The sequence below is a fragment of the Arachis hypogaea genome, chromosome 5 (genome assembly GCF_003086295.3).
Source record: "Arachis hypogaea cultivar Tifrunner chromosome 5, arahy.Tifrunner.gnm2.J5K5, whole genome shotgun sequence".
Classification (NCBI taxonomy): Eukaryota; Viridiplantae; Streptophyta; class Magnoliopsida; order Fabales; family Fabaceae; genus Arachis; species Arachis hypogaea.
Genome location: NC_092040.1, coordinates 40110304 through 40182392, shown reverse-complemented (window position 1 = coordinate 40182392; position 72089 = coordinate 40110304). Strand labels below are relative to the sequence as shown.

At 33.1% G+C, this 72089-nt stretch overlaps 3 protein-coding genes across 3 annotated transcripts; 1 reads left to right on the top strand and 2 right to left on the bottom strand.

Moving 5' to 3' along the window:
* The first annotated feature begins 38415 nt into the window (after positions 1 to 38415).
* Positions 38416 to 39956, top strand: LOC112801401 (ubiquitin-conjugating enzyme E2 20). The gene is made up of 6 exons (XM_025844104.2): positions 38416 to 38717; positions 38998 to 39025; positions 39126 to 39353; positions 39447 to 39510; positions 39604 to 39663; positions 39750 to 39956. Exons 1-6 carry the CDS (start codon positions 38608 to 38610, stop codon positions 39794 to 39796), a joined length of 537 nt encoding a protein of 178 aa, XP_025699889.1. The 5' UTR covers positions 38416 to 38607; the 3' UTR covers positions 39797 to 39956.
* Positions 39957 to 40211: 255 nt separating this feature from the next.
* On the bottom strand, positions 40212 to 42310 carry LOC112801400 (uncharacterized). The gene is made up of 7 exons (XM_025844103.3): positions 42164 to 42310; positions 41954 to 42073; positions 41326 to 41760; positions 41111 to 41250; positions 40916 to 41036; positions 40655 to 40795; positions 40212 to 40532 (listed from the first exon to the last, which is right to left on the bottom strand). The coding sequence occupies exons 1-7, from the start codon at positions 42221 to 42223 to the stop codon at positions 40449 to 40451; spliced, it is 1101 nt and encodes a 366-aa protein (XP_025699888.1). The 5' UTR covers positions 42224 to 42310; the 3' UTR covers positions 40212 to 40448.
* A 1963-nt stretch (positions 42311 to 44273) lies between these two features.
* Positions 44274 to 48485, bottom strand: LOC112801399 (hexokinase-3). The gene is made up of 9 exons (XM_025844102.3): positions 47837 to 48485; positions 46915 to 47065; positions 46641 to 46820; positions 46119 to 46193; positions 45524 to 45679; positions 45341 to 45439; positions 45134 to 45261; positions 44889 to 44970; positions 44274 to 44799 (listed from the first exon to the last, which is right to left on the bottom strand). Exons 1-9 carry the CDS (start codon positions 48106 to 48108, stop codon positions 44446 to 44448), a joined length of 1497 nt encoding a protein of 498 aa, XP_025699887.1. The 5' UTR covers positions 48109 to 48485; the 3' UTR covers positions 44274 to 44445.
* Between the last annotated feature and the right edge of the window lie 23604 nt (positions 48486 to 72089).

Here is a 72089-nt window from a genome sequence, read left to right as displayed (position 1 = left end):
CCCAACTTTGCTAGAGTCCCCAATTAGAGGTGTCCAGGGTTCTTAAGCACACTCTTTTTGCCTTGGATCACAAATTTATTTCTTTATTTTTCTTTCTCTTTCTTTCTTCTCTCTTTTTTTTTTGAAATTTTTTTTTGTATCCACTGCTTTTTCTTGCTTCAAGAATCAATTAAATGATTTTTTAGATCCTCAATAACAGTTCTCTTTTTCCTCATCCTTTCAAGAGCTAACAATTTTTAACATTCTCAAAACAACAAATTCAAGATACATATGCACTGTTCAGACATTCATTCAGAAAACAAAAAGTATTGTCACCACATCAAACTAATTCAACTAGTTTCAAGGATAAATTTCGAACTCCTGTACTTCTTGTTCTTTTGTGATTAAAGCATTTTTCATTTAAGAGAGGTGATGGATTCATAGGACATTCATAGCTTTAAGACATGAATTTTAAATTCTATTAATTATGAATTAAAAACAAGACTCAAAAATAGATATAAGATTAAACTAGAAAATAAAAATAGAAAACAAAAATTTAAATAGGCTCCTAATAATAGAGGTTTTCACAGAGTTAGGACTCAACAACCTTGATTTTGAGAAGTGGATGCTCCCTCAACTTGAGATGAAAGCTTTTGGCGTTTCAACTCTTGGAGTTCACGCCCCTGCTTCTCTTGTTCCTTCAGCAATTTGCAGAGTATGCAGTTCTGATTCTGCTGTTCTTTCTTCAGTTGCTCCATAGTTTCTTGTAACTTGATGATAGATGCTTCTAGGCTGGTCCAGTAGTCAATTTTAGGAAATTCAGGGAGGAACTCCTGCGCCCTCCTTTTGATAGAGTTGTCTTGCATTTGTCCTTCCATTGACTTCTTGGTGATTGGATGTTCAATGGGTATGAATTCATCTACTCCCATCTTTACCCCAGCCTCTTTACAGAGCAAGGAGATCAAGCTTGGGTAAGCCAATTTGGCTTCAGTAGAATTTTTATTTGCAATTGTGTAGATCTCACAAGCAATCACATGATGAACCTCCACTTCTTTTCCAAGCATAATGCAATGAATCATCACTGCTCTCTTGATAGTGACCTCAGAACGGTTGCTAGTGGGCAATACGGAACGCCCAATAAAGTCTAGCCAACCTCTTGCAATTGGTTTGAGGTCTTCCCTCTTGAGTTGGTTTGGGACACCCTTTGAATTGGTTATCCACTTAGTTCCAGGGAGGCATATGTCCTCTAGAACTTGATCCAACCCTTTATCTGCTCTCACCATTCTCCTATTAAAGGATTCAGGATCATCCTGCAGTTGAGGCAATTTGAAGATTTCTCTTATTTTGTCCAAATGGAAGTACATAACTTTCCCTCTGACCATGGTTCTGTAGGTATGGTAAGCAGTTCCAGTCATTCTCTGCTTATCTGTTAGCCACAGATTTGAGTAGAATTCCTGAACCATATTCCTTCCAACCTTTATCTCAGGATTGGTTAGAACTTCCCATCCTCTGTTTCGAATTTGCTCTTGGATCCCCGGATATTCATCTTCTTTCAGATCAAATTTAACTTCCGGGATCACTGACCTCAGACCCATTATTTTGTGATAATGGTCTTCATGTTCTTTGGTTAAGAACTTCTCTTGATTCCAAAGATTCTTTGGATTATTCTCTTTCTTTCCTCTTAAATTGGTTTGTTTTCCCTTAGGAGCCATGATCTTGATGAATCTTGGCTTAGTGATCACGGAAAAGCACACCAAACTTAGAGGTTTGCTTGTCCTCAAGCAAAAGAAAGGAAAGAAGAGAGAGAGAGGAGGAGCAAATTCGAATGGTGTGGGGCAATGAGGGGGCTGAACGTGTATTTATAAAGTGGAGAGGAGAGATTTCGAAAAAAAGAAAAATTTGAAAGGAGATTTTAGAAGATATGGAAAGAATTTGAGAGAAGGGTGAGTTTTTGAACAAGATTTGGGATTGATTTGAGAGATTTGAAGAGTGATTTTAGATTTTTGAAGATTTGAAAGTGAATGATGAAAGGTTGAGATGTATTTATGTAGAAAAGTATGGGTAAGAAAAGGAAAATTTGAAAAAAAATTTGATTGGAAATCAAAATCTTGGTTCCCTACCTTTCTGGCGTTAAACGCCCAGAATGGCACCCATTCTGGCGTTTAACGCCCATTTGTTGCCCATTGTGGGCGTTTAACGCCCAGCCAGGTGCCCTGGCTGGCGTTAAACGCCAGAATTCCTTTATCACTGGGCGTTTTTCTAAAACGCCCAGGATGCTGCACACCTGGCGTTAAACGCCCAGAATGGTGCCCATTCTGGCGTTTAACGCCCAAAATGCCCCTTACTGGCGTTTTTTCGCCAGTAAGCTCTTTTTCTCTGCTTTTTGCGCTGAATCCTTCTGTAACTCTGTGAATTCCTTCATTTTTGATACTTGCCTTTGTAAAAACAAAACATATAACCTGCTAATGACTGGGTTGCCTCCCAGCAAGCGCTTCTTTACTGTCTTTAGCTGGACTTTTACTGAGAATCACTCAAGTCTCAGTTTTGAGCATTCCTGCTCAAAATTGCCTTCAAGATAATGCTTGATTCTCTGTCCATTAACAATGAACCTTTTGTCAGAATCAGTATCCTGAAGCTCAACATATCCATATGGTGACACTCCTGTAATCACATACGGACCTCTCCACCGGGATTTGAGTTTTCCTGGAAACAATTTGAGCCTAGAGTTGAAGAGCAGAACTTTTTGTCCTGGCTCAAAGACTCTGGTTGACAACTTCTTGTCATGCCACTTCTTTGCCTTTTCCTTATAAATTTTTGCATTTTCAAAGGCATTGAGTCTGAACTCTTCTAGCTCATTTAGCTGGAGCAATCTTTTTTCACCAGCTAACTGAGCATCCATGTTTAGGAATCTGGTTGCCCAGTAGGCTTTATGTTCCAGTTCCACGGGCAGATGACAGGCCTTTCCATACACCAGTTGGTATGGAGAGGTTCCTATAGGAGTCTTGAATGCTGTTCTGTATGCCCACAGAGCATCATCCAAGCTCTTTGCCCAATCCTTTCTCTGGGCTATCACAGTCCGTTCCAGGATTCTTTTTAGCTCTCTGTTAGAGACTTCAGCTTGCCCATTTGTCTGTGGATGATATGGAGTTGTACTTTGTGGCTAATTCCATATCTAACCATAGCAGAGTATAGCTGTCTATTGCAGAAATGAGTGCCCCCGTCACTGATTAGTACTCTGGGAACACCAAACCTGCTGAAGATGTGTTTCTGGAGGAATTTCAGCACGGTCTTAGTATCATTAGTGGGTGTAGCAATTGCTTCTACCCACTTAGATACATAGTCCACTGCCACCAGAATGTAAGTGTTTGAGTATGATGGTGGGAATGGACCCATGAAGTCAATTCCCCATACATCAAACAATTCTATCTCTAATATCCCTTGTTGAGGCATGGCATATCCGTGAGGCAAGTTACCAGCTCTTTGGCAACTGTCACAGTTACGCACAAACTCTCGGGAATCTTTATAGAGAGTAGGCCAGTAGAAGCCACATTGGAGGACTTTAGTGGCTGTTCGCTCACTTCCAAAATGTCCTCCATACTGTGATCCATGGCAATGCCATAGGATCCTTTGTGCTTCTTCTCTGGGTACACATCTGCGGATCATTCCGTCTGCACATCTCTTAAAGAGATATGGTTCATCCCATAGGTAGTACTTGGCATCTGAAATTAATTTCTTTCTTTGCACTCTGCTGTACTCCTGGGGTATGAACCTCACAGCTTTATAGTTTGCAATATCTGCAAAGCATGGAGCTTCCTGAATGGCAAAGAGTTGCTCATCTGGGAAGGTCTCAGAGATCTCAGTAGAAGGGAGGGACGCCCCAGCTACTGGTTCTATTCGGGATAGATGATCAGCTACTTGGTTCTCTGTCCCTTTTCTGTCTCTTATTTCTATATCAAACTCTTGCAGAAGCAACACCCATCTTATAAGTCTGGGTTTTGAATCCTGCTTTGTGAGTAAGTATTTAAGAGCAGCATGGTCAGTGTACACAACCACTTTGGATCCCACTAGATAGGATCTAAACTTGTCAATGGCATAGACCACTGCAAGTAACTCTTTTTCTGTGGTTGTGTAATTCTTCTGTGCGTCATTTAGAACATGGCTGGCATAATAAATGACGTGCAGAAGCTTGTTATGCCTCTGTCCCAACACTGCACCAATGGCATGGTCACTGGCATCACACATTAGTTCAAATGGCAATGTCCAATCTGGTGCAGAGATGACTGGTGCTGTGACCAGCTTAGCTTTCAGGGTCTCAAATGCCTGCAGACACTGTGTGTCAAATACAAATGGAGTGTCAGCAGCTAGCAGGTTACTCAAAGGTTTTGCAATTTTTGAAAAATCCTTTATAAACCTTCTGTAGAATCCTGCATGCCCCAGAAAGCTTCTGATTGCCTTAACATTGGCAGGTGGTGGTAATTTTTCAATTAACTCTACCTTTGCCTTATCCACCTCTATTCCCTTGCTTGAAATTTTGTGCCCAAGGACAATTCCTTCAGTCACCATAAAGTGACATTTCTCCCAGTTTAAAACCAGGTTAGTCTCTTGGCACCTTTTCAGGACAAGTGCTAGGTGATTAAGACAGGAGCTGAATGAGTCTCCATATACTGAGAAGTCATCCATGAAGACTTCTAGGAATTTCTCCACCATATCAGAGAAGATGGATAACATGCATCTCTGAAAGGTTGCAGGAGCATTACACAGACCAAAAGGCATCCTCCTGTAGGCAAAAACGCCAGAAGGACAAGTAAATGCTGTTTTCTCCTAGTCCTGAGGATCTACTGCAATTTGGTTGTAGCCTGAATAGCCATCCAAAAAGCAGTAATAATCATGACCAGCTAGTCTTTCTAGCATTTGGTCTATGAATGGTAAAGGAAAATGATCCTTTCTGGTGGCTGTATTGAGCCTTCTGTAGTCAATACACATACGCCATCCTGTGACTGTTCTTGTAGGAACCAGTTCATTTTTTTCATTATGAACCACTGTCATGCCTCCCTTTTTGGGGACAACTTGGACAGGGCTCACCCAGGGGCTATCAGAAATAGGATAAATAATCCCAGCCTCTAGTAATTTAGTGACCTCTTTCTGCACCACCTCCTTCATGGCTGGATTTAGCCTCCTTTGTGGTTGAACCACTGGTTTGGCATTATCCTCCAACAGGATCTTGTGCATGCATCTAGCTGGGCTAATGCCCTTAAGATCACTTATGGACCACCCAAGAGCTGTCTTGTGTGTCCTTAGCACTTGAATCAGTGCTTCCTCTTCCTGTGGATTTAAAGTAGAGCTTATAATCACTGGAAAAGTGTCACCCTTTCCCAGAAATGCATACTTCAGGGATGGTGGTAGTGGTTTGAGTTCAGGTTTGGGAGGCTTATCCTCCTCCTGAGGAATTTTCGAAAATTCCTTTGTTTCCACTGATTCTTCTTGATCAGGTTGAGCATCTTTGAAGATGTCCTCAAGCTCTGATTCTAGGCTTTCAGTCATATTGATCTCTTCTACCAGAGAGTCAATAATGTCAGCGCCCATGCAGTCATTTGGTGTGTCTGGATGCTGCATGGCTTTTACAGCATTCAACTTGAACTCATCCTCATTGACTCTCAGGGTTACTTCCCCTCTCTGTACATCAATGAGAGTTCGTCCAGTTGCTAGGAAAGGTCTTCCTAGAATGAGAGTTGCACTCTTGTGCTCCTCCATTTCCAGCACCACAAAGTCAGTTGGAAAGGCGAATGGCCCAACCTTGACAATCATATCCTCTATTATGCCTGATGGATATTTAATGGAGCCATCAACAAGTTGGAGGCATATCCGGGTTGGTTTGACTTCTCCAGTCAACCCAAGCTTTCTGATAGTGGATGCAGGTATTAGATTGATGCTTGCTCCAAGATCACATAGGGCTGTCTTGGTGCAAGCACCTTCTAATGTGCATGGTATCATAAAGCTTCCTGGATCTTGAAGCTTTTCTGGTAAGCTTTTTAGAATGACTGCACTGAATTCTTCAGTGAGATACACTTTTTCAGTTTCTCTCCAATCCTTCTTATGACTTAAGATTTCTTTCATGAACTTAGCATAAGAAGGTATTTGCTCAAGTGCCTCTGCAAACGGAATCTTTATTTCAAGAGTCCTTAGATAGTCTGCAAAGCGGGCAAACTGCTTATCCTGTTCCGCTTGGCGGAGTTTTTGAGGATAAGGCATCTTGGCTTTATATTCTTCAACCTTAGATGCTGCAGGTTTATTCCTTACAGAAGTGGTTGAAGAAGCCTTTTTAGAGGGATTACTGTCAGCACTCTCAGGTGTCTGATCCTCCCTTGGCGTCTGAACGCCAGGATTGGGTGGAAAATGGGCGTTTAACGCCAACTTTTCCCCCTTTTCTGGCGTTTGAACGCCAGAACTGGGCAAGGAATGGGCGTTTAACGCCAGCTTTCCTTCCCTCTCTGGCGTTTGAACGCCAATAACATTCCTCTCCGGGCTCTTACTGTCCTCAGAGGGATTTTGAACAGTGGTTTGGTTATCCCCTGTCAATTGTTCATTGTTTGGCTTTTTGCTACTTTGAGCAGTGTTATTCAGTGTCTTCCCACTCCTCAGTTGAACTGTTTGACATTCCTCTGTTATCTGTTTAGATATTTGTTGTTTTGCTTGATTCAACTGCAGTTCTATGTTCTTGTTAGCAACTTTAGTTTCATGGAGCATCTCTTTAAATTCTGCTAACTGTTCTGTCATCCGGAGCAATTGTTGATTAAGCTCAATCATCTGTTCTTGAGGATTAGGATCAGTGACTACTGTCATGACTTCCTCTTTTGGAGAGAGCTCATTGCTAGAGTACAAATATTGATTTCTAGCAACAGTGTCTATAAGCTCTTGAGCCTCTTCAATTGTCTTCCTCATGTGGATAGATCCACCAGCTGAGTGGTCTAAAGACATCTGAGCTTTTTCTGTGAGCCCATAGTAGAAGATGTCTAACTGTACCCACTCTGAAAACATTTCAGAGGGGCATTTTCTTAGCATACCTCTATACCTCTCCCAGGCATTATAAAGGCATTCATTATCCTCTTGTTTAAAGTCTTGGATGTCCAGCCTTAACTGTGTCATCCTCTTTGGAGGGTAAAAGTGATTCAGGAATTTGTCTGATAACTGTTTCCATGTTTTTATGCTTGCTGTAGGTTGGTTATTCAACCACCTCTTAGCTTGATCTTTTACAGCAAATGGAAACAGTAATAGTCTGTAGACATCCTGATCTACCTCTTTATCATGTACTGTGTCAGCAATTTGTAAGAACTGTGCCAGAAACTCAGTAGGCTCTTCCTGTGGAAGACCGGAATACTGGCAATTTTGCTGCACTATGATAATGAGTTGAGGATTTAGCTCAAAGATGCTTGCTTTGATGGGAGGTGTACAGATGCTACTCCCATATGCAGCTGTAATGGGGTTAGCATAAGACCCCAGAGTCCTTCTGGACTGTTCAATTCCACTTAGGTCCATGATGGATAAAGGGAAATGATATGGATTGCAAGTAGATAAAAATATATTTATTTATTTATTTTTTTTTTGAATTAACCGAAAAAAATAAAATAAAACAAAAGGAAAAAAAATAATTCGAAAATTAAAAGAAAATAAGATCAAAGCAAATTGAAAACTGAATCAATTAGTTAATTAAACAGATTTTGAGATTAGCAATTAGAAAGATATGATTGAAAAAATTTTATGAAAAAGATTTGATTTTTGAAATGAGGAAAGAGAAAAACAACAAAATGACACCAAACTTAAAATTTTTAGAAAATCAAACACTAATTTTTTGAAAATTTTAAGGGAAAAACACAAAGAGGACACCAAACTTAGAATTTTTAAAGATCAAAAAGGGACTAAGGACATGCAAATTCGAAAATTAGAAGAAAAATAAAAGCATGCAATTGACACCAAACTTAAGATATGAAACTAGACTCAACTAAAAGACTCTAAACCAACAAAAATAAAACAGTCCTAATCTAAGCAACAAGATAAGCCGTCAGTTGTCCAAACTCGAACAATCCCCGGCAACGGCGCCAAAAACTTGGTGCACGAAATTGCAATCACACTTTTGCAACCCCGCACAACTAACCAGCAAGTGCACTGGGTCGTCCAAGTAATACCTTACGTGAGTAAGGGTCGATCCCACGGAGATTGTCGGCTTGAAGCAAGCTATGGTTATCTTGTAAATCTTAGTCAGGATATCAGAAATTATCAGGATTGATTGTGAAAAGTAAAAGAACATGAAATAAGTACTTGTTTTGCAGTGATAGAGAATAGGTTGAGGTTTTGGAGATGCTACATCTTCTGAATCTCTGCTTTCCTACTGTCTTCTTCTTCAAACACGCAAGGCTCCTTCCATGGCAAGCTGTATGTAGGGTTTCACCGTTGTCAATGGCTACCTCCCATCCTCTCAGTGGAAATGTTCAACGCACCCTGTCACGGCATGGCTATCCATCTGTCGGTTCTCAATCAGGCCGGAATAGAATCCAATGATTATTTTGCGTCTGTCACTAACGCCCCGCCGTCAGGAGTTTGAAGCTCGTCACAGTCATTCAATCATTGAATCCTACTCAGAATACCACAGACAAGGTTTAGACCTTCCGGATTCTCTTGAATGCCGCCATCAGTTCTAGCTTATACCACGAAGATTCTGATTAAAGAATCCAAGAGATATCTACTTAATCTAAGGTAGAACGGAGGTGGTTGTCAGGCACACGTTCATAGTTGAGAATGATGATGATTGTCACGGATCATCACATTCATCCGGTTTAAGAACAAGTAATATCTTAGAATGGAAGCAAGCATGATTGAATGAAAAACAGTAGTAATTGCATTAATCCATCAAGACACAGCAGAGCTCCTCACCCCCAACCATGGGGTTTAGAGACTCATGCCGTGGAAAGTACACAAAGAAACGTGTAAAGTATCATGGGGTACAGATACAATGTCAAAAGATCCTATTAATAGTGAACTAGTAGCCTAGGGTATACAGAAATGAGTAAATGACGTAAAAATCCACTTCTGGGTCCACTTAGTGTGTGCTTGGGCTGAGCAATGAAGCATTTTCGTGTAGAGACCTTTTCTGGAGTTAAACGCCAGCTTTTATGCCAGTTTGGGCGTTTAACTCCAAGTTTTATGCCAGTTCCAGCGTTAAACGCTGGAAATTCTGAGGCTGATTTGCCACGCAGGTTTGGGCCATCAAATCTTGGGCAAAATATGGACTATTATACATTGCTGGAAAGCCCAGGATGTCTACTTTTCAATGCCGTTGAGAGCTCGCCAATTGGGCTTCTGTAGCTCCAGAAAATCCACTTCGAGTGCAGGGAGGTCAGAATCTAACAGCATCTGCAGTCCTTTTCAGTCTCTGAATTAGATTTTTGCTCATGACCCTCAATTTCAGCCAGAAAATACCTGAAATCACAGAAAAACACACAAACTCGTAGTAAAGTCCAGAAAAGTGAATTTTAACTAAAAACTAATAAAAATATACTAAAAACTAACTAGATCATACCAAAAACATACTAAAAACAATGCCAAAAAGCGTATAAATTATCCGCTCATCAACCGTCAGTTGTCCAAACTCAAACAATCCCCGGCAACGGCGCCAAAAACTTGGTGCACGAAATTGCAATCACACTTTTGCAATTCCGCACAACTAACCAGCAAGTGCACTGGGTCGTCCAAGTAATACCTTACGTGAGTAAGGGTCGATCCCACGGAGATTGTCGGCTTGAAGCAAGCTATGGTTATCTTGTAACTCTTAGTCAGGATATCAATAATTATCAGGGTTGATTGTAAAAAGTAAAAGAACATGAAATAAATACTTGTTTTGCAGTAATGGAGAACAGGTTGAGGTTTTGGAGATGCTCTATCTTCTGAATCTCTGCTTTCCTACTGTCTTCTTCTTCAAGCACGCAAGGCTCCTTCCATGGCAAGCTGTATGTAGGGTTTCACCGTTATCAATGGCTACCTCCCATCCTCTCAGTGAAAATGTTCAACGCGCTCTGTCACAGCACGGCTAATCATCTGTCGGTTCTTAATCAGGTTGGAATAGAATCCAGTGATTCTTTTGCGTCTGTCACTAACGCCCAGCCTTCAGGAGTTTGAAGCTCGTCACAGTCATTCAATCCTTGAATCCTACTCAGAATACCACAGACAAGGTTTAGACCTTCCGGATTCTCTTGAATGCCGCCATCAATTCTAGCTTATACCACGAAGATTCTGATTAAGAAATCCAAGAGATATCTACTCAATCAAAGGTAGAACGGAGGTGGTTGTCAGGCACACGTTCATAGTTGAGAATGATGATGAGTGTCACGGATCATCACATTCATCAGGTTTAAGAACAAGTGATATCTTAGAATGGAAGCAAGCATGATTGAATGGAAAACAGTAGTAATTGCATTAATCCATCAAGACACAACAGAGCTCCTCACCCCCAACCATGGGGTTTAGAGACTCATGCCGTAGAAGATACAATGAGAAACGTGTAAAGTGTCATGAGGTACAGATACAATGTCAAAAGATCCTATTAATAGTGAACTAGTAGCCTAGGGTATACAGAAATGAGTAAATGACGTAAAAATCCACTTCCGGGGTCCACTTGGTGTGTGCTTGGGCTGAGAATTGAAGCTTTTATGTGTAAAGACTTTTTCTGGAGTTAAACGCCAGCTTTTATGCCAGTTTGGGCGTTTAACTCCAATTCTTATGCCAGTTCCGGCGTTAAACACTGGGAATTCTGAAGCTGATTTGCAACGCCAGTTTGGGCCATCAAATCTTTGATAAAGTATGGACTATTATACATTTCTGGAAAGCCCAAGATGTCTACTTTCCAACGCCGTTGAGAGCGCGCCAATTGGGCTTCTGTAGCTCCAAAAAATCTACTTCGAGTGCAGGGAGGTCAGAATCCAACAGCATCTGCAGTCCTTTTCAGCCTCTGAATCAGATTTTTGCTCAGGACCCTCAATTTCAGCCAGAAAATACCTGAAATCACAGAAAAACACACAAACTCATAGTAAAGCCCAGAAAAGTGAATTTTAACTAAAAACTAATAAAAATGTAATAAAAACTAACTAAAACATACTAAAAACATACTAAAAACAATGCCAAAAAGCGTATAAATTATCCGCTCATCAATACTTCAACCGATTTCATTAACAAAACAATCAATTGAATCTGTAATTGTGGATACTTCAATCGATTGTACTAACAAAATAATCGATTGAATCAGTAATTGAGGATACTTCAATCGATTTCACTAACAAAACAGTTAATTGAATGCATACAAACTCCCGATTGCAAGCATTCTTCAATCAATTGGTAAGCAAATTCAATTGATTGAATGCATATCAATTGATTTCAAGAACAACTAAAACAATTTCAAGACCCTGAAATAGATTTTCTTTATTCTTTGACACATTTTCTTCATGATCCAGGCCTTGGGATGATGCCCCTTGGGTTTGTGATGCCTAGATTAGTGTATAGAAGATCAATTGCTTCTCCTTGATGATTGATAGCTTCATTTTGCCTGTCTTGATGTTGTCTCATATCAGCAAATTGTCCCGCCATATATAATCTTATGCTTGGCAATTCATCCATCAAATATTGCATTGTTGGCGAAGGAGGCAGTGGTGGTGGAGGTTCCTGGGATTGTGCTTGCACCTCAGGGGCTTGTGGTTGTCCTTGGATCTGAGGTTCTTGGGCATCCAGATCTCTTCTCATCTGTCTTAGAGTGCTATCATCAATCTTGGCTACATTACTCAAGAGGATACTTTTCTCTTCACTCAAGTCAATTCCAAGCCAGGTGAAAATCTTGGTCCATTGACAAGCATATCCTAAACCAACACTTGATTTTTCTTTATTCATTTCAAGCATATGATGAACCATAAAATAAGGCCAGTTTATCTCCTTTCTAGTCACCATAGCCCAAAGCACTAGAATATCTTTGTTAAACAAGATTCCATGATTATGTTTTCTTGGAATCAACATGTATGAAAACAAATATATCAATATACGCTACTCATTACCCAAACCACGGCAACTTATATTACCTCTAGCATCCATATGTGAATTCTCATACTGTAGACTCTGCAAACCAACCAATCTATTATATTCACCCCATTCCTCATTTGCCACAATACCTCCAGTAAATTTTTGCCCCATGATTAACTAAATTTCATTGTTCAGTCAATTGTTCCAAAGTAACTCTATAATGTCATGACCTTAAATCAAACTCAATCAGCGGCATTACTTCCTCATTCTCTTCATCAGTTTCAGAAACAACATAATTTAAAGTACTATAAACAGCCCTAACCAAGTGCGGATAACAATCATCCTTAGTTTGTACAAAATCAGTCAAGTGACGTGTTTGCAAAGCATTCCAGACCAAATTATAATGTCTATCATGAATGAAATCAGCTGTTATGTACCTGGGAGGAACAATTTCCCTTGACTCAAACTTCTTCACATAGTTGTTCAATGCCCTCGGAAACAGCAGCCACATTCCCATGTAATGGGATGAAGCAACTAATCTGGCAGATGCAGAACTTTCACCCTCAACCCTAGCTCTTTTGGCGTTCTTAGTTCTGGCCATTTTGGGGATATTGGTTCGGTGGGTTTTGTAAGAATTTGGATGAGGATTAATAATATGTATGTAGTTTGGAGTGGATGTTTGTGAGATTGAAGAAGAATAAGAGAGAAGCTTTCTGGATTTAGAGAGAGAAGAGAGGTGCAAAAATGGTGTTGTTATGTTTTAAAACGGGGAGAGAGTCTGAATACGCATGGTTACCAGGTTTACTATATAGCGCATATCAAAATTCAATCGATTGGATTACATTACCAATCGATTGAATGCAGAAAAAAACGTATTTACATCACATCCCAATCGATTGAATTGGAATATACCATTAGTCACGTACAAACTTCAATCGATTGGGTAACACAACCAATCGATTGAACTGTGAAACCTCAAGTTGCTTTGAAGCTTTCAATCGATTGGGTAATATAAACAATCGATTGAATTATAAAAAAACCCACATTCTAGTCATCGTTCAATCGATTGGTTAATATGACCAATCGATTGATTTTTGCAAAAACCATCCTGCCTTACAACTTTCAATCGATTGTTTTGTGATAACCTGAAGTCCAATCCAATCGATTGAGTTATGGGAAACCTAAAATTCTCGATTATTTTGTTAATTCAATTGATTGATTCTCTATGAAACACGATTTCACAATATTCGAGGGATGTAACAGATCAAAGATAAACTTTTAATCGATTAGGATTGCCAAAAAGTTATTACGATCAATCGAAGATCTAATTCATCATTGTTTTTATTTTTGTTTTTATTGTTAATAAACATAATAGATGAATGATAAAATAATAATTTATAAAATCAAAAATAGTTTTATAATTAAATAAAATATATGGGGTTAATTTGTAATTAAAATTAGAAAAGGACTATTTAGCAGTTATTAAAAAACTTAAAAAACATGTTTTGTTATGGGACCTTTAATGGTCCAAACGTTTTGGGACCATCTAATCCTTTGCCCACCTTTGCCCTATTGTTGCCTCCAGAACCACCACCACACACCTCCCAACTCCACCCCATCTCTCATCCCTACCTTCACACTTCTACCATCATCCCTCCTTACAATTCATCACCAACAACAACAATAATACCAAGAACAAAAATAATATAATAAACATATCTCAAAATCAAAATAGAGGGAGAAGAGAAGAGAAGAAAGGAGGAGACAGAGGCGCAGAAAGAAGAGTTGCCGAAGCCGAAGACTACTTGCGACGACATTTAGACTCGAGAGGAGTTATCAATGGTGGGACTTAAAAGTGGCAAGTCCTTTGGACTCGTCGAGGATTTGTCGACAGCGACAGAGAAAGAGAAGGAGAGTGAAAAGGGTGCCAACCTCCAACGGTGTGGGAAGAAGTGGCACCAAAATCACGATCCTGGGAGAAGTAGAGCCAGACACAGCACAACGATTTAACGGAGAAAGAGGAAGACATAGATGAGAGAGAGAGAGAGAGAGAGAGAGAGAGAGAGAGAGAGAGAGAGAGAGAGAGAGAGGAAGTGGGTGGCTGGCTGGCAGAGAAAGGGGTAGGGTTTTGATTTAATTAAGGGTATTTTAGTCATTTTATTTAGAGTAAAGTATCGTTGTTGTCCCTAACGTTTGGACTGGATCTCAAAGTTGTCCCCAACGTTTAAATTATTCTATTTAAGTTCCTAACATTTTAAAATTGTCTCAATGTTGTATTGTCGTTAGTGATCTATTAATAAAATTGACGGTGAGACAAAATTGAGACAATTTTAAAACGTTAGGGACTTAAATAGGACAAAAATATTAGGGACAAAAAGGATACATTACTCTTAGAAGAATTACAAAATCAAGTAAAACGATAATGAATTTTAACGGAATGAATTGCATTACTAATTTAAGATTTTTACTCATACTTGTAGAATGACTAGTATAAAAACTTTCGGAAAAGAAAAAGAAAGAGTATGTACATATATAATAAAGTATAAATTATATTTTTGTCTCTAATATACCGAATTTTTTAATGTTTAATTTAATTAAATTTTATTTTTAACTTTTTAATAAATTTTAATCTTTTCTTCAATAATTATAATTTTTTTAAGACAAATAATTACTTAATTTATTTTTAAATTTTTCTCTTAATCAAAAATAAATTTACTTAAAAAAAATAATATGATTAAGAGTAAAATTAAAAAAATAATTGAATAATTATCTATCATAAAAAATTGATATTATTGAAAAATAAAATTAAAATTTATTTTAAAATTAAAAATAAAGTTTAACTAATTTAAATATTAAAGAATTTTGATACATTAGAAACAAAAGGTACAATTTATACTTTATTGCATATGTATCTTACTCGCTTTTTTTCGCAAGTTTATGTACTAGTCATTCTACAAACATTTCATGATGAGTAAAAATCTTTAAGAGTAAAATTATAAAAAAAATAAATTTATTTATAATGAAAGTAATGTGATTAAATACAATTTATTTAGATGTAATTAAAAAATAATTGAATAACTATGTATCGTAAAAAATTGATATTATTGAAGTATAGAATTAAAATTTATTTCTATGTATTGTTTTTGTTCCCAATATTTTTGTTCTATTTAAGTCCCTAATGTTTTAAAATTGTCTCAATTTTGTCCCGTCGTCAATTCTATTAACAGAACTCTAACGGCAGGACAACATTGAGCCAATTTTGAAATGTTAAGGACTTAAATAGGACGATTTAAATATTAGGAATAACTTTGGGACTTACCTCAAATGTTAGGGACAAAAATAATACTTTACTCTTTTATTTATTTAAGTCTCTATTTTTATCTTAAACCAAACTAGATACTGAGACATAACTTAGTCTTGTACACTTTATATCAAACACAATATAGTGATTTAATTTAGTCACTATCTCTTAGGTAGCGTTTGTTTGCAGAGACTGGAACTGAGACTGAAAGACAGAGACTCAGTATTATGTTTGTTGAGCTAGAGACTGAAACTTAAATTTCTATCTCTGTCTTCTAAATTTCAGTATTCCAGTACCTTCAAAAAGTAGGGACACTGGAGACAGAAAATTTTAAAGACGGAGACAGTAATTTCAATTATAATTTGTACCTAAATTACCCCATTCTAATTCAATAATTCCAAAATTACCCTTTTCTAAATCAGGGCTTCTTCAAAATTACTCCATCTTCTTATTCTTCTTCAGAACAGCCACGCAGCCTTTGAAGCACCATCTAAAGAACAGTCGCTGCCTCACCGCGCCGCTGGTCTCGCCACCGCTAGGTAAGTGGTTTGCCGCTTGCAAGTTCATGTTCGTGGTTCCCATCTTCTCATCTCCCTTCTTTCACCTTCACAGGAAAGTCAAAGAACGAAGCTGCCGCCTCTCCCCAGTTGCTGTCGACGTCAACCATCAACTCCTCGTCCTTAGTGCTCTGACCCAGGTTAGTCATATACAAAAGTTGTTTAATTTACTGATTCCTTTCATCTTTTCCATCATACCCTAATCCGTGGATTTGTTCCTTTCATCTTTTTCATCATGCCCTAATTTGTGAAAGTTTCTTTGATGAGAATGAAAGCCAAACTAACTAACCCATTTATTTCAGCTTTATAATAACATGAGTTTATGATGTTTACCTCCTATTTTTGTCTCGTAAGAACTAATTACTGAACAATCTAGGTTCAATTGTGAAGTTTGGTCACTTTGATAGCAGGGTCAGTGATTAAGTTTGGCCATTTTAATAAGTTTTGATGTCTTTGTTTGGTTTGTCAAGTGCAGCTTCAAACCTCAATAGGTGCAGCTTTATAACAGCATGCTTGTTTATATGTTAGAACTATTGTTAGGTAGGCTACAATTATTAACATATCTATTCGAGGGGTATTCTCTAAACTAGTAAGTGAAATTGTTGAATGTACATGATATCATATAAATATGCTTGATACAGTGTAGATGATAATGACAGCACAATTATTTCTGTCAAGTGTGAATCACTTCACATTTTAATTATCGAATCTTCTTTGTTGCCTCTTGAAAGACTATGATTTGCTTAAAGTACCTGAAAAAGTCACTTTCAGTTTGTGAAATGAGAGAGGAAACTTAATTAAAACAAGGGTGAAGCTTAACAGGAGTATCAAAATCTGCATAGAGATGGTTGTAATTTATCTATTTATCGGTAACTATAATTGCTTTTATGCTTTTTTGCACAATGTATTGAATCATTTTCCCCCTGTATCGCTATTGCATATAAAGCTTATGGATGGGTGATTTATTGAAAAAATTTTCAAGGCATGAGATAACAGAACATCCCATTTAGATGTATGCTCTTTGCAAAATCCTCAAGTTTACTAATACTCCTTAGATGTTGAACACAACAAGATTGGATTTTATGCTAAAATTTGGTTTGATGATTACTTGAACAGATCAAGAAAAAAAAATAGCACACACTCACCTAGTCTATATATTAGTTTAAGCCGATACATGTTGATGGGGGAGTTTAAATCAGCTTTTTACTTTTTTTAATGTTGTTTGGGATTTCCTTACTGCTTAATTTGTGTTTCCCATTTTGAATAAAGTTTTTTCTTTCCTCCCTTCTTGTTTTTCCCTTTCCGTAATGTGTAATAACTATATTATCTCTATCTAACGTAATGAATAGTGCTGAGTACTACCAAAATAAATGAATAAAAATTGAATAGTGCAGAATAATAATGATTTACTTGCTTTGGAAACATCTACAAACTTTTCATCTCACACTTGCTAAACACAATTGTAGTAACTAAAAAGGACACAGTAGCAACTTGAAAGTATGCAACTTGAAAGTATAAACGTAAAGGAAATTTAGTTCATACTCTTGTTAACTACAAGCTCTAGTTTCTAGATTTTAGACAACAAGCAGTAGACTTCATCCATCCATCCCTGGCTGCACTAACACCAATGCATGGTAGGAATTTCTGTTTCTTGATTTTGACTCAAAACACCCTCTTCAAGTACTTTCATATAAATTTTTTATTGTGTTTATATTGTTTTTCCTGTTTTGATTTATAGTTGAAACTTAATTAAAATTAAGAAGTAAATAGAGTTAGATATCTTTTTATTGCATCTTTTTATTCTTGTTTGTGGTTCTAAGATGATAAAGCAGATTTTGCATAAAGAAGTATTAGATTAATTTGAATGTTTATGCGTTTTTTAATTTAATGACTTTGTTAGGAAGAAATGGAGCGGTCGAAAATTATTAAGCGATGCGTGTATTTTTTTGAAGAGATGAGATCCAAGAATGAAGATTTGATGTTGTTCTTTGTGCTTACGCTATTGACAAACCCCAATTTGACGGTTTGTTCTGTATTGAATTTAGAGTATTTTAAAAGCCTTTTGTCACACTTAGCCTATGAATTAGCATGGTTTTGTTATCTCTCCCATATTTGTGCTTAAGTGTAAAAACATGCTTTTTAAGCCTTATTATTGATGAATTCTAATTTCTCTTTGATTCCATAAGATGCCTCGATGTATTTGCTAGTAATCTCAGGGTGAAATAGGCTAGGCATGGATCAAGGGAAGCAAGGAAGGAAGCATACAAGTGGAGAGAAGCACAAAAAGCCAAAGAACTGATCCAGGTCATGCACGCGCACGCGCACAAGGCGCTCGCGCGCACATTGCGGAGCAGGCCAAGGACGCGCACGCGTACCGTGCGCGCACGCGCCGATGATGGCACATGACCTCACTAAAGCAACACGTGCCTGGTGATTTTGGGAGGGTTTCAGCAACCAACTTTGGCGCCAAAATGCATATAAGAGCCAAGGATTGAAGGGGATTGATATCAATCATTCACACACATTAGGATTAGTTTAGAAGTAGTTTCTAGAGAGAGAAGCTCTCACTTCTCTCTAGAACTAGGATTAGGATTAGGATTAGTTCTTAGATCTAGGTTTTAATCTTTGCTTTCTTCTACTTCTACATTTCAATTCCTTGTTGTTAGATTCATCTTCTTCTATTCTTTTGTTGTAATTTCCTTTATGATTGTTCTTGCATTTTGTTGTAGATCTAGTATTGTTCCTTCTACTCCCTTTCAATTCAATCAAGGCAATTCATAATAAATGTGTTTCTTTTGATTTGTTGTTGTTAATTCCTTGTAATTGAGTAGTGTAGATTTACTTTTCTTGCAATTTACTATGCTTTCCTTTTATGCCTTCCAAGTGTTTGATGAAATGCTTGGTTGGATTTTAGAGTAGAATTTTATACTCTTGGCTTGGAAAGGTAACTTAGGAACTCTTGAGTTACTAATGTCCAAGTGATTGATGATTGGGAGCCATTAACTCTAGTTCTCACTAATTGAATTGGTGGAGAGTTAGGACTTACGGACTAGGATTGATATAGCTCATTTGACTTTCCTTTACTATTAGTTAGAGGATGATTTAATGAGATTAATCCTTGCCAATTCTCATATTGTGGTTAGTAATTAGGATAGAGATCCTTGACCACCAACCCTTGCCAAGACCTTTTTAGGCCTTAGTTTACTTTCTTATCATTTATCTTTCGTGCTTCATATCAAAACCCCAAAATAACTCACAACCAATAACAAAACACTTTATTGTAATTCCTAGGGAGAACGACCCGAGGTTCAATACTTCGGTTTATAAATTTAGGGGTTTGTTTTAGTGACAAACAACTTTTTGTATGAAAGGATTATTGCTTCGTTTAGAAACTATACTTCGACGAGATTTTATTTGTGAAATTCTAAACCGTCAAAAATCCAATCGTCAAAATGGCGCCGTTGCCGGGGATTTGCAATGGTGTTATGTTATTGGTTATTGTACATATGTGAATATTGTGAATAGGTTTATCTTTTGTTTGCTTCTTAATTTTTGTTAGTTTTATTTTGTTCTCTCATTATGAATTCTCACTTTGGCTTTGAGTTTGGTTCTAATTGTGTTGTAGGAAATGTGGACTTTAATGGCAACATGTACCATGGATGGAACCATCAAAGATGGGAGGAGCCTCAAGGAATTGATCACTCCTATTGGCAACAACCTCCGGATACTTATAGGCATAATTTCCATCCTAATGCATGTCAATTTAATGGCTATGATGACTCTTCTTGTGACACTCAACAACCACCATCATATGCCTATGAATCTCATCCTCAACATGAACCTCAACCATACTCACAAGCCTTTCCACATCAAGCACCTTTCTATGATCCATATCCACCACATGACCAATCATTCATGCCATATTCTTATGACCATTATGAGCAAGAACCTTTAGAACCACCACAACCCTATCTAGATTACTACCAAGAACCACCTCAATACACACCATCTCCATACCCTTACCAAGAAGAACCACCCTCCTACTATAAACCCTCTCTCCAAAATAATGAACCCTCTTATCCACCTCAAGCCCCAATAGATGACTCTCTCACATTGCTACTTCAAGGACAAGCGGATATGCAAAGGAACACCCTAGAGTTTGTGACTAACTTGACCAAGGTAGTGTCTACCTTAGCCCACAAATTTTTGAACACTCAAGGTGCTTCCGTGGCCACATGTGAAGAATCCATTGAAGATCATAGCATGAAGGAGGGATTGGAAAATCCGGGGGAAAATGAGGGAGGCTATTTTGTATTAGAGCAAGTGGAGGAGCCTATGATCATTGAAGAAAAGGAAGAAGTGGTTGAAGATCTAGGGGATGTTGAAAGTCCATGGGAATGTAGCATCATGGAGCACTTTTCCAAGAAGCTTGATATTGATGTTGAAGAGGGTGCGCAACCTCCAAGGCATACCATCATTGAAGACTTGGAAGAAGCTTATCAAAAGATGGATTCAATCATGGATGACTTCCTCTCTACAATCGAATCCTCTCCCATTGCACATGGAGTTGAAGCTATAGAAGAGTGTGTACAACCTCCCACGGAAAATGAAAATGGCATGGTGTATATCGAAATTGAAGAATATGAAGAGGTTGATCAAGAGATGAACTCATTCATCGATGAATTCCTATCCAAAATTGAATCACCTCCCATTAGACAAAATGTCAACACCAAGCCATGTAACAAAAGGGAAAAGGTTGAAATTGAAGAAGCTTGTGAAGAGGTGGAAACAACCAAAGAAGAGCACAAAGAGGTAGATCTTGCATTGTCTAAGTGTGGGGAAGCCTCCCTTCCCAAGTCACCATCCAACACAACATTTAAGTGGGTAAAATCTCTCTCCCTAAGCTTTAATTTCTCACTTGAATATGGTTTGATTGAAAATGATGGTCAACTTAGAACTCTGTGTGGAATTAAAAGTAAGAATGAGTTGTGCAGTGGTTGGAAAGTAGGTGTTAAGTTCATTAAGGTCAAGGTCTCAAGGTATAGGGATGATGTTGGGACAAGGATTACCTTGTATGGATCTAAAAGGAAGTATTGGTGGAGTAAAGAGAATCCTGTGTATCCACCACATTCATGTCAACCACCCGTCCGACAAATTCGTGGAACTCAACTAACGGATGGATGCGAAAATAAGATATGGGATCCCGGTTCGCTATGTGAAGACCAAATATGGGGACTCGTATTTTGGGTAGAATTCTGCCCAAGTTCAATAAAAATGGTTGGAAATTCTGTCAACCAATTGAGAAGCAAAGATCCTTGGAGATTCAAGGATGAGTACAAACATAAGCCACCATGACAAAGAGCTTCTCAATTGTCCAACTTAAGGACTTAAACTAAAAGTGCTAGGTGGGAGACACCCCACCATGGTAAACTCTTTCCAATCTTTTACATTTCCTTAATAAGTGATTTGAGTTACCATTGTAGGTAGATGTTGCATACAAAACTGTTTGTACAATTTAATTGTTAGCTTAGTCACATGCATGTTGTGTTTAGTAGTAGATGAATAATGTCAAAATTGCCTTTTTGTGAATTGTATGATAGTTGAGTGAATAAGAGTTGTGAACACTAGAGGGAGCATTCAGCAATTAGTTTCCGAAAAAAAAAAAAGGGTGGACGCGAGCGCACCCTGTACGCGCACGCGTCCTTGTGTGGATGCACCACGAGCCAACACTCCCGAGAGTTGGGCCTCCCTTGGGCAAACATCATGCCTTGAGCCCAAATCGACCCACGCGGACGCGCACAACGTGCGTGCGCGCCGTTTTTAAGAGCATGGACGTTCACGCAGACGCGCACTTGCCGCGTCCGCGACAATTTGCTGCTGCAAGTGATTGAGCCAAACCCCAGAGAGTTGAGCCGTTTCCGGGCTAGCCTTAAGCCCCAGGCCCAACTCGATCTGCGCGAGCGCACGCATCACGCTAACACGCCGTTTCCTAACTCGACAAAGTACGCGGACGCGCATTTGCCGCGCGCGCGTCCATGCGTGCTGCCACCACTTTAGGCCACGGACCCGAGAGTTGGGCGTGCTTCAAGCCTTTTCTAAGCCTCAGGCCCAATCTACTATACGCGTGCGCGCACTGTACGCGCACGCGCCCAAACCTACTCTGCCACCCACGCTAGAGCGCACTGCATGCTCACGCGTGGATCTCCAATTCTTCTCACTGCGCGCGGACGCGCACATGCCGCGTGCGCGCCGATTTAAATGCGCGACTTCCAGGCCATTCCCCAGAGAGTTATGCCTGGGTTGGGCCAACTCTAAGCCCCTAGCCCAACTCCATGCACGCGTGCGCGCAATGTACGCGCACGCGTCCCTTCCCAATGTGCTCATCCACGTTCGAGCGTGTTGTACGCGCACGCGTAGGTCCCAAGTTTCATCAAGGGACGCGGACGCGCAAGTTGCGCGCGCGCGTCAATTCAAAATACGGGATAACCCTAAGACGCGATGAGCGTTGCGCCGCAGCGCACTCCCTTCTCCAACCTCCATTTTCTTTTCCTTCTTCTCTTCCCCCATAGCCACCTCTGCCGCGCCGTCAACCACCACTGCGGCCGCCATTATTCACCATCAACCCTCTTTCTCTCATTCACTCACTTCCTTCTCCCTCTCAGCCACTCACTCTCTCTTCCTCCTCCCAGCCAAACCTTCGCCGGCAGCAATCTCCGCCGCCACCCCGTCGTCACTGCCGGCAGCCCACACCATCTCTCTCTTCTCCTTCCCCGTTCATTCCTCTCTCGTTCCCCGCTTCCATCATCACCGCGCCGCCTCCCCTCGATTTCTCATTTTCTAGCCGAACCACCGTGCCGGCAGCACTCCCCGCCACCGTCCACGGCGGCGCAGTTCCTGGCACTACCCCCCAGTTTCATTTCCTCTCTTTGTTCCTCTTTGCTCCCAGGTTCCTACTCCAGTCTGTTATTTTTCTGTTTTTCCCTTTTTACTGTTCATTTTGATTAATTACTACAATTGTATGTTAGTTAGTTAAATTCAAATTTTGTATGCTAGGTTAGATAGAAATAATTGCGGTTAGGTAGCTAGGGCTGGATAGAGGATTCTAGGCCTGATAAGTGCTCCGTTCGTGCTTAATTTGCTATTTGCTGTTTGGATGTTGTATGCTAATTTTGGACTGTTTTTGTACATTTCATGTTGCCTGAATACTATACCATTGTTGCTGTACTTACTTGATGTTGTTTTCTATGCTAATTGTGATAATTTGCTATCCGGGAAAGTCCAATTTTAAGCCGGAATGCTGCCCGATTTTCACGGACATTGGTTTCATTTTTATCTCTATTTCGAATTTGGGCAACTTTCTATTTCCTTTGACTTCCCGGATCTGCATTGTCTTTTTGAACATGAACCACATGCTTTCTTTTGATAATTGCGCAAAAATGTCATCATCTTCCTAACCTACTTTTCTAACTCACTAACTTCTTTAACCAATTATCTTCCATTCCTCTTTAACATTCTTTAACCATTCTTTTAAACTTTGATGACATTATTGCCTTTTGAATAAGCAATGCTGTCCTAATGAGGATTACAGTTTTTTGGTTCATGTGTTCACTTACGGTTTTCTTGATTCACTTTTGCATATTCACTGCAACATCATGATTGTTTTTGTCATTTGTCTCCTGAACATGCCTTCTTTGCTACATGCTAAATGTCTTATATATCCTATCATATTTTTCAGGATGTCGGACAAAGGCAAAGCCATAGCCACTGCCTCCAAGAAGAGAAAACACTCTACCCTCTCTATTCCTTCCATCTATAAGAATTATGCCAAGAATCCGCTAAATGATGTGGATAAGGAAAATCAGCAGTTACCTTCTACCAATCCGGACAAGTTCCCTAATCTCTACTGTGAGCTCCGGTTTTCTAAATATCGGACTACAAAGCTGAACATTGAGAAGAAGCTGCTTCTCCCTACTGATGTGAGACGGTCCATTGACGGTCGGATCCTTGAGTTAGGTATCAACTTTGTTGACCGGGATTTGGGGGATATTAATGTGTCTTGGGTGAAGGAATTTTACTGCAACTTCTTCCGTCCGACATTGGATTCGGTTCAGGTGAGGGGTAGAGAGATTATGATCACTGAGACTGCCATTGAGGAGGCGCTACAGTGCCGGCATGTCCCTGATGAGCTGTGTGCCCATCAGCAGGCTGAGTTAGCCATACACAGTATGACCTTCGATTATGAGGCGCTCAGGACTGTTATTGGGTTACCAGAGGCTACTTGGGTTATGGATGCCAACAACACCAAGCCGAAAGGGATGTTGTTTACTCATTTGACTAGGGAGGCCAAGACTTGGCAGATGATCTTTGCTTGCTATGTCCTTCCCACCACCCACTTCTCTGAGATTCCTATGGAGATGCTTCTACTGATTGGGTGTGTTATGGAGGGGAAGGATGTCTCTTTCCCTAGGCTGATCAGACAGTGCATGTGGCGGGCGCATATTCGTGGCCTACTTCCATTTCCTACATTGGTCACGAGTATGGCGGCCCTAGCTGAGGTTCCATGGTTGGATGATGATGTGCGACCACCGCCCCCTGATGATGATGACAGGGAGGTTACTATTCCCTGGGGTGGTTGGGTGCACGAGAGACCAGTTGCTAGACGCCGTTCTCGGGTCAGAGCTGTCGTGGGGACACCCTCACCATCAGCCCCTACAGCTGCCTCATCATCCTCTACAGCTGTAGCTCCTTCCTCATCTACAGATCCTCCAGCAGTACCTGAGCCTACTTATCTCCTGGTCCAGCGTCTTTTCCGGTTCATGGAGCGAGAGAGACGCCATGTCAGACGTCGTTTAGACCGGGTGGACCAGGCACTGATTTCTTTGGGTGCTGAGCTACCTCCGCTTCCCGATTCTCCGGCTTCCGATGAGCAGGACCATCCGGAGGAGGCTGCGGGGGCACCAGTCCAGCAGGATACCCATGACACTACAGCACCACCAGAGACTCATGAGGAGCCGATCCCACAGCCCGAGCCAGAGCCTATCGTTGTACCTCCCACTGATCCTCCGGTTTAGCATCGAGGACGATGCTTGGTTTTAAGTGTGGGGAGGGCACCGGTAGCATTATTTGGGAACCGGTGAACTTTTCAGCCTAGTTATCCTATTTTGCACATTTTGTATATATTTTGATGCATTTCTAGTTTGCTTTGGATACTTTTATTGCTTATTTTGGATTTTAGATATTTTGATGCTTTTGGATATTTTTAGATGCTTTTGGATGATAGATTTCGTACTCTTAGTTGGATTTTTCTTTATACATTTTGTTTATCTTTGTCTTTTAGTTTGTGGTTGTGATTAGAAATCATACTTTGACTTGCAAACACTTAGTCACCCTTTTTGCATAAGAAATTGGTTTTAAGTGAAAAAGGAAAGGGTGAACTAAGAAAATTTTTTGAATTTTTCAATCACAACAATGCCTAGTCAAACATTGAAATTTTCCAAGAAGTTTAAATATAGGGCATCAACCCAATTGATTGAAAGAAAATTTTTGGTGAAACTTGCTTGAATTTTATACTTTGTGAATCATGTATTGAACCAAGAACACAAGCTTGTGAGACTTGAGCCTATTGATGTGGTTACATTTTATAACCACTTATTTTCCATTCTTGTGTGAAATTGTTCTCTTTCTATGATTGTAATTCTTGATTTGCTTGATTCTATATGTCCATTTATTTCTTGTATTTATGCATTTATATGATTGAGGCCATTACTTATTAGCTCACTTACCCAAATAGCCAACCTTTTACTCTCCATTGTTAGCCAATTTTGAGCCTATGCTTAACCAACTTATTCTCAATTTAGCACATTACAAGCCCAAGGCGGAAAACCAATAAAAGTCCGTGTTTGGATCTTTGATTAGCCTAGGCTAGTGAGAGTGTTTATTATTCCAAGTTGGTGAGGCTTGGGAACATTGGATGGGATAAAAGGGGTAGTACACTTTCATGTTTGGAATTGGGTACATACTCATGTATTGATTAAATGAATAGACCTTATGCATTGATGTTCTTGTATATAGTTTGACAAAAGAAATGAAAAAAAAAAAAGAAAGAGACATAAAAGTGAAAATGAGAAAAACAAAAAAAAAAGAAAAAAAGAAAAAGAAAAAAAAAAGAAAAGAAAAAATTGTATATGGAAAAAAAGAAGAAAATAATAAAAAGGGGACAAAATACCCCAAAGTGAAGTCAATAAAAAGGAATCAATGCATAGGTGTCATGAATCAAATAGGAAATGCATGAATATGTAAGAAAAAGTGAAGAATGGGTAGTTAGAATAGTTTGAATTTGTATAGGTCATTATATAGTTAGGTGGGGAAGTCTATGCTAATCAAAGATTCAAATCTTAGTACACTTAACCATAAAATGATCCTACCTTGACCCTAACCCCATTACAACCTAAATGAAAGACCTCATGATGAATGTATGCATACATTGAATAAATGTTGATTGTTAGAAGAAAATCAAATTTTGGAAAGCTTGATTAGAAGAGAATTGAGTGAATTGACCCTTAAACACTTGAGTGAATAGAGCGGATACATATATCCGGTAAGGGTTCAAAAGTTCAATCACATGTGTTCACCCATATTATCCATATTCTTGCAAGTTTAAATTCTTTTTGATAATTCAATACAATTGTGGTTTGGAATTAATTCCTATTGCCTAGCCCTTATGCTTACACATGCTCTCTTGGCAATTTGAGATGTTTGAATTAAGCATTTGCATTTATTTTAGGTAGTTGCATTTAGATAGGATTCATATAGTTTAGTTGCATTCAATAAATGTCATATCCCTTAGTTCCTTCTTAATTTAGCATGAGGACATGCTAAGGTTTAAGTGTGGGGAGGTTGACAAACCCCAATTTGACGGTTTGTTCTGTATTGAATTTAGAGTATTTTAAAAGCCTTTTGTCACACTTAGCCTATGAATTAGCATGGTTTTGTTATCTCTCCCATATTTGTGCTTAAGTGTAAAAACATGCTTTTTAAGCCTTATTATTGATGAATTCTAATTTCTCTTTGATTCCATAAGATGCCTCGATGTGTTTGCTAGTAATCTCAGGGTGAAATAGGCTAGGCATGGATCAAGGGAAGCAAGGAAGGAAGCATACAAGTGGAGAGAAGCACAAAAAGCCAAAGAACTGATCCAGGTCATGCACGCGCACGCGCACAAGGCGCTCGCGCGCACATTGCGGAGCAGGCCAAGGACACGCACGCGTACCGTGCGCGCACGCGCCGATGATGGCACATGACCTCACTAAAGCAACACGTGCCTGGCGATTTTGGGAGGGTTTCAGCAACCAACTTTGGCGCCAAAATGCATATAAGAGCCAAGGATTGAAGGGGATTGATATCAATCATTCACACACATTAGGATTAGTTTAGAAGTAGTTTCTAAAGAGAGAAGCTCTCACTTCTCTCTAGAACTAGGATTAGGATTAGGATTAGTTCTTAGATCTAGGTTTTAATCTTTGCTTTCTTCTACTTCTACATTTCAATTCCTTGTTGTTACATTCATCTTCTTCTATTCTTTTGTTGTAATTTCCTTTATGATTGTTCTTGCATTTTGTTGTAGATCTAGTATTGTTCCTTCTACTCCCTTTCAATTCAATCAAGGCAATTCATAATAAATGTGTTTCTTTTGATTTGTTGTTGTTAATTCCTTGTAATTGAGTAGTGTAGATTTACTTTTCTTGCAATTTACTATGCTTTCCTTTTATGCCTTCTAAGTGTTTGATGAAATTCTTGGTTGGATTTTAGAGTAGAATTTTATACTCTTGGCTTGGAAAGGTAACTTAGGAACTCTTGAGTTACTAATGTCCAAGTGATTGATGATTGGGAGCCATTAACTCTAGTTCTCACTAATTGAATTGGTGGAGAGTTAGGACTTACGGACTAGGATTGATATAGCTCATTTGACTTTCCTTTACTATTAGTTAGAGGATGATTTAATGAGATTAATCCTTGCCAATTCTCATATTGTGGTTAGTAATTAGGATAGAGATCCTTGACCACCAACCCTTGCCAAGACCTTTTTAGGCCTTAGTTTACTTTCTTATCATTTATCTTTCGTGCTTCATATCAAAACCCCAAAATAACTCACAACCAATAACAAAACACTTTATTGTAATTCCTAGGGAGAACGACCCGAGGTTCAATACTTCGGTTTATAAATTTAGGGGTTTGTTTTAGTGACAAACAACTTTTTGTATGAAAGGATTATTGCTTGGTTTAGAAACTATACTTCGACGAGATTTTATTTGTGAAATTCTAAACCGTCAAAAATCCAATCGTCAGCTATTTGTTTACTTTAGGGATAGAACTAGTGGCCAACTGTCATTAGGCGGAAGAATGAATAGTAGAATTAGACGTGAGGCTTTAGAGTGTATTGTTGGTGAGGGTGATAGGAATTGTATTTGGGAGTTGAGAATGAACACAAATGCATTTGCTAATTTGTGTGAGTTGCTCGAAGTTCAAGGAGGACTTAATGAAGATGGTCATGTAAGCCTGCCGGAGCAGGTTGCGACTTCCTTAATTATCTTAGCGCATCACAAAAAAAAATCGTAGTCTGCAAGTTAGATTTTGTAGGTCCGGCGAGACAGTTAGTAAGTATTTTAATAAAGTTTTGAAGGCTGTAATACGTATTCAAAGCATTTTGTTTGCCAAGGCTACACCAGTTGAAGAGGATTGTCTTAACCCCACATGGAGAAGGTTTAAGGTAGAGCTTATTCGATGTTGTGTCTGATTCATATTTGCCTGAAGGATTCTATATCTGAGTATCATAACTTTCTATGGATGATAGGGTTGCTTGGGAGCATTAGATGGCACTTATATAGAGGTGACAGTCCCCGAGTCTGAGAAGGCAAAATACCAAACAAGAAAGGGTAAAATATGCACCAATGTCTTAGGAGTGTGTAACCGGGAGATGGGTTTTGTTTATGTACTCAGTGGATGGGAGGGATCGGCATCTGATTCGCGGGTACTTCGGGATGCAATAACTCGTCGTAATAGTTTTAAGATACCCCACGGTAATTATGTTATCTTTAGATATAAGCCTGTACATATAGCTTGAGTTCATAGTAGTTAAGCTTATGTTGTTTGTATTACTTGTCTGTAGGTAATTACTATTTAGTTGATGCTGGTTACACAAATGGTCCAGGTTTTCTAGCACCATATAGAGGAACTCGATATCATGTTAGAGAGTGGGCCCAAAGAGCACGTGCACCGCGCAATCACCAAGAATTTTTTTATAGGGTTCATTCTTCCGCTAGGAATATCATTGAGCGATGCTTTGGTTTGCTGAAGAAGAGGTGGTCCATCTTAAGAAGCCCTAGCTTTTACCCTCTAAAGACACAATCTCAGATAATTATTGCTTGTTGTTTGCTTCAAAATTTCATTCGAAAGAGTATGGGTATGGATCCGGAGGAGGAAGGTAGCATATTGGATGAATTTATGCCTGATGGAGATGAAGCACAGGATGGAATGATTGATGTAGTTGAAAACACGAACGAGTGGACTCACTAGCGTGACAACATAGCCACTGAGATGTATGAAGAGTGGCGTACAAGTCGTATGAAGTAGTGTTGTATTTGCAGTGTAATGAACATTGTTATCAATTGAGTATTGTTGTAATGGCACAATTTTAATTTGTATCACTTGTTGAGACGAGAAACATTGTAATGGCACCTCTTTGTTTGTAATGGCAACTAAGTATTCGTGGTTCAATTTTTAATATTTGTACTTGCTTATGGCGTGAATTGTAGGCTGTGGATAAATTGTAGTCTTTTGTGTTATTGTTTGCTATTTTATTATTTTTAGTTACATTATGTTAATTGATTTTAAGATTCTTAATTCATGTACACAGAAATGATTGTTGCACAATGTTGATTATCTTAATTTCTGTAGGTAAAAATGGAGAACAAACGCATGTGGAGTGATGAAGAGACTAATGCTTTTGTTGGCTTCATGGAGGAGTTTGTGGTAGATGGTCAGAGGGCCGACTGTGGGCAATTCAAACCCGGTACATTCGAGAAACTGGCTCTGAAGATGCTGGAGGCCTTCCCCGGTTGTACCTTGACTGCGAAGCACTGCAAGAATAAGCACAAGCGGTTGAAGGAGAAGTATCAGTACGCCGCTGACATGCTTGGATGCAGTGGGTTCGGGTGGAATAATGAGAAACAATGTGTCGAGGTTGATTCGAAAGACGTCCTTAATGCATGGTTGAAGGTGAGTGTGATTCATGCTTGGTAAAATAGAACAGTAGATTTGTTCTTGCTTCTTTTCTAAATTAGTTCTTGTTTTTAATCTTTTTTGTGTTGTTCTAATAATTTTGTTCTTCGTTGTTTTGATGGTTGAAGATTTAAATTAATTTTACATAATCTGCTTTATGGTGTGTTGATGTATTATAACTTCAATGGTTATTACCAATGCCATAATATCAATAAGTATATTGGATTTATAGATTAGCTACTCAGAAGCAGCCTCAGCAGAGGAGAAAGACTCATTGAACAACAAGGTCCCTGAACCCTAATTATTTAGATAGCTAGATTAGTATTGTTGCCTTATTCCATAGACACCATAGATTACACACAGAAATTTAATGTTGCTTACGAATTTATGCTGATGCCATGTATTGGACGCCAAGTATGAAATAGGTTTCTGTTTGTTTTGCCTGTAATAATAGTATTAACATGGCAACTCAGTTTGAGTTAATTATATTTTTTTTTTTCTGCTGTGTTTGGAATTTTGGTTCTTAAATTTAGTTCTTAAATTAGGTGTTAGCTTGAAAGGTAGATGGGGGACATGGTTATAGTTAATAATTAATTAACTAACTCTGAATGAACATGGTAGTGGCACTTCTAATGTTCCTATTTTATTGGAATCTAAACTTGGTAAATCTCTCTTGCACTTCTAATGTTCCTATTTTTGTATCAATAGACCTTTGTGTTCGCTTTGTTGTTGATGAATTTATTATATTTAAATAAAAGACATTTGTGTTTTCCTTTGTTATTGCTGAATTTATTATCGTGTTGTCTGATTTTGTTTCTGATTTTGTGAAATTGTACTTGTTATTTTTCATCTGGTGGTTGGTGGACTTTCCTATTTCTGTGATGTTAGAGGCGATAGAAACAAGTTGCTATCCTCTCTTCTACCATGAGTTAAACATTCCAGAAATCATAAAAAGTCCTCTTTAATATTGGTAGTGGCCTCTCCTAATTTTCAATGATTTTCTTGCTCACCATAATTGCTACAATATGGTATAAAACAAACCTTTTTCTTAGCTTAGAGTTTTTCCAATATGCCCATTATCCATTCTTTCAATTCCTAGCTATTCGAAGTTTTTGATCTTAGAGGAAAGGGTGATGAAAACTAGAATTTCCTTGTGAACTAACACTCTCTTAAGATATGCTTTCCTTTTATGAACTTCATTAATGTAAAATTTTTGTTAAATCGGGTTTAAATTTTTACAGGCACATCCAACGAAGTTCTACAGTCCTGGCAAGCCATTTCTTCTTTTCCACCGGCTAGAGGGTATATTTGGTAGGGATAGAGCCACGGGAGCAGCAGCAGTTAGTGGCTTCGATGCGGAAGAACAGGTTAACAAAGAGACAGAAGACACTACAATTGGATTTGATGACTCTGAGATGTCTCCACAACTAGAATTAGACGGAGGCCCAGCAATGCAAGGACAAGCATCACATTCTGAAGCTGGTACGAGTGCAGGAAGCACAAGGCGATGAGGAAGAGAAAGCAAGCTGACGTTTTGGAGAGGATAGCTGACCATATCCAGCAATCTTCGGCTGACCAAAGGAAGAATGCCCAACTAATTGCTTATGCCATTGTTGGTGTGAATGAGAAGTTTAAGGTTGGTGAGAAGCTCGCACAGCTTGGGTTCGGTGATGAGGAGGTGGTGAGGGCGATTTTGAAGTTTGCTGAGAGTCCTAATGTGTATGCACACTTCTGGGGTTTGACAGATTCACAGATGATTGGCCTTGTGCGTTCCATTATATGAAGTTGACTGTTGGCTAAGGGTATTAGGCTTGGCTTATGGTATTAAGTTTTTTACTATAGGGTTTTAGTATTTTGTGAGATGGTTATATTTTGTGTTATGGTTTAACGTACAAACTTATGCTTGGTATACATTTGGATAGATATTTTGGTAATGCTTTTACTTTGGTATGTATTTAATAGGTGTAGGTTCTTAGTACAATCTTTTTGAACTTGTGGTATGGCCTTTGCTGTGGTCGTTTGAGCAGGAATTGTTGGTTAAGTACAATGTTTATGGTCATGATCATGTTAATGAAAATTATGATAATTTTAGGTCATCAACTGTCCCATTCTGGTTGATTATCAATATGCTTTTTCAACTTGTAAAAATATTATTTTCCTGCATTAACTGGAAGCATTAGATTTGTGTTTTTGAGTCTTATAGAAATTTTGGTGAAACGTTACTGTTTATACTGCTTTTATTGAAGTATCTACATGAAGAAGTGGGAAAAGATGCACATAGTTGCTAAATTCAGAACACAAGTAACATATTCTATTAAACAGATCTCAAAGTACACAAGAATTCATAGCTGTCTTGATATTCCTTTTTGAGCAATAGTGACCTTACATTGTTGTACATCAAACACTTTTGTAAGATTCCTCACTACAACATAAGACATCATATATACATGCTTGCACACGAGGGGAAACAACAATAAACAAGTAGTTTATTTCATATCTTTACAACTAGAACTGAGAAAGTAGCCGTTATTATTTAGGGTGTATACAGTTAAATTGTGATCAATTTTCATGATGGACTTTTAATTTTGGTTGAATTTCCTGATAGCTGCACCCAAACCAAAACTTGGAAAGAACAATTTCCCGCATAAATTGATCACGTGCTGCACAAATAAAACAAAAAGCAGTTAAGGCATGTGGTGACTTCGTATACAATGTTGACATTAGTAGTAAGACAGTTAACAATCATAACAATCACAAATTTATAAATAAATTTATAAATATAACTATCAGAAATTCACAAATCAGCAATTAACAAGTACAAGTAAGGTAAAAAAAATTTATATGCTACGCAATTGATGAAGCATAAATCACCAATTTTAAGCAAAGCATGGCAAAGAATAAAGGGAGAACCTACAACATCCATGGCACCAATAACAAAGAAAAAGAAAAAAAAAAGAAAGGCTCAGACAATGAAAAAGAAAAAGAAGAGAGAGCAAAGCAGAAGACGACGATGAAAAAGAACAAAGGCTCAGAGTAACCTAAAAAACTATCACAAATACAAATCCAAAATATAAACTACCTTATTTGGCATAACCAACAAGGAGTCTCCCTCACAAATAGTACCAGATTCCACTTTTTCCATAACAACAGTTCCCATGTCTTTGAATTTGTCAATTATAGGCATCCTGTGCCTATAAGAAATTCTCCTTTATTAGAACAAACTAAGTAAAATTATTATATTTGACATTTGAGAGAGAAAGTGAAGCAATACAACACAATGTTAGGCCACAGATTACCTAAAGGGGCATTTGGGGTCTCGCTTAAGAACTTCAACATCGTCAAGTGCTTCAAATAAGCATGGGCCATTCCACCATGGGCAGATTTTTTTATCTACTCTTGTCTTCATATTTGTACCAACCAAACCAGATATTGGTAGAAAAATGACATCTGGTAAAAGATACAGACTTAGTAGAGGAATTTCACTTATGCCACCCATCAAACAAGATAAAATGAGAAAATACATAGGAAATTGTTTGAAAATACATAGCACTTCCACTTTCATATATGAAACTTCCCCAAACCTACTCCAAACAAATGGTGACTTACCAACGAGCAATACCAAATACAATGGCACCAATAACAAAGAAACCAAATAACCAAGCAAACTGCGAGCATTCTAAATTGGCTAAGTACATGATATAGTAGTTACAAAGTTTTGGATATCACGGGCAGTGAGGCAATGAGGAGAAATTGAAGAATAATGCAACATTTTTGCAAACAAGATAACCTTTTCTTGAAAACAAACAAAGAATAGAACAGAATAGAAAGAAAGCAAAAAGCCAGAACACTTTGCTCATACATTCATATGCTTCACAAAATTAAGAAGCAAATAAGGTAAGTTGAAAGAAGATACCAAGTCCGTTGACAGAGAAACCGCGGAGACCAGAGGAACAACTCCGAGACTGTAGCGACGCAAACCCAGGGGCCCGCAGACGGCAGCAACTTTACAAACCATGAAGAGCAATTGGCGCCACGAAGATGAACTGCTGGAGAATTGGAGAGGCGTCGTCGTCGTTGGACCCGTGGAGGTGCTACCGGCGGCGGGTTAGAATCTGGGATTCATTCACGGGAGAAGAAAGGAGATAGGGTAGATGAGAGGAGAAAGGGGGTTAGGGTTCCATGCTAAGTAAAATGACATTTGATTTGGGGGTAGGGTTGTTAGTTAAAATTAAGGATATTTTCGTAATTTTCAATATTTAGTCTCTAGTTTTATTTTAAACCAAACAAGATACTGAGACATAACTCAGTTCTGTATATTTTCACACCAAACACAATACTAGTACTTATTTTTATTTCTGTCTCTTGGTCTCTGTCTCTCTGTCTCTGTCTCTGTCTCTGGGTCTCTGTCTCGCAAACAAACGCTACCTTAGTCTCCCTTCTAAATTCTACCTAAGACACTCAATTAGGACTATGAAGATTTCGATCTCGGACTAATTAGTCTCTATAAAAAGAATTACCAATTTATCCTCTACAATAATAAACGCTGGACACGTTATGTCCTTTTATCAATTTAACATGTAAAACTTAATGGTAGTACTTATATATAAATATCGTTAACTACTGTGATGTGTCTATTTATGAAAAATTGTCACGTAGATAATAATTTTTATAGAAAAATTTCACCTGTTTTAATAGAATTTGTGGTAAATAAAGAGTAGTTAATAAAAATTATATGAAAACTCAAAAGATAATGAATGTTTCACCATCTAAAACTACATCATTCTTATATTCATATGGCAGCAATAGAACACGCGCCACTGTGAATAACGAAATATATGCATAACTCCGTTTTATTTTCCAATAAGATATATATATTCATCGTTTATTATGTGAAAGATCTAATTAATACTTTTTTTTTTGTTCAAGAACTAACTAGACCTTAAAATTCTCAAAAATATAATTGCCAATTTACTCTTCTTCTTTTTTTTAATTCTTAGTGGTTTAATGTGTTTTATTTATTATAAGTCAAAGATAAGAATGCAATATACCCTAAATTCTTATAACTATATCTATATCTTTTATAAAGAGGATTGCACTTTTATATTTGTTATTTTTTTAATTTAATTTTCTATGCCTATATTTATTATATAGAATTACAAATATACATATAATATAAAACATAAATATTATTTTGATTTCTAAAGTTTGGATCAAAATAAAAATTATTCCTAATTTTTTTTATTTAAAATAATTTTTAGCGTTATATTTTGAATTAAAATATTTTTTAAAAATTTTTGGACAAAAATATTCTTTTATTTGTTTTGACTCCAACCCTACCATCTACCATTCTTATTCCCACCAAGTACCAGGCATCCCCATCCATCAACTATTCATTTCATCCATCACCATTGCAATATAATCTTTTAAATTCAACAACAATAACAAAAGTATTCATATTTTTTGGAAGAAAGAAAGAAAAAATAGGATAAAGAGAGAGATAAAATAAGCTTAGGGAGGAAGAATTTGGTAGTGATGATGAAGGAATTTGTCGCTACTGTTGCTAGTTAGGTCGCCAGAGAGAGAAAAAGAGTTTGGTAGTGATGATGAAGGAATTTGTGCCACTGCTGCTAGTTATGGAGAGAGACTTTGCTGTAGCTTTCGTCGTCAACCACTAGAGAAGGAAAAGAGAGAAAGTAAAAAGATAGCGTTGTTAAGGACTCCTCGGCTATCGTCACCGTCATTGTTGCAGCTTGTTGTCACCGGAAAAGATTGTTAGAGTGTAATGTCAGGTTCTAGAACTTTAAAATTATTCTTCTTGAGGAGAAAGAGATGGAGATCTATTCTTTTTCAGATATGTTCTTCTTGATTCTTCAAATCTATTTTGGAAAATTTTAAATTATTTTTTTATAATTTTTTTGCTCAGAATAAACTTGTTTTTTTTATTAATGAAATGATGATTTTAAAAATAATTTTAATGTTGAAGATGATTTTGAAAAAAAAAATACAATTTTTATTTTAATCCCAAATTTCATAAACTAAAATAGTATTTATTTCCGTAATATAATAACTAGATCAATTGGTCAAACTAAGTTGAATACAAATAATAATTCCAAAATATTTTGTGAGAATTCAAATTTTGTATTTTCATAAATCTTACATACAAATTTTATAGAATATTCGCTATAAGTAGTATATGTTTTTTTTTTATTGGATATGTAAGTGTCTACCAAAAAAATATAACATATGAAGTACTAAAATCAGCAAAAAAAAATAAAAAAATAATTTTGAGAGAGATCAATTATTAATAACAAAACTTGACAGTAAAATTAGCAACGCAACTATTAATTGGAAAAATGGAACACAAAAGATCAAAGAAAAAAAAGGAGACACAACAAAAATTATTAACAAAATTGATAGCAACGACAGAGGAAACGACAACACTGACGAACACAGAAAGAGAGAGAACTCAAACAGAGAAGAGGAGATGTGGTGGTTGTGGAGCCTGCGAGGGCTGCAGCTGCTGCAGGCTACTAAGTTGGGGGACTACGCCGCTAAGGTTCTTTTCTTTATTCTTCTTTCAATTTTCAACGAGGAGGGGAGATAGGGGGACAAAAAGTTGAAACGGCATCGTTTTAGAAGAGTTATCAAATCGGAAGACTTTTAAAAATCTGGTTAGTTCCTTTAGTACACTAGTTAACTGCTAATTTAATCGATTTTTTAACTGATTTTTGCCAAACGAACTTTTAAATTAATCGAATCGTTCTAGTGACCGATTTTTGGTTAATTCGATTAAACTGATATGTTCGATTTTCAAAAATATGATATTTAATCACTGAAATATGATTGGATTTATGTTCTGTTACATAGAAATGAAAATATATCATAGATATTAGACATTTTTATACTCTAAGCTTCATTTAAATCTCATGTTCAGGATGGATTTAACATTATTCTTTGTTGATTCTTTTAATGGTTTCCGTTGTTTTTTAAGGTGTTCCCCCAAAGGATTAAATTTCTTATTTTGAGTTTTGACATACAAAATATGAGTAATTGCTCAAATTAGTCTCTAAAATTTTTAAAAGTAGATATTTTAGTTTTTTAAAAAAATTAATACATAAAAATAATTCTAAAATTTTATTTTGGTAGACAAATTAGTTTTAAGTTTTTTTTTGGCAGAGTAATTATCTAAATTAATCCTAAAAAAATTTTAAAAATAGATATTTTAGTTTTAAAAAAATTAATACACAAATTAATTCCAATATTTTTTTCTATCAGACAGAACAGTTTTAATTTGGTGATCAAGTTGAGATTCAAGTAAAAATAAAAGAATAACTTTGATTATACCTAATTCTTAGTTATTACACTAAGCTAAATTATATTAAATACAAAAATATCAAATAATTTTAATTTTGAGTTTTTTATAGAATAATCTCTAATAACTTTATTAAATAATTTTTTTTTACCAAAGATAAGAAGACTCGAACCCGCATCTTCTTAGGTGAGTATGGAAAGATTATGTCATTTGAGTTATAACTTATTGACATTATTATTATTATTATTATTATTATTATTATTATTATTATTATTATTATTATTGACTGATAATATATATATATATACTTTTTTATATTTTTATACAAAAAATATTTTTATATTATAAATATATATAAAAATTTAATGAATAAATTTATTATTATTTTTATCTAAAAACGTGTAAAAAATTAGGGGATAGTATTGTACAATTAATAATAACTATATTTTATTTTGTTTTTTTATGTGGTGTAATTGATACTAATAAATGTCAGTGAATGAAAATTTGGTGATGATAATTATATGAGCATATCTACTTATAATAAAATCAACTTGGATTGTTCGAGTGATCAATTCATTCGTCCGCTTAAACAAGTGTTGGGAGTTTGAATTCACTCTTAAATATAGTTCAGATCAGTAACAGATTAGTCCTTGACTAATTAATGTTTAAAAACTGATTTTAGATAATTACTCTATCAAAAAATAAACTGTAATTAATTTTCTCTGCTGAAATAAAATTTTAGAAATATTTTTGTGTATTAATTTTTTAAAAAAACTAAAATATTCATTTTTAAAATATTTGAGTACTAATTTTGGTGATTATTGGACAATATCAATTCGGTGATTCTGTTTGCCAAATTGGACACTAGCCGTTGTGGGTTTGGTACCTGCAACGTTCAAATTATTTTTGAAAACCAAATACCAAAATTATGTGTCGTAGATTCGACGTCGTTTCGTGAATCCGCACAACCTTTTTAAACCAAACTCTTTCAACAACACAACAAAACATCTTCTTCTTCTTCCTCTGATTTCTCTCTGTCTCTTCATCTTCTTTTCTGTTTCTGCGAAACCCTAATTTTGATTGGTATACATCAATATTCAATACAATCGTACAATACTATTACGATCGCTATGGCCAACGTTAATGTTCACTCTGAAGCTGCTCAAGATAACAACATTGCGCCCTCAAAGCAGCCTCTTTCCCTGCCAAAGACCGTTGATTCTCAATCAGTTCTCAGAAGGTTTTTCTTTCTGCTTTTCTAACACATTGTTTTCGATTGATTCAGTATTTGTGCTATGCCGATTTGAAATCAGATTTCCTTCTTGTTCTCTGTCTTTTCCTTTAAAGATGTATTGTTTCTTCTTTATTACATTATTCTAACAAGAAAGCACGTTCTTTTTTTATGGGTTGAGTTTTCGCAATGGAGTTTTGATTCTTTTGTGTTCCTAGTAAAAAAAGATCTTAAAGTACTTGTTTCTTTCTAACTCCTTAATTGTTTTGTGGCCATTGTTATTGAACAGATTGCAATCTGAACTGATGGCGCTCATGGTAAGAAGCTTATATGCCCACTATATACATATATGATCTTTCTCTTTGATTTGGAAAAAGATTACTGATTATTGAAGCTTTGTGTTCATGGGAATTTCAGATGAGTGGAGATTCAGGTATATCTGCGTTTCCTGAGGAGGACAACATATTCTGCTGGAAAGGGACAATAACAGGAAGTAAAGACACTGTGTTTGAAGGAACTGAGTACAAGTTGTCACTTTCATTTCCCAATGATTACCCTTTTAAGGCTCCAAAGGTCAAATTTGAAAGCACCTGCTTCCATCCAAATGTAGATGTTCATGGTAATATATGCTTGGACATTCTTCAGGTAGTAATTATGTGAAGATTCCTGTCCTTTCTTATTTGATCAACACAAAATACAAAGCTTGGTTATGATAGAACAATTCTTTGTTTGTAATAGGATAAATGGTCATCTGCTTATGATGTTAGAACAATTCTGCTATCAATTCAAAGTTTGCTTGGAGGTAAGTTTTGCAAAGGTCAAACACACACTGCTTTGAATTTTAAAACTGCTTTTTTTCCCGGTTATTTACTTATCATCTCTGCCCATAACTCAGAGCCAAATATTAGCTCACCACTGAATCCACAAGCAGCACAGCTTTGGAGCAATCAAGAAGGTAAACATATGTTCTTTAATATAATTTGTATGTATTTGTGTCTTCGCAGTGAGCTAATAAAGTTGGTTTTTTGCTGTGTTCTACAGAATACAGGAAGATGGTGGAGAAGCTGCACAAACTTCCTAGTGCTTAAAGTTTCAGCTTGAAAGGGTTTCTTTTTCTTTATTTTCGTTGGAGAAAAAGAGGAGGCGTGGCGTGGCTTTTAGAATTTTTGATGCGGCTTCTGAATTTCTACAAATTATTGTATTAGTATGATTCCATTATAAATGAAACAAGAATATCATTTTTTCCCACTCTCAATATCAGTTGATTTTCCTATCCACGTTGAAGTGGAATGCTAATTGAGCAATTTTAACATGACTACCATATAATTTGTTAAAGGTACATAACCACGGTGAAAACATCATAAATAAGAAAAAAACTTAATCATCAAATTAATTTACTTTATATGGTTAAAACTTTCGTCACTCATTTTCTCGATTAGAAAATAATACACATGAATTTGAATCCTTTTTTGGCTTTAAACGCATCAAAATTAAATGAGCATATTTTCTTGGGATTGAAATTTTAAATAATATTACGATAGCAAGGGTTTGAGGGTTTCAAAACAATGAACAGAGTAAGGCCATGATGAGTAGTAGAGTACATTCATTATTCATGGGACCTGCTGAAGGTAATCTAGCATCTTCCTAAAAACACAATCGTCAGAGACTATATAACTTTAGTCTAAATACTGCTAATAATTAACTAAACATAACTTTGCAGAAAAGTTTGCACCGCAACGATCAGGCTTTCCGTGATGCTAACTGCCTCAGATTGTACTTAGAAAATTCTTTATATTTCTCAATGACCCCAATCAAGCACACAGTCTGCCACGAGAAAGAAGGCGCATTAGTTATATGCCCAAACGGTACCCAGAGAAAAAGCATCACAAAAAACCACATATGATATACAGTTTCAATTATATTTAAAACAAGAGTGGCTTTCTTACCCTGGCAATTTCAACTATTATGGTTTTATCAGGATTACTGAGATCAACTTTATGAGGTGCAGGAACTGACTTTGCCACTGCATCAATGATTTCCATCCTGTCAACACCAGTATTTGCACGGGCTTCATACAGTACAGCAAACTGCACATGTAACAATTCTCATCATCACAACAGATCCATCTTTTTACAGTAAACAGTATTTTGGAATGCAGGTTCAAAACCAAAAATGATTGAGCTGAAAGATACAATGCAAAGTATTACCTTCTGCGGATTTTGAGTTTCCACTGGAAAGTGCTGCTCCACAAGAGGCTTGATTGCCCTTGAAATTTCCTCTTTTGAAGCATAACATGAGACTTCAATTGGCAAAATTCTCAAAATAAACCTAAAAGTGGGCAATACTGTATCACTGTTTCTCATTTTCTCATTTTTTGTTTTGACAAAAGAAACTGCATGTACCTTGACATATGTTTCCTCGTCGATGCTGCTGATGTCACTATCTGATGAACTATATCTTTGGGGCTTTTGTCCCCATCTTTCCTTCGCATTTGTACAAATACAACACCATTACAACCTGAATCAAGCTTGAGAAATCGTCTCTGCAAGAAGGAAAAATCAATAGTGAGATCAACAAGCCAAACTTTTAACAGAGAACACTAGTCCTATCAAGTCACCTTATTCTTGTCTCCCAATTCTTCAAGCTCTTCTTCAATTAACCTATCAATCGACTTCTGTTCCCCTTTCTCCTTCGAATTGCATGTTGGGGCATCTGTTTTGGAACACTGTTTCATGGCTGGTGGCTCATCAGCTTTATTTTCAACTTCTCCTTTATCATCATCAGCTTTGTCTACTGGATCAGCATTGGAATCATCGATCTTCGGAGCATCTGATTTTCCCTCAGCTCCATTGCCACAATTTGCATCACCATCATCGTTATCTTTTCCCTCAGTTATAAGCGTTTTGTCCCCCTTTTCCTCTTCTTCCTGCTGCTCCGCCTCATCGTCACTACTAGAAGAATCAGAATCCGCGAACGTAATCTTTGTATTCATAGGTTTGTTAGGTAATCCTTTAGCACCTGGATTTTCCCCATGAACTAGCTCTTCATAAAACTGTTAGACAAAATCAACACAGCATAGCATGGCAAATCAAGCAATTATATTATATAATCTACCAAACGTAAAAGCTAAAACGAACATTTGCAATTGATAAGAAAAGAAACAGAACTAAATCCCTAAATTAATTTCACGAGTAAATAATTGATGAATTAGTGCTGAGGGGAAAAGGAGGGAAATTATATAGTACCGATTCAAGGATATTGAAAGCTTCACGAGAGGCTTGGTGCTCCCTACCACCGTCGCAGGTGATGAAGAAACCTTGAACGCCGGGGCGCAGTGGGTATGAACCCTTCTTCTTCACTGGCTTCTGAGAAAAAAAAACTAAGTGTAAGAGGGGCAGAGAAATAAAGCGTGAATAAAAAGCAACGGAAGAGAGATGAGAGAAGAGAGGAGAGACATTGTGAGGGAGATAGCGCTTCCTCTTCTTGCCGGCGGCGGCGGCTGCATCGGGCGCCATTCTCTTCTCCAACACTTCACTCACTCAATCACTTAACCGCCTATCCTTCCTCCCACGTCCTTTTATTTTTCGTTTCAATTTCAATTTTAAATAAAAAATATTTTATGTTTACTTATTATTATTATTATTATTATTATTATTATTATACTGTTGTTTTTTTTATTATTAGACTATTGTTATTTACTTATTTACCAATACGTTCTAAATAAGAATATTTAAAGATTATTTAAGTTGAATTTAAGATTGAAAATTTCTAAAAAATCAATTATAATATAAATTAATTCAGTTAATTTTTTTAATTTTAAAATTTAAGAAAATAGGAGTAGTGAGGAGTTTTATTTTTTTTAATGTAACTAGCATATTTTTTCATTAGTTTGCTGAATTGCTGTAATTGACTATATTCTAAATTAGTTCATTAGCAGAATCCTTTACAATTAATTGATTATAATAAAATAAACTTTTATAAAATTTCTAGTGTGAAATGTAGAAGAAATATCCTCTATTATGGAAGTAAAACCTGCTTCTATTCATTAACATCTTATTTAAAAATATGGTTGAAATCCATATTAAATTCCTTTAAAGTGATAAATTAGTAAAATAAATTTTATATTATTTACATTATTTGACATCTTTCATTGGATTTTTAAACAAAGATCAACATAGATAAGTTGGTTATTGGCTTGAAATCGGCGGCCTGCAGTAGCATTCCTCGTTGTAGCCTTCGGTGCAAATTTAGGTAATTGTTCAATTATTTTGCCAAAATTTTGAGATATTTTATTTGGATTCTTTATTACTTCTCAATGAAAATATAGTAACATTCAAGTAAAAATTTACCCTTTTTTTTTTCTTATAACAGCTATCGAGACTTTCCTAGCCAAGGAGTGAAACGTAATGCTTAATCAGAGAAGAGAAGGATTGTGCATTCGGATTAGCTAAATTTTGGGATACTCATATTCATTCCTTAGTTGTTTATAATTCACATTTTAGTAGAGGTATTCATGAAACTGACAGGCCTACTTTAATTAGACCTGAGTTCATTCTAAAAAATACTGAATTTATAACTCAAAAGTGATTTGAAATAAATAGGATTAAAATTTGATATAAAATTAGTATATATAAATTTATTAATTTAATAAATATTATATCATATTTATATTAAAATAAATTATTTTAAAATAAAAATAATATTGTATAATATAAAAAATATTAATTGAAATATAAAAATGTAATATGAGATTATTAATTTTATTTTAAGATATATTTTTTATTATAAAAAAAGACTTCGGATCGAGTCGGATGATTCGAAGTATAATCCGAACCTAATCTAAAAACAGCACTGAATGTTATTGGCCAGCAACAAACCTTTAAATGGAGTTCAGTACCGCGGTGGATTAATCTTTGGCCTGTCGGGTTGAAAGATACCATGAAAAACAAAAAAAAATAACAAATTCAAATCCGACAAAATATGTCTTAAATTTGAACCGAATATTAAACACTTCTAGATTATCTTTCATTTTGTCTTAAATTCAAACCGAATATTAAACACTTCTAGATTATCTTTTCTATGATTAATATCTTCGTAGTCTGTTTTCTAGATTTTAGCCCGTTAATAATAAAAAAATTAACAAATTAATTACTCTAATAATTTTTCTTATTTTAGAAAAACTTATTCTTACAGGATTAACATAATAAAAATCACCTATGATGAAAATTACAAATTTAATAATAATTAATCCCACATTTTATTATTTTACCAATCGTTATTTTAGAATTTTTTTCATATATTAAAAGAGTATTAAAATAAAAATAAAAGAAGAAATCCACCAGTTGGATATAGAATTCTTATATTTTTACTCCCAAAAAAAAAATGAAAAACTGTTGCTTCCCATGAATACAAAAGCAAACTTGAAGGCAACATTTTTTGGAAGGAAACAATATGTATATTCAATTTCAAGCTTAGTCACTCATTACCTGCCCTAATAATGGAGGTATTACACGCAGATGATCTCAAAGATACGAGAGATCAATGCATTAACACAAAACTATCCAGTTAAAAAATATGACAAGAATTATATAAATGGATAACTTGGTCAAAGAATAGACGAAACATTCCCTTTATACAAAGATATTAAATATGGAGAATAAATTCTGATTTACAGGGCTATACGTATATATATAAAAATATATATATAGCAGCTGTACCCTCCTTCCTATCAACATCTTTAGGATGAATACGAGGCAGCAAGAAGTGCAGTTCCAATGCCTGATCCATCTTCTGTGACCTTTATAATTACATGCTTAGCAATATCTTCACCCAATATCTCGTTCAGTGCTTCATGCAAGTACTCACTAAACAAACTATAGCTAGAATACAAACCTCCTTCGATTGCCACAACCGTTCGCCTCATCTTTGTGTTGCTTCTACCCCGGCCACCCGTAATGCCACCACTGCCGTCCCTACCAATCTTCTTCAGGATGCCAACAATACCAGCTGCTGCTAATCGAGCCGCTCTACGGGTGACAACGTCGCACACCTTCACCACAATTTTTCTTGCCTTCATTGGAACTTCTGGAATCTGTAAGGACAACCAAATGTCCAAACCCATCAGGTAACTTGTTGCTGTTAGATTATGGGGACAAAAACTATGGTGTTTGACTTGTTTACCTCGAAGACTTCTTTAAGGATTCTTGCTACTTCCCTCAAGTCAGGAGAATTATCCTCGTGCATGGCGGCCATCAAAGGAGTCCTGAAACTCATTAGAAGAAAACAATTGGACATGGAACATAATAGGCTTTTATAATATACACCACAATTCAGAACAGAAATGATAATTGTGAATTCCAACTTTCAAGAAAATATCTCTCATCTTCATCAGTTAAAAGGGTATTTTCTCTCTTCAACAAACATACCTCAGTATGAAAGGGATCTTAAGCTTGGGAGAAATAAGTTCAAACATATCCGACTCCATTGACATCCTGAGAATGACTCTCCTCACAATATCACCCAAATACATTCCTGATATCATTTTCTCAAAACCCTGCACCAAAAACTCCATAAAGTTTAGTCATTGCACATTGAGGTTTGAGCACTAGGGATCATAAGATGCAGAACCTAACCTGGTCATTTGGATTAGGACTCTCGGCATCTAAATCAATGTCATATGATGTTCTCGGCAAGTGAGATGACCAAAAGTTCCCCCACTCCATGTTGACAACCTTTAATAAAAAAAAAGTTTGTAGTAAGCTAAAAAATAAAATAATAATAATAACAAAAATCAAATAGAAGGAGGAGCAACATACCATGCGTCCTGATGCTGTAAGAAGACCCTGACATTTGATAATAGCATCAATCCGTTCCAAATAGCAGGCATTTGTACCAGTACCAATTATAATTGCAGCAACAGTATCTGGATCGTGATAGTGCCCAAGAGCTAATGTTCCAACAGTGTCATTAACCTGATTAAAATGAACACAAAATTATGGTTTTTTAATTAACACAAATGAAGTGAAACAAAAAGAACATACATTTGATAGTGCACTAACTAAATGCAAATTAACATTTAATCCCAAGCCTCAAAGTAGAGAATTTAAGTCAGCAACGTGGCTTTTTGAAAAAGTAGCAATTCACTTAACACTCCTTCTATACCATCTACAATCATAAAATTATTGCAGGGAATTGAGGGAAACAAAAATAACAGATATCCTAAAAGAAAATGAATATCTCCTAGAACCTAGAAAAACACGATTTATTGGAGATGCAAGCGATAAAAAATCAGAAGACATCCTTAATCACACTTCTTTAACAAACATAACTGGCTTTCTTTTGCTGGTAATACCGGAGCAAATGGACAAAAAATGAACAATAATCATAAGGGGGAAAAAGGAAGTTTCTTACCAGGGCTGCCACATGCACATCTAGCCCTTTTCGCGACAATGCTTCCTGCAAACATGCAGCAACATCTCTTCCTACCTGACAACAAACAACTTCCTATCTTAATAATTTTAAATATAGTTCATCAAAATACAGCCTGAAAGACATGTGCAACTTGAACAGGATCTTTATATCTATTTTAGAAGACTAATTGCCTTGTTATCTATTTTTTAACATAGAGCAGGTTATAATCTTGCTTTGAGACTTATATCAAGCATAAGCAAAGATCAATACTTTTAATTCCACCAAACAAATTTAATAATTTATGTTTATATCTTAGAAAGAAGTTTAAAAACTAATTATTACCCTGTTCAGGATAATGCATCCTCCCCCACCCCCCCCAAAAAAAAAAAAATATGTAAAAATAACCAGCAAAGTATATGACCAAGTTTTCCCATGAGCAATAAACAAGAAATTATGCCTTTCACAAAGTTCCCTATGATATGAACTTTACTTATAGAAACTACTTGGAAGTTAAGCACTAACCATATTTACAACGGAAAAACCTTTTGTCCATTTGATTAAAATGCCTGAGGAAACTGACATTTGTTTTACGGGAAAAGAGAAAGTAAATCCAAGTTCCCTTCGGTTAGTAGAAATATTGGAACCATCTCCTTCTTTTGCAATGAACTCCTTTAATGAAGATGCAATAAAATCAAAGAGCTCCTGCATTCAACAAAAATAAAATAAGATATACTCCTGTTAGTAGAACAAAACAAATTCCAGACACCTAGCATTTTAAGACTTTAAATTCAACTACCTCGCTCGTGCTAGTCATTAGATGTTCAGGAATAGGTTGTCTTTCTACATCATTTTCCAAGACAGAAGATCGTTGACCATTTAAATGAACCCGCAAGACCCTAAAATTTGTACCCCCAAGATGTAGTGCATAATATGTTCCTCTTTCGGTCCTGATATATAAATACATCACTTTTGTATTCAGTTGACGAAATCCTCAAACAAAACATAGAAAGTTATGCACAAGCATGTTGATAATGGTAATATGTAAACATCATTGTCTTTTACTTTTACTAAGTAGGAATTGTTCCAGTAGTTGAATATTTTCGACCAATAATACTCAAAATAAGTAAACATATCTTAAAGCAAACAACAACCTATGAATTGTATAATCCATTCCCAGCCAGCATTAAAATTTACTTAAGTTAATGATCATAATAATGTGATTTTTCAAGACACCATTGTTCATACAAACTTATTTGGTGATGGAAAAAGCTGCTAAATGTGCTTAGAAACAGCATTTCCAACTATAAAAGAAACCCAAATGCTTCAAATCAAAATACACCAAAAACAAATATGCAATAAAAATGTGTAGTGGAAACAGCAAGCAAACAAACAATAAGTAAGTGGACAAAGCACACAGCTGGACACATTTATTGCAACTTGCAAGCGCGTAAGAGGGACACAAGCCAAAAACTAGGGGAAAAAGCTCAGACAAACGCAGCTACAACAATAGAACCAAAATACAAATGAGAGGGGGTTTTAACAAAGAAGAAATCAAAAGACAATTACTCAAGAAACCATATAATCACCAAAGCAAAAAACTTAATCAACAACAATAACAATAAAGAAATAACAAAACTTTATTCAATGACACAGTTAATCAACCAAAAAGGGGGAACGGAATCAAAAATAAAACGAAGAGGAAAACACAGAAAAGTTACCCATTGGGGAGATTATCAACGAAGGTGAGAAGCATTTTGAGCTTGGAACCACCTTCGGAAGCTAAACCAGCGTGCATCTCCACAGCCATGGCGTCCACCACCTGCTTCAACCTCCCAACTGGCGTATCACAACCTTCCTCAAGTTCCCTTAACACATTCACCACCTTCCTCCACTTCCTCCTACTCTTCACCCTCCTCCCAACCACCACTGCCGCCACCGCGCAAGCCGCCACCGCCACCGTCACCGCCAGCCCCACCGCCACTCTTCCCATCTCCTCCCTCCCCCCACCACCACCAACCCGATCAACCAAACACAGAAAGAAAACTACATCTTGCCTTGCCGCCACCCCGCTCTCCACTGATTATTCCCAACCATCACAAAACGGCGCCGTTTCACCATGCAAAAACAAAAAATCAAAAAAAAAAAAGAAAAACGAACTCCTCTGAATATTATATATGATTCTCTAAACAAAAACTCTGCACCGATGAGACTATTCTCCAGCGAAACAAACAGAACTCGCCGGCGATTGAAGTATCAGATTTTCCGGCGAGTGTTACCGGAAAAGTGTAGAGAGAGAATGAGAGAGAGAGACTGAGACACACGGCGGCTCCGCACTCGTTTGGAAATTAGGATGTGTTGTTGGAAGGAGGACCGGTTTGCCCCCTTCACACTTTTTATAAGGCTGTGCGTAATTACTGATTTGCCCTCCTACACTTTTCAATTTCTCGGATTTGTCACGGTATCTCTTTTGCCAAAGAGATCTTTTTTTACCGTTTATGACAGATTTTGAGGTTAATGACTCCTTTGACTTCTCACCTCCCTCTTTGCTCTCTCTCTCTCTCTCAATCACACTCTTTTTTTTTTCCTTTTTCTTTTCATGAATCTCATCACTACATATTCACATGCCATTCTCTTTGTCTTTTGAATTACTAAAATTGTTGTGGCTTTGAACAAACAAACTACTATGTTGCGTAGTATATTAATTAGTGGTGGGACTAACATGCAAAATTATGAGGTGAGGGGTCAAATTGTTATTTTAATAATAGTATTTAACCTTTCAATAATGTAACATCCAATGCTACATACACTAAGTAATTAAGTATTCCTCTTATTACAGAATTAAAGACTACTATATATGAATATGATTTGTATGAAATGAAGTTAGAGTTGGATATATATTATCTCTTGTCTCATTAAGAAAGACTTCTTCTTCATTGAGCAACAAATAAAACAGGTATATATGTATGACTGTGTAAGATGACTCTTGGCCTTATATTAGTAGTGACAACTATTACGTTCCATTTTAAATTAGAAGAAGGTATAGCTAGGGTATGATTTATGATCACATTGATGAGCTCTATTTGAAAGTAACCAGCTTGGAGTTTTTTTTTTCATTTTTTAATAATATCCTTTCATTGATGAGCTTAACTACTTTTAAAAGTTATTACAATTTTTAATCTCAATACATCTCATTCATTCATACATTCAATTAGCTGAAGGTTTTTCTTTTTGAAATTCAAATTTAGAGCGAACACGCTTTTCTATTTTCTCGATCTCAAACTTAAAATAATAATAATAATAATAATAATAATAATAATAATAATAATAATAATAATATCAAGATGTATCTTAGCTTTATTATTCTTTTGTTCTAAAAGTTTTTTTTTTGTGATGGAAATTAAAACAAAGATTATACTGTAAATTAAACTATCAAAATTGTTATTTATACACTAAAATTAGCCACTAATATATTTATGTATAAATAGTTAAATACATATATAATTTAATTTATTTTTAATATATATTTTATATTTTAATGTATATTCTATACTAATAATTAATTTTAGTAGTTAATTTTGGTTTACACTTAACATGTTAAGCTATATATAATTTTGGAAAAAGTTTAAGGGATCAGCACTTTTATTAAAATTTGATCAACACTTAGTCATCAAAAAAAAATAAATAATTTTATACTATTAGATATCATCGTCTTATACCATTAAAAATACTAATAATAACTAATTAATGACTACACATCACAAATTTTGCTGGCCTATAACTCCTCATAACTTCGAACGTGAAAAATAACACACGCTAAATGGTTGGTTCTCTACTTCTCTATTACAGAAACTATATATGTGACTAATTTTACTATATACATCAAAATTAAATGATGACCAAAATGAATATATATATATATATATATATATATATATATATATATATATATATATATATATATATATATACACACATGTATTAACAGCATGTGATTTCCAATTTATACATATCAATGAAAAGTGATGTTTGGAAAGAGTTGCTTATTAGATCGTCGTACATATTAGTTGATCAAGTTATATGTACTAATTAAAGTCTAATATTGAATACTTAACTATTTATCAATTATCATCATATATATACCCGCTCTATTATTTTATTAATCCCACCAACCCCATACAAATTCAATATATATAATTAAAATGTTGTCAATTGCTGTCCAAAATGTATGTGTTTATGACGCTGCTTTTCTCTTTAAGAGTTTAAATAAATATAAAGCAATATGTGGTAGATAGCTAATTAAGCTGAGGTAAGGTGGGTGCAATGGAAAGCAATAATAGAAACACAACACTCATTAGATATGTGAGCGGACCATGAGTTCAAAATGATTCAATTAGTATTTATGTGTTTATATCCTATCCTATTGTATAGGGAGACAAATAGCCAAATAGGTGTGTAGAGATAAGTTAGTTATAAAGGGTTTGTTTCATTAGTTTTGATCCAACATGTTCTAAATAGCAAATCTAGCAAAAGTGTATGTTTGATGCTCATTATTCTAGATGTGTGTATATATATATATAAATTTTGCCAACCATGTCTGTTTTTTCAGTTTCGAAAATTTTAAAAATTAATAAGTGATATTTTGAGAATTATAATCCATTTTTGTGAATATATGTCATACACCAAATAAATAAAAATTTGACTTATACCTGAAAAATATTAATAAAATTAAGAATGCTAGTTAAATAAAATATTCATATCCAAAATGGCTTAAATAAGAATATTTTATTATTTATATACAATTTTAAAAATGATTTTTAAGAATATATAACTTTAAAGCTCATTCTTAAACATTCTTTTTATTTGTTAATTATATTTTATATTAGTAATTCAAATTATAAAGGATAATGTACAGATTAGGTTAAACATTTTTTTGTACGACAATAAAAATAATAAAAATATATACTCTATTAATTATTTTTTATCTCTAATAAGATTTTTTTTAAAAAAATACTGCATTCATTATTTTTTTAGAATTAAAATTCATCAACTTCAAACCATCAGTTTGCATGAATGTCTTGTATTGGTTAATAATAAAAAAAAGTTTTGTTAACAAGTATCTTAAAAATGTTTTCTTAAAATATGAAAATAAAATATTATAATATCTGATGTACAAAAATGCTACAATTATTTGTTACAAAAAAACTGTTATTTGTTTTTAACAGTGAACCTTGACATAATTGAAAATCCTAATAAAAATAAAGTTAAAGCAAAACGAAGAAGGACAACTTGGTAATCCCACAGTCAACTAGCAGTCCACAACATTGTCATTGCAAATCTCACGCACGGAGACCAAGAAAATGATGGTCATTTTATTCAACGTTCAAGTCTTAAATAAATAACAAAAGGGTAAGACCGTCATTTTATATGAAGTCGCAGTGGCTTCTTTCGCCCTCTGCTCTGCACACTGCACCTCCTTTCTCGCTCAAAAATCTATTATATATTATTAAAATCAAAATTTTCCGACTAATAATATACCTGACGTGAGATATTTTTATTTTTTTAATTTATTTTATTTGATTTATTTAAATATATTAATTAATTAATTAATTAATTGAGATAAATACTAAATTGTTTAATATTTTATTAATAATAACTAATTAATTATAATAAATTAATTTTGTTTTAATCTATATTAATTTTTTAGTATATATTATAAATTAATAATTTTAAAAATATTATCATTAATTATTTATTTCATATATTTTAGATAAATATTAAATTATTTAGTATTTTGTTTAATTATATTAACTCTATGGTCTCTATCTAATTAATTAAATTTATTATTTGATTTTATTTGATTAAACAAATTAATTTTTATTTTAATTTGTATTAATTTTTTCGTCTTATGTATTTTAATTAATAATGTTTAAAGTATTATAATTTTTATATCGTATATTTATAAGATATTATTTATTTATTTAATTTATTTTACTGATCTAAATAATTATAATTCGTTTATTATATCAATTATTTCATTTAACTAATTTAAATATATGTTGTTCGATTAAATTTATTATCACGTTAATATTTGAGTTATTGTTTAGTAAAAAAAATTATCTTAAATATTTTTATTTTGAATTTTTTATTTTTATTCATTATTTACTTTTTTAATATCGAATTTAATATTTTGATTAATATTTTTTTGTAATTTATTATCTAATAATTATATATTCATCATCAATTATATAACCGTGAATATTTCTTTAATTTATTAAAAAAACACTTTTTTTATTTTATTTATTTTTGTATTTCATAACTTATTCAATATAAAAATCATATATACTAAAAAATAATCTCATTTTTTATCAATTATTCTTCCATTCGGTAATATTTTTTTTTTCTTATAATATATTATTTCTACTCTTTGAATATTTTTATAAACTATAAAACACTATTATTTATTATTGTACTTTATCTCTTTATCTCTTCTATTTTTTATTTTGTTCTTATTTATTTAAGTTTTTTATTTTTATTATAAATTTTATCATTTTTATTTCATACAAATTAATTTATTATCTTTTTATATATTGAGTCTTCTCGATAATTAAATTATATTCCTTTCGTGCATAATTTCATTTCTAATTTGAAAAATTGAGTGATAAAATAATATCTAAAAGTTGTTTTGCATTTTTTTTCTTTTTTTTGCCTTATATCCTTTTTTTTTTTGCAATGATCATGAGTAACTACATACAATGAGGTTTATGAATACAGAATAAATTTAAATTACATTCCATATTTTTTTAGTAAAATTTTTATTATCTATGTCATGAAATAGAAAAAATATTATAAATTACTTTAGACCAATAAATTTATTGTCATTTGGACAATTTTATAATTTTTAAACAATGTATAATTATCCGATGTTTTTTTTTAGTTTAATATATTAGTTCTTTTAATCGAATATTACCTTAAATTTATATTAGACTCAAATATTTTAACAGAAAACATTTAAAAGGATGCAACCTTTCTTAGTTAAAGAACGGATAAATTTATATGCTTATTACAACATATAACACTTTGGACTAAGAAAAAAAATTTGAAGAATTAGGTAAACAAAAATTCATATCTTAGAAAAATTTGAAGATAATATACGTGAATATTGGATAATTTTTAATTGTGTTTGTTTCTGTTATTTTATATTTCACTATATTTTGTTTAAGGTTTTTCAATATTATTCCTTTGTAGCTTGATATTTAAAAAAGTTTTTTAGTCTAATATATTTTTTTGTCTAATAATCATTTTTTTATAAAAATGATACTAAATTAAATATAAGTTAATCCCAAATTAAAAAATTATGTTGATTAATATAAGTATTACCGTATTTAATTTAAGTTATTTATACATTAATATAATCGGTTGAAAATGAATGATAAATAAAATTAAAAAATAATTAAAAATATAAAATGTTCGTAATTATTTTAAAACAGATAATAAAGTAATTTATAGGATATTACTTTATTTGGGTTGTTAATAATTATAAAAATAAAAAGTTAGTAATTATATTATAATATGCATGCACTGAATAAATTTTATGGTATTAAATTTATTTGGATTGTTAATATAGTTTTATAAATGAAAACTTTATACAAGAAAATTGTTAATAAAATGTTATAATCTCTATATTTATATTTATTTGATTCATGTATTTTATTTTATTTTGCACAAAAAATTGAGATTTACTTTTTTTTAATTAATTATTTAAAAGCGATAGTGAAATGAGTAGTTATATGGTATTTTAATTATGCAATATCTTTTACGTTTACTCGGGTGATGAAACATGCAAACTTATATATAAAATATTGTGACATAGTATTAGAAAAAATTATTAGTTGCTACAGATGTAAATTAAACTCTTACACTATATACTAATTGAATAGCAAGTTATTAATGAGTGTCTATAATAAAGTTATTTTGGCGTATGTGGCATAAATTGATAAAAAAAAATAAATTATTTTATTTTACTCACATAACACTTAATATATAATGGCTTTAATATTAATTTTTTATATTTTATATCAAAATAATTTATTATAAAATATATAATTTAATAATTATGTTACTTTTTCAAATTCAATAATTATTCTCATACCTGCAAAGGATTCCTGTTATATATTATTAGAACTTTTTAATTATTAGTTTGTTAAAATTTTTAATTATTGAAAATAACTTATCAATTTTGACTTTAGGAAAATATCTTTTTAATTAGACTTCTAATTCATTTAGAGGATAAACAATTTAGAATTTACATTACTAGGAATCTTATATATATGATATTCTTAAAAAATAAAATATCATAAATTTTTTTTTTAAGTCAAATGATAGTTAAGATTGTGTTTGTTTATAGGGATAGAACATTAAGACAGAACACAGAGATACAAAATTGTATTTGACAGATGAGATATGGGTAGAGATATTGTATCCAGAGAGGCAGAGATAGGGGTGTTATCGGTTCGGTTTGGTTCAGTTTTGGACCAAAAATCAACCGAACCGATATATTCGGTTCTTACAGATACACAACCGTTCGGTTTGCTATTTTTACAACAACCGAATCGAACCGAACCAATAGCGGTTTGGTTCGGTTAGTTTTTTTTTTGTTTTTAATTCCTAATGAGTAGAATATAAATCACATAACTAGAGGTTTAAAATAGTCAATAAACTGAAATAATAAGAGTAAAACATTGAAATGGTTAGGGGTTGGAGATTTTTGTTGTTAGGTTAAAGGTTAAAATGGTTAAAATATTGAAATGTATGCATATCTTCGGTTCGGTTTCTATCGAGCCAATCGAAATCGAACCAAACCGATCGGTTTTGTCAGAAAAAAATAAAAAAAAAACAATTTTTTCGATTTTCAAGTCGGTTGTTGTAATTTTTGGATCGGTTTTCGGTAATTTTCGGTCCGGTTCGGACTTACACCCCTATCCAGAGATACTAAATTAGTGTATTTTGTGTTTATCCTGACAGATAGGACACAGATACTAACAAGTGATACAACTTATTTTTTATTTTTCTTTCATTATTCTTGTTAATTTTTCATAATTTTACTTTTTATTATTATATTTTTCTTCTCAAATTTTTTAAATGAAAAAAATAAATTAAATTTTTATAATTTGTTCTACTTTATTACCAAACAGAATGCAAGAACACTAAATTTTGTGTTTCTATTTTTTATGTCTTATTGTCAGTATCTTGTTTTATCCCGTTCTCAAAAACAAACGTAGCATAAGTGATCACATCTTAATACTTAAAATTTAACTTATGTTGTTTTTATCTAAGTTTGTTTGAAAAAAAATATATTTTGAAATTAAAAGATTGACCATGTATTTGTAAATAATGGTTTTTTAATGCGATTTGGATCGATTTAAAAAGAAAAATTCATCTGATCCAAAGTACATAATTTGTAATGGTTGTGGATTGAATATGTTTGATTTTATTTTTTGAACTTTTGATCCAATCCAACCTAAATTATTGTAATTTGGATTGGTTTGGTTTATTCAAAATTTAATAAATAAAATTTTAACATTTTATTATTAAAAAATAAAAATAACTTTATGTTGGTAAAACAAATAAATAAATGAATCTAATTTTATATTTAAAAATACTAAATAATAATAATATAAAATATAACAAATTAACGTATTAATATAATATTCAAATTTAATAATAAAATAATGTTAGATCACATTTTGTAGTTTGGATTTAATTAGTTTGGTTTTGATAAGTGGATATGAAAGCCGATTCAATTTACATAGTTTGCCAAGAATGGAATTTGATTTAATCTAAACTAGTGTGATTTTAATCGATTGTTGATTTTGGATTAGTTTAAATTTAAACACCTATATTTAGACGTAGTGATATATTTCTATTCAATTTTATTTTTGTATGTTAATTATTTAAATTTGAAGTCTTAACACGTATTCTACCTCCATTTTATTTGATTTGTTAACACTTTAAAAAATATTCAAATAACTTTTAGCTTTAGTGCTATATGCATTACAATTATTTTATATGCATATATAATTATCTCATAAATATTTTAGAAGTGACATTTTTAACCAATATTTTTTTAATCAATGTTGTTAGTGAAAACCAAACTCATAATTTGAGAAAAGATTCATTGATTTGTAGGTACTATTATAAAGCACTTGATAAATATTTAGATGATGTCTTGATTTTTTTTTTTACAACAACAATAAAATCTTGTTCCACTAAGTGGGGTCGATTACATGAATCAAATGACGTTATTGTGTTCTGTTATGTATCATATCTACAGAGAGACTGTTTATATATAGATCTCGTTTGACCACCTCATGAATGGTCTTCTTAAGTTTTTCTCTGCCTTTCGCCCCTTGTCCATTTTCCATCCCATCCACCCTCCTGACTGGATATGTTCTATCGGTCTTCTTCTCACATGTCCAAACTACTTGAGATGTGATTCAATCATCTTTTTCACAATTGGTGCTACTCCAACTCTCTCCCTTATATCTTCGTTCCTTATTTTATCCAAACGTGTATGACCACTCATCCATCTCAACATCTTCATCTCTGCCACACTCAACTTATGTTCGTGTTTCCTTTTAGCCGTCCAGCACTCCGTACTATAAAGCATAACCGGTCTTATAGCTAGCGATGCGATAGAATTCACCTTTAAGTTTTAAATGCACTTTTTTGTCGCATATAAAACCAGATGCACTCCTCCATTTTGACCAACCTGCTTGGATCCTATGATTTACATCTTATTCAATCTCTCCATTATCCTGTATGATGCACCCAAGATACTTAAAATTTTTAACTTTTCGTAGGATGTTTTCTCCAATCTTCACCTCTATATTAGAGTTTTTCCTTTTCAAACTGAACTTATATTTCATATATTCCGTCTTAATTTTTTTTTACACATAACAAAAATTTGTCTTAAAAAAAGTGATTGTACTAAATAGGCAAATTAACTTTGATTATTGAATAATCAACATCACTTCTATTTCTATCGTAACAAAAGATTTTTTTTGTAAAAAAGATCTGTATAAATAATTATTATTTTACAGATGGGTAATTCAGGATTGTTGACATAAATTCTTTCTGTCATTCCACAAGAGTTAAAGATAACATATTATGCTTTTAATTGTGCATTCATCTTATCTTTAGCAATTTTGGTAGGTGCTTAAACTAACAAAAAATATAAAATTGTTTATAAGTATAAAATATAACTACTTCAACTCAAAAATAGGCAAAATATGTTGGTAGGTTTCAATAGATAACAACGTTGGTCATATTAATTTGATTCGAAATATGAATATGATATTAGAATATAAAATAATTTTAAGTAAATTAAAAAATAGTTCTCCGCAATAATTTTTTTTGCTATGATGACAAAAAAGATAATTTAAGAGTAAATTTTATGGCAGAAACTCACCTGCAGTCGACTGCAGGTGAAGTTGCTTCTGGATGGTTGACATGTGTTACTATATGATTTAAAAAAAAATCGGTTTTTTTTATATAAATGGTTTATTTAAAAAAATCGGTTTGAATTGGATCAAGCAGTTACTTTTATTTCCTTCTTCTTCGTTTCGCACGTAAAATTCGTTCTCTTTCAATCCCTTTTTCAGAACTAATATGAAACTTTCAATTAGGTATGTTCCTTTTATTTATATTTCTTAATCAAATTTATTATTTCAAATGTATTTCTTAATTTATGTTTTTATTCATTCCTCTGTAAATGATGAAAATGATTTAATAAATACGTATATATTTATGTCATCACACCATTTTGATGTTCAGGATCATAAATGCCAAGATAATTCATGGCAATTTCATGTGATGGAAGACAAAAATGTAATTATGGTATAACGTAGACTAGTTGATAGCATGAGCATTGTTAAAATTTTAACATGATCTCTTTCATATTTGTTATATGTCTCTTTAGTTGGTGATGTCATAGTTTATTGTGATGATATGATGGTAGTTTAATTGTATGAGTTAGGTCCTTTTTATTTGGTTGAATTTTTTCTATGGCTATCCTATTCTTGATGGCAATGTCAAAATAAATATTTTCATTAGTTGTTCTTTTTTTTTTTCTCTATTTTTGAATCAATTTTATTTTGAAAAAATTTATTAAAAATTTTTGTTGTAGACAAAATTAATAATATTATGTTCAATTATTTAAGGAGACCAAATTAATATTTTGATTAGATACTTTTATTTTATTGAAAATAAATTCTAATTTTATTAAAAAATAAATTCTAGTTGATAAGTAAAAACACAAAAACGTGCATGACAGTGAAATCATAATTTCTAGACAAGTAAATTATAGTCTTATTATCTTAAAAAAATAATTTATTTATAGAATAATATTGAAAAATTAACAATAATTTGCATGAAAATAGTTTATTAGTAAAATAAAAGTTAATTGATTGATTACTATAAAATTTAATTTAACGATAAATTTGCAATTGAACGTATTTTTACAGCTTAATTTAAAAGCAACTGAAAATGTAAGTTATGAAAACAAAACAAAACTCATCAAGAAAATAGAAACAGAGACAAAAAAAGGACAGATGATATCATTTATGCCATTCCTATAAAAAAACTGTGAATTTTGTTTCTTTTTTAGAATACTAAATTTTACTTTTTCAAACAATTTGTATACATATATTTAACAAAAATTAAATAAAAAAAGTTTCAGATAAATTTAAAGAAAAATTGGTCAATATGAATGAAGAAAAAGAACATATCAAATTCATCTGTTAGGAATTTAGGAATAACACGCAGAAAGAATTTAAATTATTTTAAAAGTAGTTATTTGATTTATTCAAACCGATTTTTTTAAATAAACCATTTGTATAAAATAAATCGATTTTTTTAAACCATACAGTAACACGTGTCAACGATCCAGAAACAACTTCACCTGCTGTCGACTGCAGGTGAGTTTCCACCAAATTTTATTTCATGTTAAATTTATTTGCACAAATCGATTTTAACATAGTCACAAAAAAAATCGATTTTAACATAACAGTAAAAAAATTTAAAAATTTTATTCATGAATAATAAAAAATATCAACAAATTCAACCATTAATATTATTTAAAAAAACCATTAATAAAATTTTAATATAAATAATTCAATTTAATTACAAATTATATATACTATTAATGAATAATTGTTATACTTTAAAAAATAAATAAAATTATTATTCATTAATTTTATTATTTCTAATACTAAAAATGGTTACATTTTATATTTAATTAACTTTATAAAATTTTTATAGCAAAAATTATTATGCGTATTTTTGTTTTAAAATAAATATTTTATATATTTTTATATATTATTTCGTGTAAAATACGAATACATGTACTAGTTAAAAAAAATTAATATGGAGATTATTTTTGCTGATCTTATAAGATCACAGGTATTAATATCCAGGTAATTTATACAAACAAATTAAATACAGATTAATATTATATTAATATTATAAAATAAAATAACTTTACATGTATGTTCTATTTTATTTTTATGTAAATTGAAGTAATTAAATTTAATTTACATTGAATATATGTAAATTAAATCAATTTAATTTAATTTATCACTGATATATTAAATATATATAGTTGATTTGCTTTACTATATTGATGTGCATATAAACTATTTTATTTTAAGATATTGGTATAATATTAATTCCTATTTAATTTTTATTTGTGTGAATGACTCTAATATCTATGTGCTTGTTGGTGGTTGTAATATTTTAAATTAGGAGTAGATAAATATTTTTATATATTATTATTTTTAAAAAAAATTAATGTTATATTATTATTTTAAATTATTATTTAGTTAATAATAATTTATATTTATATTATAAAAATTTACACATATAAAATTATAATTTATATCTATATTTACTAAAAGTTATATATATATATATATATATATATATATAAAACTTGTATTCATATTTATTAGAATATATATATTTATATATGTAAAAATTAATAAAATTTATTTATTAAAAAATAATTTAATATTTATGCTGATTCAATATTAGTCAAAATTAATAAAAAATTGACCTCCAAAATTTTCTGTTAATAAATTATAAAATATGTTTTTGGTGACTAATAAATTATAATATTTAGATATAGCTTTTGCTATTTTGAAAAAATAAAAGAAAGTTAAATAAAAAAAAAGAAAAGAAAAGAAAAAGAGAGAAGCGGCGACGGTAGCTGCGTATTGGGTTCCGTACAATGCCAGCTAGCCTCTGCTATTTCCAGCTGTGCTCACAAACCCACAACTAAAGCCTGACCCACACCTTACTATAACAAACTAATTACTAACCACCCTTTTTAAACCCTAACATTCTTTATTTTTCTTAATTACTTTAATTGGAAAATACCTATTTAATATTTATACACTTAAATATTTAACTTAAGTATTACAAATTTACAATCAATAACCCTCTCTCCACGCACCCATTTTTATGATATGTATGTATAAGTATTATGTGTACCAAATAAGCGTATAATGTACCATCCATCAATAATGATGTATACTTATATGTAAAAAAAAAAAATTAAATTATTATTCAATTATTGTATGTAAAAATACATATTTCATATTTCGTAAAAAATATTATTATAAATAAATTTAACTATTAGTATATTATAGATTTAATTATTTTATTATGATATATTTAATTGATGATTGATTATTTAAGAATAATGCTATGTGATTAGTAAATATTATCATTTTGAGTCCATACTTGGTCAATAATAATTTGTATTCATATTTACAAGAATTTGTACACAATAAATATATAATTTTTATATATATTTATCAAAATTTGTATATATGAATTAATACAATATGCACTCATATTTTTTAAAATTTGTACACATAAATTAATAAAATATATTTGTTGAAGACAATTTAATATTTATACTTATCAAATGATGGCCAAAATTATTAAAAATTGTTAGTTTTCAAGAATTTTTCATTATTTAATTAAAAATATATAAATCATTATATATAATTAAATATATATAAAGATATAATAACTAATTAATTTTTAGTATGTTTATAATATTTTTTATGTGTTATATACATTTATAATTATTGCAAGATGCTTTACTTGTTATCAATATGGAGTCGTTGGTTCTTGCTAAAAAAAAATGGGGGGGGGGGGGGGGGGGCGAGTCGTTGGTTCTTGCTAAAAAAAAATGGGGGGGGGGGGGGGCGAGTTAGAATAAAAGAAGATCAGGTCCCTTGAACATGCATAAGATCCTGTGCATTTCTTTTGAAATAAGCATTTTCCAATATTTACTTCGAAATGAAAGTTCATCCCATACATGATACATATATAACGCTTTTTCATGGGAATGATTTTTTTTTTTTTGGAAAAAACATAACTACTTATAATATGGTCATCAAGTATCGGTTATTGTTCTGCTGACCCCTTATCCACCACCAACTTCATCCTTGGCAATCATCCACCACCATTGTTGCAGCTGTTCATTTCTGGCCGCAGCCTCTAGTCAATTGTCAATGATAATGTATAAGAAATTCTTCATAGAAATTCAAATTACCTGCCAAACGAGTTATAATTTTTAATAGAAACACAAGTTTGGCAAATTTATATATATTTATTATTATTATTTTTTTATCAAATACGAAGAGCTCAAATTCACAATCTTTTAGGTAAGTATGAGAAGATTATGTCATTTGAGTTATAACTCATTGGCTTTGCAAATTTATTCTTAAAAATAAAAACTCTTTTAATGATAGAATTATGAGAAGTAAGATCAATTTACACACCAATAAGCATTCATTAATGCATAATATGAGAAACCAAAATCAACCGATATAAAAAATATTAGGTAAATAAATTATTTTGTAATTAAAATTAATTAAGTTTTTTTATGTTTTTTTAATTATTTTTTTCTTTTTTTTAACTAAAATTTTTAGTTATCCATTTTTAAGCTATTAGATAAATTTACTAACATAGTTGAATTTAGTTATCAAAATAATTAATTCATGCAATATTGCTGATTTATATATTATTTGAGGATTAATTCAGATCTAGAAAAAGTTACAAAAATGTCAATAAAATAAATATATCTTAATAAAGCTGGTAAAATTTATTTTTAGAGTTTTGTTTTAGAAAGTTAGTTAAGAATATAAACATAGAAAAAAAGTTTATTAATATAAAATATTTTAAAACTTGTAATGATATTAAAGTTTAATTAGTTTCATTGAATTTTTAATTAGGTTCTTATATTTTTTTTTCAATTGGGACCCTATATCATATTAAATTTTGTAATTAAATCTTTACTGTAACAAAAATATGTTAGTGTTGCAAGTGTGAGGAGTGTTGAAGTTAGTCCCACATCTAAGTTAGTCCCACATCAAAGAAATCATGGAAGAGTGTGAGGAGTGTTGAAATTAGTCCCACGTCAAAGAAAGCATGGAAGAGTGAGGAGTTTATAAGATGAGAAACCCATTAACTTGACACCTTAAGGTTTTGAGTTGGATGTGGTGTCTTCTCATCTTATATTCTCTCGCTTGATTCCTCCCCGAAGTTAATTCTAATATTTTTATCACGACAAAAACTTAATTACAAAATCTGATATAGTATAGAAATTTAATAAAAAAAATTTATAGAGACCTAATTAAAATTTAGTGAAACTAAACTGATAGAATAATCAAATCTGATATTAACTATATAAAAAATTGGATTGAGCTAACAAAAACTTAAAATTACTAATTAAAAGATATCAAATGTAAAAATTTATATTGAAAAACAAAAAATCGTAAATTTTCACAAGTATTTATTTTATAAAAAATGTATAAAAAATATGAAAATTATAAAAATCAAATGACGTTAATTAATGCCATTGAAATACTTATTTAAAAGAGTTTAGTTGCATATGTTCTAAAAATATATATTAAGATTATGATTAATAGAATTTTTAAATGATTTATTTTAATAAATGTGTCACAAATATACTAAAAATGTAAACTTATATATATTTTTTATAAAACTTTTTCTCATTGATAATTTTAGTATATGCTTTTAAAATACATGTCGGCTAAATTCTGTTAGAGGAAAAAAAGAAACTGATATTAAATTTATCTGAATAAGAGCTGCTAAAATTGTGCATGTACTATAATTTTTCGTTGTTAGAATGAGTTGTCACTTGTGAGGAAATGAATATAGGTGATTTGATTTTGTCGCGTGAGTCACGAGATTTTTGAAGAATTGGAGTAGTACTATCACTATGACTCTATGATGGTTAGATACTTAGATTGCAGTAATTTAAGAACCAAGTCGGTAGTAAAAGGAATGATCGCGACCGTACATTTATGAACTGTGTTTGGAACAATAAAGCTACTCCAGTCTCAGTAGTTGACTTCACTGTTATTAAATTTTCATATACCTTGCTAAAAATGTATTTAATATATGTTTTCAAAATATATTTTAGACTTTTAGTTAGATTCAATTATATTATATGGGATTCCCTTGCCACTGTTTAGGGTATGCCCTCCCATTTTAACTTTTAAAGCACGTGCTCAGTATTCAGTGTGCCCTACACCTTAAAGACACAAAATAGACTGGACCTTCCGTTTCCCTTTGGTGGGTCGGTCCATCTGAAAATGACACAAAAGTTACTACTACTTGCAAATATTATATAGCTATTAAACTACTCAAGATATTTGGCACAATCAGAAGCTTAATTAATTAATAAAAAGACAAACGGCATTCAAAAGATATGCTTTTATGTAATCTGCATGTTGAAAATTTCATACCTAATTAGGATTTCTTAAGCTTGTAAAATACCTCAACTAGCAATATTTTGTTCAAAGAGTACGGACAGAATATAAGGTTTAGTTAGTAGTCTTCGCCCTGCGTCATAACCCACAAGCCAATGGGGCCATTATGGATGGAATTGTAATGTATGCACTATGCACTATTTTAATTTATTTTTGGAATATTTTTTTTGTCCATAATATTTTCTAATCCGACAGGTCAAGAATTAATCTATTGTGAATCTGAATTCCATTTAAAGATTTATTGCTGGCCAATAAATTTCTGTATGCACAAAGTGAAATTCGAACTTCCAAAACTTACTTTAGTGGACGAGTGAGTTGACCACTTTAGCACACTTGTTTTGCCATATTTGTGGATTACATACTTTTCCATTTTGGCCCAACAAAGCCCATTCTCTTCTGTCCAGGACTTGGAAGCAATATTGCCCATCAAATCCATGATGGTCTCATGGAAGATCCAAAACAAATAAAGAGGAAGATCAAAGTAATACCAAAAAAACAAAAAGAAGAATGGCAAAGATACCCAAAAATAAAAAATATAACTAAATAAAACTAGCTTTACTGTTGAGTAGCCAGTTCAATTATCAAGTGCAATTTTTTCTCGTATAAATAAAGCTAAAATTTACAAGGGATTAATATTTAACCTGCCCGGATTGAAGATATTATAGAAAAAAAAATTAATAATAGTAACGATAATAAAAAAAATTTAGCCGCAAATAATCTAATTTCCATTCTTATAAAAAAATATATATAGTTAGCATGTAGTGGACATCTTTCTATCAACTTTACACATCTAAAAATCAAACACGACACAGAATTTTCAGACTTTGCTTTTTATTTGCTTGTTTGTTGTGTTCAGTGAAGCAAATTTTAATACTGAGTGATAAAAAGAACAAAATATGCAACAACAAAATGGCTTGCATACTAGAAAATTTCTTAAACATCTCAAATCACACCGGAGCAACTGGATCATAGAACTTGATCAGATCAGAATGCATAAATTCAGGCCAAAGGCAAAACGCATGAGATCATCGATCTAACTTGGTCATGTTCAAAGAGTTAAGCTGGTACTCAGATTCTAGCCATTCATTACAATCCACAAGGCTTTTCTTATTGCCTATTTGACTGGCCATCTTCAGAGCTTGTATGAGATGGGTTCCCATATGATCTCCCACTACTCACATCAAGTTGTTTTCATGCAAAAATGATCATTGATAAATGTTCCTTAGAGGATAATCCTTGCCAGTTATTTTGAAAATCCTATCGGCATCTCTGTGTAATTTCTTCATCAATATCCTTCCATATCCAATCATCTATCTCCGCCTTCACTTCTTGCCAAAAATTGGGCAGCCTACAGAATATAAAATTTGTTAAAATTATTAATACCGAATGAGCATCTGACCAAGCTAAGAGGCCAATCAAACAACCTCTTCAAACAATTGTGCTTTCATTTCTAGCAATCTTTCAGAAAATGGACTTATCATCAATGCCTCATTTATATGTTCCCAATGCCTTAGCTTGTTGTTCTTTGCAAAATGATTGATAAATTCTGATATGTTCTGCCAAAATAGTTATCAGTTTATGATGTAGGGAATGAGAAATAAAAGTTCATGGTTAAAGGCTGCACAGTATTTCAAGTTGTCTAATGCAAAGTAACTGCACAGCAATTCTTTGATCTATGCCAGAAGAATTTTCTGACTGCAAGAAGCACCTCTTCAAATATTGTGAAGCATCTTCCACTTGGCTGCAAGATACAACTTAAATCACTCCAAATAAAGACTAGAAGCAAACTGAAAACTTACTTTCCAGCTCAAGTTGTACCTTGAGGAAATTTGGATCAATTTCTGCAGCCAGCATACAATCCTCTATTGCATCTCATAATACCAAGAGACATGAGTGTTGCAGCATGGTTGCTGTATAACACAACATTATTGCCATGCAAAAGCTTTGAGAAGCTTTTTTGGAGGTACATTTAATTCCTTGTGTGTAACAATCCTCTACCATTAGAGAAATTCCCATTTTTATAGTCCCGAGGTGGCATGATGATGAATTAGGAACCTTCATATTCGAAGCGACGTTGTAAGTATCATGGTCACTTTTGACCAAATTCTTGTTTTTGAGGTGGCGTTTCGCCCTACAAGACTGAGCCGAGCATGCATTTGTTTTAGCTTCAGCTGCTTTAAGAGCCACACCACCCTCGCACCTACAATAGTTAAGGTCTCTTCCACTATTTGGCATAGTCAAACCTCCAACCCAAATACACTTTTACCAAATAATTAGGTGAAAAATTCAGGTCGGAGTTAACTTTATATGAAATTAATAATTAGTCAGTTAAATGATTTGACTAAATTTTTATCTAACAACTCTCAATTATTAATTTTACATCAAGTTGACTGTTCCTAAATTTCTAACTAAAAATTATTAGGCCAAGCCTTGATGTGCAACACTACTAGTGTCATTATAAGTGGCACCCTCAATTGAGTCAAGACTTTAGGACTGACACTAAATCCTTTAACTTAATTTCACTTTACAGTCCTAAAACTATAAAAACATATTTTACAAGACCTTGATCCTAATCAAGTTTAAAAAAAGTAATTAAATAATTATGTATCATAAAAAATTAATATTATTAAAGAATAAAATTAAAATTTATTTTTAAAATTTAATTGAATTAAATATTAAAAAATTTAGTATATTAGAGATAAAAATGTATAATTTATACTTTATTTTATATGTATAAGGTTCTTTTTTTACTTTTTTGAAAATTTATTTATTAATCATTTTACAAACATTTTATGATGAGTAAAATTCTTGAATTCGTAATGTAATTTATTTTGTTAAATTTTATTTTCATTTTACTTGATTTAATAATTCTTCTTAGAGTAATGTATTGTTTTTATCCTCAACGTTTTCATTCTATTTAAATCTCTAACGTTTTAAAATTATCTTAATATTGTCTTAATAGTAGGACAACATTAAGATGCTTTTAAAACGTTATGGATTTAAATAGAACGATTTAAACGTTAGGGACAATTTTTAAACTTATTTAAAACATTAGAGACAAAAACTATACTTTACTTCTTTTTTTTAAATAGAGTTTCAAATCTGTATTTTATAAACAAAATAATAGTTTAAACAGCAAGTTAAATTTTTGAAAGTTTAATTATTCTGTTGGTTTCTATAGTTTCACTAAATTTACAATTAAGTTTTTATATCTTTTATTTAATTCCCTACACTGTTTTAATTTTATAATTAAGTCATTTTTAGTATAAAAAAATGTTAGAATTAACTGAATATATATCTGCATATTAAAAGTATCATAATTAATAACGTAATTAAACTTTTTACCACATATTTTTTAAAAAAAATGTTTCGTTAATATTAACGTTTTTAACATAAAAAATATCTAATTATAAAATTAAAATTAATATAAAAATTTAATTAAAAATAAAAAATATAAAAATTTAATTACAAATTCGATAAAATTATAAGAACCATATTTAAACTATAAGCTCAAGTTTCAGACATCCTTTTACGCATTTACGTTTTTTTATATAAATTTATAATTTTATTCCATGTGTATAGCAGCAACCTTGCTGAACATATTTCTTTGAACTGTTTGCATTCTTAATTTTGGTATTGTTTTCTCAATGTTAATTATGCCATCAAATTATCTTTTTTAATAAATAAAATAAATACTGAATTTATAACTATAGACACGTCTGGATAAATTTATATTTAATTATTTATACATCTTATTATATATTTTCTCTTCAATGCAGATGAATTTTTTTCAACGTATTCATTCTTAATATAGACTAGATAAGTTAAAAATATTTAGCAGTGTTTTAAAGAAGTCGAAATGAGAATCAGATACATATTTAAAGAAATCATTATATGTGCACGTGATACACATGAAACAATAATTTTCACTTATATAAGAAAAAAAGTCTAAAAACCAATAACTTTATTAAATTTTAACCAATATATAATCAGTAAAAAAAAATTTATATTGTGACTTCATTTCAAGAAATATTATTTGTACTTTTGTAGTGATATGTTGTATTAAATAAGATATTATAAAAGTCTTTTTTTAAACATGTATCTCATTCTCAGATGGAATGAAATTATTATCAACATATCTGGTTCTTAATATAAACAAGATATGTTAAGAATAATGACAGTGTTTTTTCTTATACAGACTAAAAATACTACTAATTATTTTTTAATTATTTTATTTATGGGAAGAACGAAATATGTTGAGAAATAACTCATTTATACTTATTAAATTTTTGTATAATTTTTATTTGTTATCTTATATTTTTTTAAAAGAATTTTTTTTATCCTTCTAAATCTAATAAATCTAAAATTATCGCACTCTACGCGCTCTCTATGTGTCTTGCTCTCTCTCCTTCAAATACGACATCTCCTTCTATGTTTTTGCATCATCGCGCCACATGCGTCTTCCTCAACTATTTCATCGGAACTTATCCAAGTTATGGATTATTGACATCTTCCATCTACCAGTTTGCGAGGCATATTAAATTTTTGTGTTATTTTTATTTGTTATCTTATCTTTCTCTTCTAAAAAGAAAATTTGTTATGCTTATCATTTTCTAAATTAGTTATGTTTTTCTTTTTCTAACAGAATTATCTAGAGATTCTGGTTGTTTTATCTTATTTTTAAAATTTAAAATTAGTTTAATAATTAATTAAATAGGTAAAATTGTTCTCCCAACCACAATAACACAACAATAAAAAATTTTTATCATTTCTTTTCTCATTCTTTCACAATTTTATTAATACTGTAGACGAAATATGTAATAAAATGTATAAATATAAATTTATTCACATGTGTTTATAATTGTAAATTTAGTATTTATTTTATTTATTAAAAAAACATCAAAACTAGTTTGATTTGAGGATGAAAACAAGAGTAAAATACTATGAATTATTTGAAGATGAATACCTATTAGAATTTCTCTTTTATGACGATAATTTTTGCTAATATAAATTAGGTAAAGTATATATTTTATCTTTAATATTTTCAAAAAATTTTAAAAATATCTTTTAACGTTTAATTTAATTTAATTTTGTCTCTAATGTTTAAAATAAATATTAATTTTATCTTTTTTTTTAATTTTTAGAGGTTAAAATTAGACAATAATTTTTTTTTTAATTACGTCTTTTAACTCTCCATCATCTATCAATTTCTCTTATCCCTCCATCTTTTTTTATTGCACCACCTTCTTCATCAACATCAACATGAACGTTGTAAATCATGTTAAATTAGTAAATAATTAGTCAATGAATTTGACTCAAGATTAGGCCCAACCCCTTAAATAAATGAGTTTAAGCTCGTCTTCTTCCCCCTTCAGCCTTAAGGGGCGCTGAACACAGCCAAGGAAAGAAGAGGGTTCTAAACCCTTGCTCATAATTCCAACCACCGTAACTTCTTCATTCGGACTCCGATCGCCGCACTGTTTGCGGTCATGCGTTTACTGCGTCGAGCTCTACGAATCTACCAGAATAATTTCATAGGTAAATAACTCTATCACCCCAGTCTCTCTATTCCTCAATTTTTCGACATTTGAGAGAATCCAAGTTAAAAATTAGTTGGTTTTAGTTCTCTAGGTTCAATCTAGCTCGTGGAGCTTGTTGGACTTAGCTCTCTTAGTCCGTGGATACAATGAGGTCTCTAACCCTAGTCAATTCTTGATTTTAGTATGTTGAATTCTAAATTTTTAGTATGTATGTATGGAATATGTGAACTAGGTGTACATATATATATTGGAACTTCAATCATGGGCATCAGAGGCTTGGTGAAAGATTGGTGCTAAGGCTTTGTTGAATTTGGACTTGTGGGGGCTGTGTGTGTGACTTTGGTGATTTGCCTTGGACAATACGTGAAAATCGATAAAGGTATGATTTAGGTTTCGCGTATTTAATATATAATATTATGTGAAAACTTAGGTTAGGTGGCCATAAGATAGGTTAGAACGTATGAGTATATTTAATGTTTAGTGGCTTTGATAAGAATTGTGATATAGATTTGGTGTTTGATGGATAAGTGTTAATTGATATATTGTAAGCTTAATGTTGGTTGGATAAGAGTTTAGTGATGAGTTGATATTGACATGTGTTTGTATATATATAATGAATAGTGATATGTTCATCTTGTTGATTATTTGAGATGTTAATGCATGATATGGGTGAATTGAGAAATGGTAAGGATGAGGAGATTGTTGTGGTATTGATGTAGATGTGTTGTGTTGATGGATATAAAGGTGGTAAGTTGAGTTTTAATGAAAATGTAGGTTTTTGAGGTTTTGTAAAAGCTGGTTTTGGCCGAACTTTGGCATGGCATAACTCGACTTTCGGACTTTCAAATCATTTCAAATTTGTTTTATATAAAAATTGGCTTCGTGAAGTATACGCCATTCGAAGAACGGAAGAAAAATGATTTAAAACTAAAAAGTTATGTGCGTCGGAAGTTGGGATTAAAAGTTGGGAATTCTGCAGCTTTTCAAACTAAGGTATATTTTTGGAAAAACGTACGCCTACGCGTACGCGTGGCATGGAAATTTTGCGCACGGATACATCCTATTCGCGGACTGTCGCCACTGCCTCCTCCCCATGCGTACACAAAAAAGCATATGCGTACGTGTAATGGGTCAGGATGCATGTCCATGCATATGCGAGGACCACGCGTATGCGTGACATGGGGTGCTTGCGTACGCGAAAATCCCATGCGCATATGTGTACTTCTGTTAGGCGCCCATGCGTACGCGTACATAGGGGATGCGTACGCATAATGATCCATTTGCACGCCCACGCGTACGCGTGACTCCCCTGTTTTCAGCAAAGGTATTTTGTGTTTCAAAACTCAATTTTGAACTTCCAAAACACTATTTTCACTCTTTTTATCCCTAGAACATAACAATAGGCCTAATAATAACTTGGAGCTAGGTAATAGAGGTAACTTGGAAAGGAAGTAAAGGATAAAAGTGATGAGTATATGAGGAGAATGTGTATGCATGAAGGAAATATGATGCCATGGCTATAATGAACAATTATGAAATGAATATTAATGATTATGAATACTTATGTGGCTTATGCATTTAATGTTATCTGAGATACGAGTTTTTCTGGGTAGAATATCGTGGCTTGATATCACGTGTACCAGGTTGAGACTCAATACTCTGTTGACCCTACGTCGTAAGGGTGACCAGACAAGCATAAATTTTCGGGAATGGTTATCCCCCATTGAGTAAAGTTATATAATGAAAGTATATTTTATGAATGAAAAGAGAAAAAGTTATGCATAAACTCATGGAGATGCACAACGGGAGACAGTCTAAGGGTTTTGGACTTGTCGGACTAGCTTGATAGCTGACAGATAAGCCTCATTAGTCATAGGACAAACATACATCATGTGCATTATGTTTGTTTGTTTGCTATGCATTATTTGGGAGTGCCTAACTGTATATATTTTGTTAATTGCTATATTTGTTACTTGCACTACTTGTCTCCTCCCTGTGCTTGCAATTGTCTGTTTGTCTGTCTGTGCAAACTCATTGGAGACGGAGGAATGGAGGAAAGGTGGTCAGGTTAAGGTTAAGATTAAGTTAAGCTGAGTTTAGATTTTCCCTAGATACATATCCTCTGTTTATGGTTTTTGTTTAATACCTTTAAGCTTTTCAATTTGAGTGTCGGCGTTCTAGGATTGCCTCTGGTATTCCCAAGACATTATATATTATGTGCGTGTCACCTTTATCATGCTGAGAACCTTCGATTCTCACCCCATACTATGTTGTTGTTTTCAGATGCAGGTCAAGAGGTACCTCGCTAAGCGTCTGGACTTCTGAAGCGGAGTGATTTCTAGGTTTCTTTTGCTATATATTTTATGTATATATGTATGCACTTAGCTTTCTCTCCGAATAACTTGTTTATTTTGTTCTTCTTAGAGGTTTAAGGAGAGTTAAGGTTTTATCATTGTATTTTAGGTTGATGGGAGATGTATATATGTATGTAAATATTCTCCGGCCAGCCTTGGCTTCGCAGGCTGAGTTAGGAGCTAGTTATTCTGTATCCTTGACTCTCTATT

Bases quoted from the DNA above. Each gene is read 5' to 3' on its own strand.
- LOC112801401 (XM_025844104.2), top strand. From the start codon at position 38,608: ATGGCCAACGTTAATGTTCACTCTGAAGCTGCTCAAGATAACAACATT. The intron at 39,511-39,603 runs GTAAGTTTTGCA...CCCATAACTCAG, and splicing joins AATTCAAAGTTTGCTTGGAG to AGCCAAATATTAGCTCACCA. The intron at 39,664-39,749 runs GTAAACATATGT...TGTGTTCTACAG, and splicing joins GCTTTGGAGCAATCAAGAAG to AATACAGGAAGATGGTGGAG.
- LOC112801400 (XM_025844103.3), bottom strand. From the start codon at position 42,223: ATGGCGCCCGATGCAGCCGCCGCCGCCGGCAAGAAGAGGAAGCGCTAT. The intron at 41,761-41,953 runs GTACTATATAAT...TTTGTCTAACAG, and splicing joins CTTTCAATATCCTTGAATCG to TTTTATGAAGAGCTAGTTCA. The intron at 41,037-41,110 runs GTACATGCAGTT...GCCCACTTTTAG, and splicing joins ACGAGGAAACATATGTCAAG to GTTTATTTTGAGAATTTTGC.
- LOC112801399 (XM_025844102.3), bottom strand. From the start codon at position 48,108: ATGGGAAGAGTGGCGGTGGGGCTGGCGGTGACGGTGGCGGTGGCGGCT. The intron at 46,821-46,914 runs GTAGTTGAATTT...TGTTGAATGCAG, and splicing joins TAATGACTAGCACGAGCGAG to GAGCTCTTTGATTTTATTGC. The intron at 44,800-44,888 runs GTAAACAAGTCA...TTGTCCTTACAG, and splicing joins TCCTTAAAGAAGTCTTCGAG to ATTCCAGAAGTTCCAATGAA.